General features: G+C 32.2%; 7 protein-coding genes across 12 annotated transcripts in view; 1 reads left to right on the top strand and 6 right to left on the bottom strand.

Annotated features, from left to right (window-relative positions):
• Nucleotides 1-5,702, bottom strand: part of LOC100790244 (uncharacterized) — a 6,461-nt gene extending 759 nt beyond the window's left edge. For 2 of the 5 annotated variants that reach the window (XM_041013410.1, XM_041013411.1), the window contains exons 1-3: nt 3,143-5,701; nt 801-1,029; nt 471-593 (exon numbers count right to left, since the gene is read on the bottom strand). In XM_041013410.1, the coding sequence (XP_040869344.1) occupies nt 1,014-1,029; nt 3,143-5,508 (2,382 nt within the window). In that variant the 5' untranslated portion in view covers nt 5,509-5,701 and the 3' untranslated portion in view covers nt 471-593; nt 801-1,013. The other 3 variants (XM_041013409.1, XM_041013407.1, XM_041013408.1) reach the window with 3 other exon arrangements.
• A 10,726-nt stretch (nt 5,703-16,428) lies between these two features.
• LOC100815745 (damage-control phosphatase At2g17340) lies at nt 16,429-21,230 on the bottom strand. The gene is made up of 12 exons (XM_003556351.5): nt 20,935-21,230; nt 20,106-20,171; nt 19,810-19,876; nt 19,620-19,688; nt 19,159-19,299; nt 18,091-18,219; nt 17,901-17,987; nt 17,368-17,442; nt 17,217-17,294; nt 17,019-17,096; nt 16,739-16,801; nt 16,429-16,638 (listed from the first exon to the last, which is right to left on the bottom strand). The coding sequence occupies exons 1-12, from the start codon at nt 21,099-21,101 to the stop codon at nt 16,564-16,566; spliced, it is 1,095 nt and encodes a 364-aa protein (XP_003556399.1). The 5' UTR covers nt 21,102-21,230; the 3' UTR covers nt 16,429-16,563.
• Nucleotides 21,231-24,353: 3,123 nt separating this feature from the next.
• LOC100789699 (damage-control phosphatase At2g17340) lies at nt 24,354-29,817 on the bottom strand. 2 transcript variants are annotated; one of them, XM_003555483.5, is made up of 13 exons: nt 29,569-29,817; nt 29,039-29,207; nt 28,056-28,121; nt 27,733-27,799; nt 27,528-27,596; nt 27,147-27,287; nt 26,097-26,225; nt 25,902-25,988; nt 25,414-25,488; nt 25,262-25,339; nt 25,060-25,137; nt 24,779-24,841; nt 24,354-24,679 (listed from the first exon to the last, which is right to left on the bottom strand). In XM_003555483.5, exons 1-13 carry the CDS (start codon nt 29,744-29,746, stop codon nt 24,605-24,607), a joined length of 1,275 nt encoding a protein of 424 aa, XP_003555531.2. In that variant the 5' UTR covers nt 29,747-29,817; the 3' UTR covers nt 24,354-24,604. The 2 variants fall into 2 exon arrangements, with proteins under 2 accessions (XP_003555531.2, XP_040869374.1); XM_041013440.1 differs by having other exon boundaries at nt 28,056-28,137; nt 29,573-29,817.
• A 3,370-nt stretch (nt 29,818-33,187) lies between these two features.
• Nucleotides 33,188-39,369, bottom strand: LOC100789179 (AT-hook motif nuclear-localized protein 6). The gene is made up of 5 exons (XM_003555482.5): nt 38,421-39,369; nt 36,598-36,665; nt 35,306-35,437; nt 34,095-34,256; nt 33,188-33,806 (listed from the first exon to the last, which is right to left on the bottom strand). Exons 1-5 carry the CDS (start codon nt 38,755-38,757, stop codon nt 33,513-33,515), a joined length of 993 nt encoding a protein of 330 aa, XP_003555530.1. The 5' UTR covers nt 38,758-39,369; the 3' UTR covers nt 33,188-33,512.
• A 2,569-nt stretch (nt 39,370-41,938) lies between these two features.
• LOC100788643 (65-kDa microtubule-associated protein 3) lies at nt 41,939-47,373 on the bottom strand. Its single transcript, XM_006606335.3, has 13 exons — nt 47,170-47,373; nt 46,351-46,438; nt 46,022-46,228; nt 45,517-45,762; nt 45,190-45,399; nt 44,940-45,095; nt 44,686-44,845; nt 44,453-44,604; nt 44,260-44,347; nt 43,771-43,844; nt 43,564-43,638; nt 43,102-43,378; nt 41,939-42,713 (listed from the first exon to the last, which is right to left on the bottom strand). The coding sequence occupies exons 2-13, from the start codon at nt 46,420-46,422 to the stop codon at nt 42,247-42,249; spliced, it is 2,184 nt and encodes a 727-aa protein (XP_006606398.1). The 5' UTR covers nt 46,423-46,438; nt 47,170-47,373; the 3' UTR covers nt 41,939-42,246.
• Nucleotides 47,374-48,459: 1,086 nt separating this feature from the next.
• LOC100788111 (protein YLS7) lies at nt 48,460-53,525 on the bottom strand. The gene is made up of 4 exons (XM_003555480.5): nt 53,311-53,525; nt 52,230-53,112; nt 50,801-51,075; nt 48,460-49,693 (listed from the first exon to the last, which is right to left on the bottom strand). The coding sequence occupies exons 2-4, from the start codon at nt 52,966-52,968 to the stop codon at nt 48,890-48,892; spliced, it is 1,818 nt and encodes a 605-aa protein (XP_003555528.1). The 5' UTR covers nt 52,969-53,112; nt 53,311-53,525; the 3' UTR covers nt 48,460-48,889.
• Nucleotides 53,526-68,084: 14,559 nt separating this feature from the next.
• Nucleotides 68,085-70,356, top strand: LOC100787581 (protein PSK SIMULATOR 1). Its single transcript, XM_003555479.5, has one exon. The coding sequence runs from the start codon at nt 68,681-68,683 to the stop codon at nt 70,100-70,102; it is 1,422 nt and encodes a 473-aa protein (XP_003555527.1). The 5' UTR covers nt 68,085-68,680; the 3' UTR covers nt 70,103-70,356.
• Nucleotides 70,357-72,089: the final 1,733 nt, after the last annotated feature.

Here is a 72,089-nt window from a genome sequence, read left to right as displayed (position 1 = left end):
TAAATTGCCGTGGTACTATCAGAAAACATCTAATTTCTTTATTTTATGGGGTTGCATGCACAGGATATTTCTCTGAAAGTCCTGAATGTACGCATGGACAGGTCAGCATAGTTCCATTTTCATCCGCAATATGGTAAAGAATTCATTTAATTTTTGGCAAGTAGAGTGGAGAATGCATGCATTAATAGTATGTGTCATGTGTCAGAATACGGTTACATCAATTTCTCAAGTTTGCAAAAGTATGACATCAAAAAGGGAGTCATGTACGTATGATATATGATATGACTATAACACGAAGAGTAAAGAATAATATTATGAGATGTCATAATCACCACAAGTCTAGAACTACCAGCCTACTGTTCATGGTTAAAAATAAGTATAATCCCCTGAAGTACATTCATGCAAAAAATGCTTTTATTATTTATGTAGCATATGGCAATAACATCCCCCTGAGCCCTATTATGCACCACCTTATGCCGACAGGCCTCCTTGCTTTCCCTTTGTTTTTCTTTCCCTAACACTCCTTCCTTGTTTCAACTTTCCCCTAGACTTTTTAGCAATCATGGTAAGCCAAAACGGTTCATTCCGCAAACCTACAATTTTCAACGTTAAGATAAAACAGTTAACATCAGGCCCCCGTTAGAAAAGCATATATTATCACAAAAATTAATGGGTTTGAAAACCAGGGGAGGGGGGGGGGGGGGGGGGGGGGTTGTGGGACATTAGCTTAAGCCAAAACAATAATAAAAACACACACAGAAACATAGGAGTGGATTGATGTAAAGGATGGCCACTCATACCTCACTTTTCTTTGACCATGACAACCAAAGCAGTGACATGGACAGCCACTTCCTCCATGGTGGACCTTACCATTTGTCAGAAACAAACACTCCAGTAGATATGCCGGATTTATCTATAAGAAGTGCCTATGCGGCAACAAAGATTCTTTCTCATGTTCTTCCGAGGTTGACCCACGTCATGACCAAGTCCGGTTTGCCAACCACCCTACTGCTTCAAGCAATTCCATCTCTGCAGCAAAAAAGTAACATTTCATTTTTGGGGGCCTGCTGCCTTTGTGTCATTTTGTAGTTTCCTTCTACATGATGAAAATTTTATCTAACCTGAACATATACTGACATGTGTAAATCATATATTCTGTGAGCTAGATGTGTTTCCATAACAACGTGCGCACATATTGAAGTTAAAAATACTGTGTGCACATTCCAATGTAAATCCAACAAATTAAAGCAAATGTAAGAGTCTTGATCTTTTATCAAAATTACTTTTGCCTCAAGTATTTTTTTACCTGAAAACCAAACATACACGTAAATATTATGAATTTCAACAGTTTTCTTGATTGATTTGGTCTTTCAGAGCATTTTGATAGAAAAATTATTGATTAACCAGTGTTCCCTTTTTATCTTTCAAATTGAGATAACAGAATCATATAATCTTTCGTTGATGGAACATTACTAGGATTATTCCTATTGATATATGTTTTTCTCTTCAATACTTCAAAAGAAATTAGATGGGGATGGTAGTGTGAGAATGTTGCGCAATGTTGGAAACAGAAGAATCCTATACTTGAATCAACTTTAGACGGTGAGGTCAAAAACTGGCCTGCGACAAGTTTCCACTTCACAATAGGGAAGCAATCACATGTATCAACAGTCTTCTCAGAAAAAGAGAGACTAAGGAATAACTAATATTGTTCAGAAATTCTTGCACTTGGAAGTTGGAATTTGAGAATTCTTGAAAGTGGGCTTATGCTTAGTTACTGGCTCACACTGGTTCCTGTTCGTAATATCTGTTGACTCATGAAATGATGTTAAACCTCATGACTTTCAAAGGCAACTGATTTACTGAATGTGAAATGTTTCATCTGATGGTAAGAACATGAGAATTCTCTTTGAACAAAATATGAATAATTGCTCATATGTGCCCTTCTTTGTTAAGCAAAACTTTTGAGGCAAGTCCAACTAGCTAGTGCGTCATTGTTGAAGTAGTTCAGAACTTGACAAACACGAAGAAAACTCTTTCGCTAAAGAACCTATGTGTACCTCAAACTCCTGTATCGAGCAATTAGATCTTTTGGTCAACTGAATAAGGAAAAAAAACTTGAAAACTATGGTCGTTGGATGTGATAAAAGTCAGTTTGTCAAACTGTAAGATATTTGTTCTACTCAAACAATTGATCATGACAAGCAGAATCTAGACTATGCAGGGTGTTATGTCATATCAAGACACTAAGCATCAATTAGATGCATGTGCAAAAGGCAATAACTATTGTAGGATGCTTTTTCCACTTTCAAGTGAGGACATTAAGTTAATAGCTTCCTCCACAGAAAAAATGGTCTTTTAACGCAAAAAGAGGAAATTGCTCCAGCCACAATATTTCCTAATGTCGTTATGTTTTTTTATACTGACCATCAATTCAGTTTGCTTTAAATTTCTAAATATCTTGCTCTAGTGCTTGGTATCAACATCATATCAGTTTCAACAGAGCCACAAAAAATTAACGATAATAGTTAATCCTGAAAGATGCTTAGACTGTGGGTCAGTAATTCAACAGCTAGTCTAGCATTTGATCTAAACGAAGTGAAACAAAAGAACAAGTTGTGGAATAGGGCTAATTCATGTCTTAGTAGTGAACATTTCTGGCAATTAGTACGTTGATTTTCACAGACGAGGTGGAGACTGAACTTGGATTTAGTTCACTGTGACCAATTTTATACAGGCTCATTTGCAGGATCTAATGAAGCTTAGCCTTTATAGTTATCATAAATTTATAATTAATTTTAGAACATGCCTCAAAACAATTCTCATTACAAATTATTCAAGAAAGGCTTTATGCCATTCTTCTAGCCCTCTTCCTGAAGTATTGTTATGCTAATTAATGAGCAATTGCTCCTCCTTTACAAACCTAAGCAATCCAAATAAAAGATGGGGAAAATGTGGACGATTCATTTGAATCAAAGATAACATAACAGTCAGGTCTCTTCCAATATCCTTTTTTTGTTTCAATCACAAGTCACAAAATATTTTTCACTTGGAATAAGGGAATAATAGAACAGCTATGGAAAAAAATCTGATAAATCCTAAAATTACAGAATTCTATAGGAGTTGAAAAGAGGCACATTACATTAGGGGTGCATCAGCAAAGACCTCAGCCAGCATGCCATCATCACTACCTTCCATGGCAAGTAGTTCTGCTTCTTTCTCTTCCTCATTGGAAAAGTCTCGTCTTTCAAGCTTGGCATGAGCTGCGATATATATCATTTTCTGAGCTCTTTCCAAGGAAACTCTCGAATGTTTATTTGCAGAAATCTTCTTGATGAAAGAACAATTACTCTTAGATCCAAATGAAGTTGCATGCAAAAAAATGAGCCTCACTGCAAGCTTTCCGAGGGATTTAAACTCGCTGAGGCAAGTTTCCCAAACAAGTCTACTGCTGAGTGGATTAGCAACCTTCATCTTCCCGGTAACCGGGTCTCGTTGTTTCATCTGCACAGCCTGTGCATATAGAGGGTCAAGCCCTTCTGATCTCCACTTCATGAGCTCCATCAACACAACATGAGCTTCTTCTCGGGAAGCCAGCCTTGTCAATAACTTATCTACATCTTTCTCTTGTTCACGAGTCAAGCAATTGAACGGAGGAAGGTACTTTCCACTGGCCTCCTTAACCAAGTAAAGTGGATCAAGTATGAATGCAGCAGACCATGCAGGGTGATAATTCTTCCTGAACCGTTTTTCAAATATTTCCACCACAGGTTCTTCCACAACACTGTACTTAACACACCACTCCTTCACCTTGGTTCTAATCTCCTCCCAAAGCGGCAAACAACGACCAATCAACGGCCTCTCCGCCTCAATGTCCTGAACCACTCCTCTGATTAGCTTCACCAGCGAATAAACAGCCTCCAGTTCATTCCAAAACCCCTCACTCTGAACAATTCCAGCAACCTCTCTGGCCAGTGGATCCTCCATACACACCACCTTAAACGTGTCCTCCAACACCACCATTTGGATCACTGCAGCACAGCTCAGGATGTCCTCCAGCATTGGAAATACCGATGTAAAGTCCTTCAACACATGACACTTTGGCGAGGGAACTCGAACCAGCGCAGCACACTCCAGCTCCTGCATCCTGTACCTGAGGAAACTACTCCTAACCTGAGACTCAGTGTTGATGAAATTAGCAACCTTGAGACAATTCTCAATGACAACCCTGAAAAGTGGTACCCCGATGCTAAAATCCTTGATCAAACCCATGAACCCCTGAACCTGACAAGCAACATTCACCATCCAATGGTTCTGAACCTCCAAGTTCCTCAACGCCTTCCTCTTAAACCTGTCTGCAACCATCCCCACACACCTCTGCACATCACTCCCACAAACACCACTCACCACCTCCCCCAAAATCTCCTCAGCATACTTAGCAGACACCACTCCACCACCAAACACTACCTTGTGGAACACACTAGTTCCATTAGGAAGATTCACTATAAACTTCACCACACCATCCTCTCCCTTCCAACCATCACACCCTACTTGAAAAAACATGGCATCTCTCATTCTAGCTTCGGACTCAGCCTTGGCCACTCCGAACCTATCATCGAGCCTAGACCCATATATCTCTCGTCTCAACAGAGTCACCGGCAAACCCAGTTGGGTGAGAAAAGATTGAAACTTTGGGTGTTCAAGAGCAGAGAGAGGCACAGAGCCACAAGACTCGTAGAACCAATCTGCCAGCAATTCAACAGCGGAGTTAACCTGGTCCTTTGTCAACTCAGGAGGAGAAACATGCGACAAGTTCCTAGGACTCTTGAGCTTCTTCACACTGTCCTCAAAAACAGCGAGGGCACACAAATCATCTTTTCCACCAGAGAACACCAAATGCTGAACAGAGTGGTCCTGGTTCGGAGAGCTTGAGGTTCTCTTTCTACCGTTGTTGGAATGGGAAAGCACGGTGGAAATGGGGGAAGGTGAAGGTAATGAAGAGTGGTTGAAATTGGGGCAGGCGCCACGCTTGAGATGCTCGGAAGCCGTTCGAGAAGGGTTGGAAGCGGAGAAGAGAGAGTCACAGAGGGAGCATTTGAGCTTGACGGCGTTGTTCAGCAACATGGGCTCGAGGTGGGCCCAGTACCACGCGCCTTTGCCTTTGATGGCGCGCGTGCGCACTGTGAGAAGGCCCTCGTAGCGCTTCCTCGCCGCCGAGTCGGGGTCGGGCTCGGCGGCGGAGGTGGAAGCCATTGCGGAAGCGACTGTGGAAGCCATTACTACTAGCCCCGCCACCGGTGTCGCCGGAGTTCCATGCACTGGAAGAAGTTGTTTTTTTTTTTTTTGGTGCAAGGTGTTTGAAGAATTGTGTGAGTGAAAAGTGAAACGAACAAGACAGAAGGAGAGTTGGTTTTGGTGGGTGTGTATATATATATATATATATATATATATATAGAGAGAGAGAGAGAGAGAGAGAGAGAGAGATGGTGTTTGGAGAGTTGGATGCATGGCATGGAAATGGATTAATGGAGAGAAGAAAGGAAAAAAGGAGGGGCCCAAGCTAAGTGTCGTTTTGGTGTTGGGTTTGGTGCAGATTAGAAGGAATGAGACTCACGAGTCAACCGATTTTTGTATTTTTTACCAACAAACATATACATGCCCATGCATGCCTTTCACTTTTTTTTTTTTTTTCTCCTATTATGCAATTAGGTGAAACCAACATGCCAATATTCTACGAGTACATTATATTTTACTTTAAATATAGAAAACATTGATATCGTTCGTGTATAATTATTTTTATTTTCACTTTTTTTATATACATTTGAAACATACACTTCAAGTTAATAGAGTAATATATTCAAAATGGATAGTAAAGAAGAACTCAATTATTTGCGTAAAAAAACAACAACACAGTTATAGTTAAACAAATATTTACTGAAAAACAAAAATTTGAAGTATGGAAAAAATTAATTCAAAATACTTTGAAGTTTATGTATGGCCAATCACATATATTATGAACATGGTATTGATAAGGATCTTGAAATTGGTGACATTAGTACTGAATGTATGGCTAACCCAGATGTAAATAAGAAAGAGGATGACACAAACAAAAGATATGGAGGTTAAACAAGAAAATGCACAAACCGGCGAAACAAGTGAGGGAAGGGGGATGAGGGAGAAGGAAGAAATTAAGAGGAAAAAAATGAAGAAAATGGTTTAAAATGTATCATTTGTTTACATTTTATATTGACTAAGTTGATGTAGTGTTGGAAACAAATATATTAATTATGTGTTATCTTTGACCAAATCAATGTTAACATACAATTTAAAAAATTTAATTTTAAACTGTTAAATCACTTAATTGTATTAAATGTCAAGTGATGTTATTATGTCAAATATTGATTTTTGCCAATGCAACTATGATGGTAATTAGTGTCAATTTTGGTTGACATTAAGTTTTTGAAATGATTTTATATAAAAACAAAATGTTTGCATCAACTTTGCATTATTGAAAAAAAATTCAAGTGTTATGTTGATTAGAGATAATGTCAAGATAGAATATATAAGTGAGTGACAATTCTCACGTATGAGCTAACATTTGAGGTTGAGTTAGACTCAAATCCACATTATAAGATGATATGAGAGCTTATCCTATATCCATTCAAAGAGACACCCATCATGTTATTCATGTACCAAGCCTGAAAGTGTTGGATGTAACGGGTGTATTGAAAAAAATTCAAATTTTACAATATCAAGTACCAAAATAGAATATATAAGTGGATGATAACATTCATCCTATAAGTTAACATTTGAGATTGAATTAGACCTAGACTCATATTCTAAGAGTTAGGATTGACGCTACTCTTTAGATATTATTTTTGTATTTTGTTGTAGTTATATAACCTATTGCAATGTAATTTGATCTTTCTATCTATAGAGAGAAGAGAAAGAAATGATCCACAAATTCTAAGATTAAGTCTTTAGAATTACTCTCAATTATTAGTCTTTATTTTTTTAAAATCCAATTATAAATGATAAGATATATTTTATGTCATTTGATTTTTTTCCTATTACAATCATTATTTATTGTTGTTATTATTATCATTTTTATTATTATCACTGTTGTATCATCATCATTACCATTGTTGATAACGACAACAATAACAATAATGATACACATAAGCAAAATGAAATTAAAAAATTGGATGGAACAATTTTCTAATCCTAAAGAATATGGCTGAATTTAATATGGTTGAATTTATCTTTTTTTTTTTAGACCTCACTACAAATTCATCTAGCCACTCTAGTAGCTTATTTGTTGGTTTAATTAGCTTATAAATTGATTTCACCAATTAAGTTTGTTTAGTGCATAAGCTTATTTTAGTAAGTTTTTTTTCTTACTTTTTTTTAATCTAGAAACCAGTTTGCCCGTTATATGTTATTCTTGATTATGCCACGTCCTATCTTCCACATTTTCTGTTCCCACACTAGCACAATCATCACCACACCGTTCCTTGCAGCTATACCAGCCCTTATAATATAAAACCATTAAATATTTGTCATTCCCTTATAATTATAATTTAAATTTATCAAGCTAGTTACTAGTTAATTTTAGCAAATATAAAAAACTAAATATGCCTTCTTTTTTTTTTGTAATTCCACATTTATTAATTAATTAATTAGTTAATTTCATCAAATATTTTTAATTCAATCAACTAGCTAGTTCATAATCTTGCAACTTAGCTTATAAGCTTTCAAAAGTTAGTTTTTACCAACACACCAAAAAAACATTCCATCTTATTCCTTTGCTATACCTTGTAAAATTGTGAGAAATGATTGCAACACACTATTTATAATTCACTTTTCACTAGTAATTGAAATATACATTTCATAAATTTTTTTATCTCACTTTTTATTTAATGAGTCTTATATATTTTTTAGTTTTTAATAAATTTTAATTAACAATAGAGAATGTTAAAGGATATATATATATAATTATATTATTGATGTAAAGATTGATTTTATTGATAATTAATTTTTATTGAAGAATTTAATTAATACTTTTAGTGAGATTTTCTTTTTCAATCATTTTTTTTTCATTAATAACTCAAATATGAGATTTTTTTAAAAAAATTGAGTCTAATTTTACTCGAATCAATAACTTACTAATTAAAAAAAATATATTAAAGATATTTTTTAAAATTGTTACACAATAAATTAGTTAAAACATAAATATGTAATCCCTTGCAATTGATGATATTAGTAAGCTGCATAGAGAAAAGGGGGGAACGATGCTAATGATCAAGATGACAAGTCAAAGCTTAAAATACCTGATTTTGGTCAGGAGGGTCGATGACGCAATCTCACCTAAAACATTTTTTTTTAATAATAAAGCATGTGGTTGTTAACAATAGACTTTAGTTTACAAGTATTAGAAGTTGTAATGTCTTATTCGGCTTTAAAAAGAGGAGAAAAAGAAGGGGAGAGGGCGTGGGAACAAGACGTTGTATTGATAATTTTTTAGCATAGCAAGAACAGTATTTTGTTATATAAACAATGGTTGAAGTTTTGCAAATTATGCTGTGATGTACTCAGATAATCAAGCAAACCATTATAATTGAGTTTTTTCATGTTTGTTTTTTTTATTCATTCGAGTATATATTAACATTTCCGTTTTTTTTTCTTTTAGACGAATTATTGATGAGTTAGTGTTGAGTAAAACTTAAGCCAATCGAGTATGTTCACGCTATAGTCTTGCAAACATAACATAAGTGTTTAATTACACATTGTAAAACTTTATACTATTTTCTTTTTTTTATCAGAGGCTACTATTTTATAATTATGAATTGACAGTAATTAAAATAATTAATTTTTATAATAATTACTTTAAAAATTATATTTAAAATGATTTCTAATTTATTGACATGCTGGTAAATATTTTTACAACGACAGGCCAGTATATTAATATTTATTTTTTGAAGAGAGACAATATCATAAAATTGAACTTATAAAATAATGAGGAAACGAATAAAACCAATAAAAATGTTGAGAGTAAAACTTTTTATAAATAATTAAGAATAAACAGAACATTAAATCACCTTAGTCTAAATCAGCTAAAAAAAAATTATATAAACCTTTTTCTCATGTAATATTTGATTCCTTGTATAAATTTTACTTTTTAGTTCATGAACTTAAAAATAATTCGTCTTAGTTTTTATGCATAATAATTTTTTATCCATCTGAGTCCGTGTGAATTTAGATGGTAGGGAATAAAAAAAAAAGATAAAAATGGCATGTATAGAAACTAAAAAAAATAAAAATAATATGTATATAGATCAAAATAGATGATTGGTGTTTTGTTCTTTATTCTTACTCAACTTGGTTAGTTTTCGTCAATTCTTTATTGAGTTGATTGGTGTTTTGTTCCACTAACTTACTTTTTTGGGTTTTTAAACTAGTTACTTGATTATTTTTTAGTTTAACCAGTTGAATTGTTTAGTTTGATCTTATTTTGGATAATATTTTGATTTGATCTCGCATTGAAATCTATCTTTTGTATCCAACATGGTTTATTGGCAAACGGAAAAATAAACACACTTATATATCTCTCTAGTGGGGGCATGCATGACATAAATGACTCCTAAGACAAATCAGGATGACCACATGATCATAACTATCTAACTAAATTTCTCTACCAAATTTAGGTATATAAGTAAGACACTCATGGGTATAAAACTAACTCTAATTTCACTACCCACTCTTCTCCCCCCAAAAAGAGTGCTTGTAGGTACATTTTTCTTGACATCATGCACCATCAATTGAGATCAATATCTATGTCATATCTTTGCCTCAGAAGCAAATTTTTTATTCTTCCACTAAACAACTCTAATTTTAAAAACCATGTTAATTAATTATATATAAATATAATTGAAAAGTAAGAAAAGAAAAAAAAAGTAAGAAGAGAGAAATTTTAAAATATAATAAATGATATAATAGAGAAAAATAAACGCATAGTATAAATTGTTGTAAATATTATTATACATGTATCATATCTAAGTGAAATAACATACTTTTTTCCTTAAACTTCTCATTCACATTAAGATGAATTTATATATTTAACATATGGAATTCTAACAATTTTTCATGACTGATGATATTCAAATGTGATAAAAAAATACCATCAACATGTCCACAATATACACTTGTCAGATATTTCAATAAATAATTAAGCATTGAGAATACTAAAATCAAGCTATATTGACATTCTTTGAGAGATATTCCTAAAAAAATTTCATCACTCATCATAAAAAAATTAGGTTTTAGTAGTGAAAATTTTGAACAAATTGCATAAAATTATAGGTTCCAACCTCATTGTTATAAAGAAAAGCCGTTATGCTTTTTTAGACGAAAAAGCCATTATGTTTATTAGTTAATAAAGAGGGTAAAAAATATTGAACATAACGCGGTTTTAGTTTGAAATAAACTCAGCGGAAACTTAATAGAAGAGTTTATATTGACATGTCTTGAGATTTTTAAATATTTTAACTAGATACGTGATTTTTTTTTTCTTGGTGATAATTAACATACTGTTTAAAAACAGTGAAAACCTAATATAGTTTTTTTTTTTTTTTTGCATAGTCTAGCGTATATATGTTGTTTTCTAAACTTTATGTAATTTTAGAAACGCAATTCCATTTTATAATTTGAAAGTGAGAACAGATATGTTATACCTGAGTCCGAGTTATCTAATGAAAATGTTAATGGGATTTTTTTTCCTTGAATGTTTTAACCAAATTGCAAATGCTAACATGTCTTCCAAATTTCAGTAAAAAAAAAAAACATGTCTTCCAAATTATACGGCACCGAGTTCTTACAAAACAATAAATTTTTAACCGGTAAACATAAGGAAATTAAATAAACTGTTTTAACTTGATTAAAGATTTTGAATTCAAATTTTTGGAAATGCAGTACATTACAGACTCAATTTAAGTAATTAGATGCCTAATATTTTAGTATAGTGTACACTTGTATTTTTAAGGATTACAATTTTACTCATTATTAAGAATAATATTTTTTTAGTATTTAATGTAACTACAAATTTAAGATTTAAACCTGAGACTACAGGCACTTAGTGAAAATTATTATCGAATATGGCCGGTAAAAAGAACATTTTTGAAACTCATGTTTCAACTTTTCGGAGCTTGATGAAGATTAATCAAAATCCATCATCATCCACGCGATAAAAAAAGTAAGATGCCCCCTCCTCCTTCCACGTATTATCTGTGGCTATAATTAATTATCATTGTCGTAAATGATTACAAAATACATATTACCACATGTGTATCTTTTAAATATTGGCCTTATATTTGTTATCAACAAGAAAGGTACAGATAATAATTCAAACACACAATCAATAATCCCTCCTTCCTAGTTTGGCTTTGTAAAAGTGTAATAATTATAATGACTTTAATTCTACGATAACCGAACTTGCCAACATATATAGCATGCCATGTGAAAACTATTCGTGAATAAAAAATAGCGTAGGTTTATCCTCATTTCGTGAATAAAAGTGTAATAACCTTTGACGCTCCATGTTAATTGTGTCTCTAATACTGAATGAGCATAGGTTTATCCTCATTTCTTTTGATATCGCTATACATATCAAGTTTCACGAAACACCAATTATTTATGAGATTTTGTTTGCCAAAAATTGAAATGATTAATGTGGTTTAAGTTTTAGATAATGTTGATAATGATATATTTGTTTGTTTAATAGATAATGAAATATTAGTTGTGACAGGTATATGTATTGTTGAATGAATCTGTTAGAATATTCCATGTCATTATAAATTTATAATGCAAATAAATTATATCTCTTTGTGGTTTTACCGTTACACTATATCGTAGTAGTTTTAAAAAATAGGCTGGTTAGTTTGATTGAAAACCAATATACTGACCGATCTGTTAACCAAAAAAAAATGACTAATATCAAAATCGGTCCAAAATTAGTAAAAATAAAATGGTGAAAAAACTAGCTTGAACATATATATTTTTCTTTAAAATATTTTTTATTTTTAATTTAATCCAAAAAATTAAGATAAAAATAAAATTACTCATTTAAGGATTACACAGGCATATATTATTTTTTCTAATTATTATTAAATTTTATCTTAAAAACATATAATTTAGTCCTTTATATTAATTAACATTTTTTATACCATGGTTTATTGTAATTTATGTTATTTTATTATTTAAAAATTTTAAATTAATTGGTAGATCTCTGAATTTTTTTGACAGTTTTTAATTAGGTTGATAAATTATATTATTTTCTCGATTCAATTCTTGAACTTATATTTATCTCTCCTTCCACATATCTGTTAACAAGAATGAGGTTCTGAATGCTGGTAAATCTCCGCCATAAAAGCCACCAATTCGCTCTGAATCTCGGGTTTGGAATACATAGTTGGTTTTGAAGATGTGTATGTGGCTGCTTCTTTGATCCATTTGTACTCGCGGTTTGGCGCTAAGGAATGCGGAGGAGGCGTTGAAGGTTGATGGACACAGTTACGGTGTCAAGCGTGCTGAATCAAAGGGTTTTTATGCCATGAAAGTGAGGGATTTGAATCTTTTAAAATAATTTGGAGAACAAATTGATAATTAAGTCCAAAAAGAAGATGAAATAAAATGATTCGATTCATAAAAGAATGATAGAGGCCGTTATTTTGGATTCCTAACCCATTAGTAAAATATCTTCCAAATAGGCTCTACTTAAGCATCCAACAATAGCCTGTATTCCGCCAAATCCAAGCATGAGGAGCTAGAATCAAATAGTGTCTGATGCATATTGGCTTGGGATGCCAAAATTAAGAAAAACAAAAGAAACTGTAGAACATTGATTGTGCATAATAAGGCACAGAAGGGAGCAACCATGGACTCGTGGGGTTCCAATCTGTTATGAAACCAACATTCAAACAAAAACTCAAAACTTGGTCGAGGAATTATTGTAGTGCCACAAGGACCTGTCTAAGATTGAGTCCATATATCATATCATTAGCTCACCACCAAAATGGCTTCTTGGCGTCTTTGGAATTGGATTCGACCAATGTTCTGTCCAAATTTTCGCCAAAAACAACTCACAGTATGCCAAATTACTCTCAGATAATAACAACCTTAACGTGGAAATGTTAACACCCACTCTCACCCACCCACTACCACAAATAACAATAACAAGAATGAATGTTTGACCTAAGAATGTACATATAATGTCAAGCACTCCACTATTTCAAAAAGTGTTTCAGATATAGTACCATTTTTTTCATCAGCCAGCGCTTAAAAGTGCATAAGACTATCTAAACATGCACCGTGTAACTTCAGATAATGCTTACAAAATGTTATACGAATCACACCTAAAATTACACTTGTTAAAAAAAATAAAAACACCGTTATCCAAGTTGGTAACTTAAATAATGCTTCCCAAAGCAAGTGTTATTTATTTGGGTTAGGTAATCAGATAATGGAAGCTAGCTATCCAAAGCATTTGAATTCTAGAATACCACTTTGAAGAGAGTTAGAGATCAATGATTATTTCTCATAATTTTAGCCGTGTTGATACCTGAGACAGACATGCGATAATTTGATCTCTTATAGGAGTTTGACTTTAACACCACCCAAGCTATGTCTATGGGGTAATTAGTTTATGCTCTTCATCCTTGTTGCAATTCACCGATGCTCTTATCTTTTCGGGAGTTAGTTGTGTGTCTTCTTACTAAGGGTCTGGCAAAGAAAATTGCAACTAAAAATAGAAAAGCCGAATCTTGCTTTAATCATAGCCATTTATACGAATCCATTTCCTTATGGAATACGTCTCATTCAGTTTATTAAAGCACACGCACTGTAAAGCGTTTGTCTTCTTTTTTCAGCTTGCTTAGTTTGTTTTGCACATATATGGATTGTATCCGCCACTTTGGGGAAAGAAAAGAAGCATCAGGGTTAGAGTGTTAATCGGTTTGGATCAACCTGACCAATCCAAGAATCCATCCCAGACCAGTTAAATTAGTTGGAATTTTTCACCTAATCAGATCTAACCCGAACCAAATCAATTAAATCCAATGGTGATCGATTCAAATATCAGATTTGTGATTTACAAACCCCATAAACCCGAACCAAACCTATACCCATGGATCGGATCGTATTTAGATCCCGACACAGTTAATCTCTATGTACCTCGTGCTTGAAACTAGGGGACTGTATATCCTCTTAGATTGGTTCGTGTTTCAATCCATAACCCTCTTTATAGGGTCTTTGGCCGATCAATGCCGTATACATTAGGCTTAATCCAATCATCTCCAAGGGTGATCGTCCCATAAAATATTATGTGAATAATTATGTACTGAAATCTTTAAGATATAATGAAACATTTTGATACACCATAATGACTCAATAACAGAGAGGGAGAGGGAAACTCATCGAGCATTGATAAGTAATGAGCACATTGACCTAGAACGGCATGTTAAACAACACACCTCACTTGAGTGCTCTAGACTAGGTCACCTCTGCATACAAGGAAATCTTTTCCATAACAAAACCAACAATGTAATTTTTTTATCAATTATTATGCATCGAGTTGTATGGTATAAATATAATAATATATTTGTTTTTGTAATTTTTGCTATTATTTTTTTTTTGGAAGGCAAAGATGAATTTCATTAAAGAAGGAGCTGAAAAGAACTCACAATAAGTGATCTAAACATCTTAACAGAGGTACACAAAAGAAAATAGTAAAAGAAAACACAGAAAATAAGACATTCAAAATGGGTTAGGGATACCCATCAGCTCGATCCTAACAGAGCTACCCAAGTTCCTTCAAGCAAAGGATAGGTTCCACATGCCATTGATAAAAAGAGAACGAAGCTCTTGGGTATTTTGCCTTGATCCAACTCCAAGATCTGAATTTAACATCAACAAACACCTTCTCTATGCATGGTACCTAATTTTTGCTATTATTTAGTTGATGCAAGTAAATCACAACAAAATATATTGTTTACACATTTTAATGACAACACTATGCGCAAATTTTAGAACAAAATGATACATTTTCTTTCTTTTAGAAAAAAAAATTACACATTTACAGAGTAGGAGACCTAATTGATCCGAATTGAACTAAATTAATTTGAGAAATTCAAACCAATGAAAATTAACATGTGAACTAAATTTCATTTTTCCAAAATCTGATTCAAACTAACATGTGAAGTACTCATTCACATTTAATGGAAACAAATATAATTAATATAAGCGTCAAATACACTTGTCATTTATGTTTTTAAAATAAGTCAAAATGATCTTCTAAAACAATAATAGTTTCAATTTTCAAACACAATTTTAAACTATTTTTTGCTAAACCAATACATAAACAATTTTATTAATTCATTTACATAAAAACTATGAAACTCAATTGATGATCAAGAAGAATCATAAACATGATGAAAAATAAGTCTCATAAGTAACAAAAAAAGAATATACTATTAAAGATTTTTTATAAAAAATTATAAAATAAAAAACAAAATAATATTTATATAACTATTAATAAAGATTAAAAGAATATTCTTGAAAATTGAACAAACATTAACATTCTTCATTTTCACAACACACAAACTAACAAGAGAAAAATTGATTCCTCAAAAATGAAGTTTAGCGGAACATGTTAAATTCAAGGTAAATGTAATTTGTAAAGAGTGCATGAGAAAAACTTGTATAATTGTTGTAAAGACAAAAGAAAGCTATACAGGGGACTGAATTGTGTGTGTTTTACAAATATTTTTTTAAAACAATTCTAAAGTAGATAATATTAAAACTTTGAAATGCTTGAACACACAAATAGACAAAGGTAAGAAAGGACTGTCATCTGACGGATGATGTTCAATTTTATAAAACCTTTAGAATTTAAAATCAAAAGTGTTTCAACCATAATGCTAACTTACCTTCTATGTTAGTGCGATAGAATAAGTAATGGGGTAAGAGGGTGCACATAATATTTTTATACTGATTTTTCTCACAACCTAATACTACTTTTAATGCTAACTTTCTATCAATATTTCTCACTAGATAATGTTCTACTATTTTTTCTCAGTTGCTTCTCCAATAAATAATCTAAAGAATTCTTTCATTTGTCTCTCTAGGCACAATCTCAATTCTCTTCAAGCTCATACAACAAACTAAGTTTTAATAAAAACACAAACCTTATAATATTTTCAATGAATGATCAGTCATAATAAACGATAGTCTATACTCAAAGTATTTACAATATGATATAGAAAATGTTTCGCAATAATTGAAAGTAAATGAACGAAATAATTTTTCAACTCAACAATCTCTATAACTTCGTGAACTCTAAAGTTTTATAAACGTTGGAGCAAATAGTCATTGTAAGAATTGAGAAATTAAGTTTTTGAATTTTGATTACTTGGAAAGTTGGAAGCATATGCAGTTGAAACAATAAGCCTGGACTAATTGCAAATGTAGTGTTAGGTATTTATCAAAGTAAAGAATCAGCCTTAATTTTAAGCTCTAAAGTTCATCATATTTGATCACGCAATCATACAAACGTGACCCAAGAAATTCCGCAACTTCAGGATGTTTTACCTATAAAATAATGACAAAAGAAATAAGAATAGAAATCATCAGAATTCAAATTTTCATTTGTTAAGAAGCAAGTAAAAAAAAAGAAGAAAAAATGTATTACCATAGCTATCTTGAGGGAATCACATTTAAATTGAGCATAGAGATTTGTTTCTATTCCACGACCCTGTCAAAATAAATAATTCAGTGTTTAATATTTATGAAGCACCAATATCTGACAAGGCTCAGTGCATAAGTGTATGTAGAGGCCTCATTGGAACAAGAGTTGAAGAAACTAAGAACCCAAAAATAGAGCTTACTAGTACTTGTTCAACACAACTGTGGGAATATGCAATTAGTCTAACCCAACAGAAAGCATATATAATGTGGAAGGAAGAGCTTACCATCCCTTCTAAGATGACAAGATCTGCATCATTGGCAAGGTATGCAAGTTCCTGTGACACCCTTGTAAGATCAATAACCTGGAATCCATTGAACAAAACAAGAAAGAAGCAAGTCAATGAACTGACATCATAGGCCAATAACTACATAGAAACCAGAACTTTCCTAATATAACAGAAAATTTCTTCTAATTTTCTTACAGGTAAATCATTTCCAGAGTTGGCAATTATAAGATTTGAAGTACTGACACCCATGAGACATCCTTCTTCATCCTTTAACTGGCAATCAACATGATAGAGTTAGGAAAGAACTTTGTTGTACCATAAACTACCAGACCTAATTGTTTGATACCTTTGATATAATTTCAAGTAGCTCAGCATAAGTCACATCATTGAGGGAAGGTAAGTCATTAGCAGCCAATATAACCTGCATTCAGATCACATAAAATATGTTGAAGCATGCAATCATAAGAGCTGCACATGAAAAGCAATTTCAATTTCAAACAGAAGTACAAAACCTCAAAAATGGATAAATACCATTACACCTAAAACAAGGCAGTCCTAAAAACGAATCATGTCAACCACCAATAAGAGTCAAGCTGATTTAGTTAAAATACTTAAAATAAATTATTTAAAATTAACAAAATCATTAGTTCCTCTATATTCCTATAATGCAAAACAAATTCCAAGTATTTCAAGACATTGATCTATTGTGCTCAATGATAAAAAGGCTACCACTATCCTTCCCTGTGCCTCCCCCATTTGAAAACCAAAAGTAAAACATAAGAAAGATGGACCACAAATGACAATATTTAGTTATGGTATAGGTTTTAAACAGCCTAACCAAAAAACTCAAATGAAAGAGGGAAAAAAATGCTGGCAAACCTGACTCCCATGCCGAAGTAGCTCCCTTGCAAATGGCAGAATACCCAAAATGATATCTGCACCAGAGTTATCAACAAATATGATTACCTGCCAACGTAAAAGAGATTAGGACACCACCTCTGCACAAAATACAGCAGAAGACATAAATGCATCATAAAATTGTATATTTCATTAGCCAAATGACACTTGCCTTCTTCCAGGACTTCTTGCTCCATTTCATTTTGAAAGTTTCAAGATCATCTATAACCCAAGGTCGAGGGACAAGATTTTGACAAGTAACCGAAAAAGACATTCCATCCCTAGAGAAAACCTCTGCAAGCTTCAAGAAATTGAGGGAAGAAAAAGGTAACGATCAACTAAAGCTAGTTATATAATCCTCCAAGGTCCAAACTCTGCCATGATTGTAATAAATAACAAAAACTGTCTTCTTCAATTAGGCAAATAAATTTAGTATGAAGTTAGTTTTGAACTATATCTGGTTTCCTACTCAAATTGTCAGCCTATGGTTCTGTACATGGATGATAGATAAGAAAATGAGTAAATGCCACTAACAACTAGCCAAGTACTGTCAAATGTCAATCGAAGGTAGCGAAGGATCATCATATTCTAATCATCATTAGCCACACCATGCACTCCAATATTGAATAGTGACTAAACCAAACCAGACAATGGGAAAGTGGAGCAATAAAGGGTTGATACAGTAACAAGGAACATTAAGCAACTAAAATTAATGTTTGCATGAACAGGTAGGCTGGTCCAGTCTATTCCAAGACTCATATGGTTTTAGTTATTGACATGTAATGAATGAAGTTGAATCAGGTGCCAGGTCAGAGGCTGAATGAGATAAATCAGTTGCAGCATGTGAGATAAGAGTTGATGACTCATCAGCTTGTTACAACTTAAAGCATCAGAAGGAAGATTTCTAACCAAAGGATTTAAGACACTGGCGGAAGGGGAAAAGAACTAGGCAAGAAAATGCTCAGAACATATCCCCTGTCCCTCTCTGGATATTTTCCTCCTTTTCTCTGAACTTTCTTCTTCTTTCTCTGGAACCTTAATTCAACATAAGTCATTTTTATGAAATTCTGTTACTGTTACTGAATGCAAGTTTACAGCTACTGTTCCTTGAGTATTAAATCAATTCTGCATAGAGTTTGGTTAATTTCTTAACTGAACCTATTCACAGTTTGTGGGATTTATTATACTGAGAATCATTACGACAGAAGTGACCAAAATTACATACAGAAAATCAACCTACCTGTGAAGCACCAAGATCAAATATGTTCCCTGCAAAAATTCCTCTAACTAAATTCTCTAGTCGTTTCCCTTCATCTTCAATGGCATCATTAAGACGAACAACATTCTCAAATAGGGATATGGCATTTGCATTCTCTACATCCTGTTTCATTCAATCAAAGAGGAATTACAAATCTTGAGCAAATTAAAACAACATGGTTCATTGATAGTCACAAGACCATCCCCCCTCCCCCTCCTATTGAAGACTAATGATGTTAAGTTTCTTCAACTTTGGTTAATATATATTAGGCCTCTAGCCAACAACATTAAGAGAAGAATGCCATTAAATTTCACTGTATTCTTCATGTCAGATGTTACATTATTTCACCCCTATAATAAAATACATGCATGCTTTTCTCCAACATTTTAACTGAATAGTATAAGCCTTTTGCACACAGAATCCCATATTGCAGTTAATGTTACCTTTATTTTCTTAAAGATATCTCTGAATCCCAGTTCTTTAAGGACTTGCTCACGAAGTCTGCATGGAAGCTAGAACACCCACTCCCGCAAAAAAAGAGAGAAATAAAGGAAAATGAAGAAGGGAGAAATTAGACATGTACCAAAACTGCTGCATTTTATTTTGATATTTGTATATAGCTAAAGAACATACAAGGACATCAAGAGGCACGCCTTGACTTGCAGGATCTTTCTTGAAATCTTCAATTATTCTAGCAAACCTTTTTGCAGGAAATGTGTCAGCAAATGATGCAATATTGATTGTAACAACTCCCATATTAATTTGAATTAAAATATTATATATAAATATAACATGAAGTGAACAACAATACAAGCCTAAGATCCACAAGAAACGTTATTCCTATCTCTTTTTTTTTAAAAAAAAAAAGGTCTTTGTCATGCAACCAAGCTCTCAAAGTGGACTGAAAAGAGGAGGTAACAAGAGACCACCTTTGAGCAAATTCTTCAGCTTTATTCACAGCATCAGGAACAGAAGTATCACTCTCAGCATGCTTCCTGTACCAAATCAAAGCTAAAACTATGTAAACAAAAAACATTGATATAATAGAATCCCTCCAACAATATAAGAACCACACTTCACTAAAACAGGGAATGGCTGCATTAATATTGCTTTTAACCAGTTGCTTCCATTTACCATATTTACTAATGAAATTATAAGAAGCAGCAACTACACTCTGCTTCCAAAATGGTAATAGGAATTGAAGTATGGATGATGCTAAAACCCAATCTATGAACTGAATTTTTAACAGTTTTTAAGTAAGAAGAATGAATGCATATCAAGAACAAATTATTCCAAGAAAAGTTAAAAGTTGTTAGACAATGCATCACGAATGACTTTGTTATGTCTTAACAAAAAGTACATAGAGAAAATCAGGACTTATAACAAAATACATCAATTAAAGCATTCAATTTGTTGTAAACTTCAGTACTGTTTCAGTTTGCATGTCCAATTTTCAACCATTAAAAAACACAGTACCAAAGTTACAGTAACCCAGTACTCAGTAGATGTTTCTATTGCTTCTCAGCACTACATCCTAATTACTAAGGTCGGAGAACAATGATGTTTGGGGCTTGTACAACTAAAAGGCACATGCAAGATATGGATTACTAAAACCGAATTGTGAACAACATACTACATACAATTTTTCTATAAGGAGAAAAATTGTTTGTTTTTTTATGAAAATAGAAATTGAATTCACACCCAAATATCTTTTTGTTTTGTGGGGGAAAAAGAAAAGGAAAAGGAAAACATCCATACTTGAAGGTGGGGATTGTGTTGAGGAAGAGATTAAGCCAAGATAGCTCGATGGGTGTGGGAATGCTTGGATCGTCGGAAGGGAGCCTCCAAGGAATGGTGCTTGCTGTGTAATTCCCATTCATCAATAACGGAAATGGCACCAGCTGGGGCTGTGATATACTACCCATTGCTTAGTGAGATCAACTTTCATGAAACAAAGGAACTCTAACTCCTTAAGTAGGGGTGGCTAAGTGGGGGCGGTATCTCCCGCATAAGGCCCGACCGCATAAGTTTGCATTAGCAGCGGACCGGATCAGTTCATCCCGTTTTTTACACGAACCAAATAAATTGGTTCGTCCCGTGGCCCGTGGATTCCGCGGGTCGAACGGACGGTTCACGGGCCTAATTTTAAAAGCATTTCAATTTTAATAAAAATACAATACAATCAAATTAAGTTTAATAAAATGTAAATAAAATCTTAATAATTGGTCAATTACATAAATAAAATAAATGATGTCTTAATAAAAAAAAATTCAAGTAATAAATCTAAAATATGAAATTTAAACATCTTGCATATCAAATCCTAGTAACCAATCTTTAGTACATATAAAGACGTGTAAGTTGTCAACAAGAAGCTACGTTATCAACTTCGATTTTTAGCAGGTTATCACTTATCTTTTTTATCTTTATTTTTTATTTTTATTATTTTTTATTTTTCTTAACTTATCCTTTCTTATCTTTATATTTTTAATTTAAATCTTTTATTTTTATCTTTAAATCTTTATCTTATCTAATATATTTCTTTATTTGTTATTTTAAAAGAAAATTTTAAAGTGAAAAAGAGAAAATCAAATCTAATATAATTAGTTCAGAATTACACAAATCAAACCTAATGCGGGTTGCAGGTAACCCGCAGACCAAATCTACGTAGTCCGCGAGTTAAGCGGGACGAGTCCAAAAATATGACATAACCATGGATCGTTTAAAAAAATTGATCCGTAACCCGCACGAACCGCGGGTTCTGCGGGCCAGTCCATGAACCTGGACCCATTTACTCACCCCTACTTAAATGATAAAGTTATAAATTAATCATAAATATTTTATTTTTGAAATAGTTATTAAAAGTTGTAAATTCATTTATGATTTCAAAGTTGCAATTTTTTAAAATTAATTTTTAACAAAATTAAATTAGCTTTAATTTTTAATTTCTAGTTCAATGTTTTTAATATTTTTGTTATTGATCTTAAAATTTATCAAATAATATTAAAAAAATCAATTTTTAATTAATTTTTACAAATTATTATTATGTAAATTAACGATTTTGTATAATATTATTAATTAATTTTATTTCATAAAATTATTTTAATATTAAAAATAGAAAATAATTTAGTAATAAAAATAATTGTTAGAATAAAAATAACATAATCTATTAATATAAAATGAACAATACAAATTAAACACAAATATAAAATTATAAATTATAAATAATATTAGTTGTCAAGTTGTGTTATATGAATGGTTAATATTTTAGTTTTAATGAGCATTTCTTATATCTATTTGAAATTAGTTGTTTTCATCTCATTATGTCATCTATTTTTTGCTTTCAAGAAAATGAAACTGACTTTCATAAACTTTGCTTCCAATGCCATTAAGTCTTTTATTTATATTATTTTATTAATTTAAAAAATAAATAATAATTCTTAATATTAGTAAAAAAATATAGAAAATATTAAATAAAATAATATAGAAAATATATTAAATAAAACTATAAATTAAAACTAATTTTTAAAAAAATCTATGTCTTTAAAGTTGTAAATCAACTTACGTCTCCTAATAACTATTTTTAAAAAAATATTTATAACTTTAAAGTTGTAATTAAAAAAATAAAAAATCCTTTACTTTTTTGTGACTTTAATAAAAAAATCATAATTTAATATACAATTTTATCTTCAGAAGTCCTAAAGTACCCTGTGGCTTATCCATTTGTCGGTATCAATTTAAAATTTACCCCATTTGGTAAATTACAAAAATAATAGCCTCCTTTTAGTAACTTTCCCCTTCCTCTGATACATTGTCCGGATTAACAAAATTGTGTGAGTACACCTCAATATTTTCATTTTCTCAATCAAATATTTATTTTAATATTATTATCTAATAAATATTGTTATAAGAAAATATTTAATAATATATTTATTTAAAATTAAGAAAGAAAATAAAAATATTTTAATACAATTGATTCTTATTAAATATTATTTTCCTTCTAAAATAATAGTCGTCATGTGTTATTTTAGATAGATGAAGAAAAATAATATATAAATGAAAAACAATAATAATTTTATAAATTTTTATATTATTATTAATTCATTTGTAGATTTTTTTTCAATTATTAATATTATAAAGAATATAATTAAAAAATTACTTAATATTATATTAAAAAATTAAAATGATAATTATTTTTGGATAATTTTTTCTCTTATATGATAATTATAATAAAACAGAAAAAGTATTAATTATCTTGAAATATTTGTTCTGTTAATCTGGGTAAAAAATCTTAAACATCATGAAGAAAATATTATAATCTATGTTATTAAATATAAGACTCATTTAATTAAGTCACATCCTTTTTTAATTTAATTAATAATATTAAATTTATTATTTTTCCTAAATTACACTTAAAGTTATTATGATTTATCATCTTTTTTTCACTTAATTACTTTATATCTAATTAATTAATGTGAGTTAATATTTTCCTCCAATTCTTATAAGAGAAAAATATATTTATTTTTTTAATTCATAATATTTATTATAAAGTAATTAAAGATTTTTAGTATAAAAATAATTAATAACAATGTGAAAAGAGTCTTGTAACGAGCAACACACAAATTTAAGAAAATAATTTTATATTTAAGAATAAAGTTAGTATTTTACTATTTTTATTAGTTGCTAACCTCATGACCAAGTGGTAAATACATCTGAGTTGATGATTCAATTCCCACTGAAGTATTTTTTTTTTTAAAATCCCATTGAAGTAGTTAATACTACTACTTAATAATGGCCTTACCATGGTGCTAGGGAGTCTTGGGAGGGGACTCCGCTTATGTGGTGAAAAAAAAAGTTTGGTCTACTATCTTGTAAATCTTATTAAATAAAAAAACGTTTTGATTTTTCCAATTTAATTTTGTATTACTTTTAAAATTATTTTTAGTTTGATAACTAATTGACACAATAAAAAAATCTAATAATTATTTCACTTCTGGTTAGCTATTCAAAATGATACTTGCATAACCTTTTGTCCCTATTTCCACTTTCTAAATAGCCCAATGTGGCTCAATTATTATTATTGAACTATAAGATTATCTAATAAACAAAATAAAATCATTATAAATAAATCTATCAAAATCATTAACTGGAATTGAATCCAATTCGATACAAAAAAAAAGTTAAAATGTTTAATAATAAATATTTTTTTAATTCAATCTAATTAAATTTAATGGGTTCAGATTTTTTTTCCAGCATTGTTGATCCAAATTCGGACTTGTAATGAGTAATGACCTTGTTTACAAAAAGAAAAAGTAATTGTACATTGAAAAAATTGAAAATTTCAATTTTGATTATTTGGAAATTTGCAGTTGAAATTGCAAATGTAGTGTTAGGTATTTATCAAAGTAAAGAATCAACTTAATTATAAGCTCTAAACTTCATCGTATTTGATCACGCAGTCATACAAACGTGACCCAAGAAATTCTGCAACCTCAGGATGTTTTACCTATAAAATAATGAGAAATAAGAAGAAATAATATAATCATCAGAATTTCAATTTTTCATTTGTTAAGAAGCAAGTAAAAAAAATGATAAAATGCATTACCATCCCAATCTTAAGGGAATCACATTTAAATTGAGCATAAAGATTTGTTTCTATTCCACGACCCTGTCAAAAGAAATAAGTCAGTGTTCAATATTTATGAAGCACCAATATCTGACAAGGCTGAGTGGATAAAGTGTATGCAGAGGCCTCATTGGAACAAGAGTTGAAGAAACTAAGAACCCAAAAATAGAGCTTACTAGTACTTGTTCAACACAACTGTGGGAATATGCAATTATTCTAACCTAACAGAAAGCATATATGATGTGGAAGGAAGAGCTTACCATCCCTTCTAAGATGACAAGATCTACATCATTAGCAAGGTATGCAAGTTCTTGTGACACCCTTGTAAGATCAATAACCTGGAATCCATTGAACAAAACAAGAAAGAAGCAAGTCAATGAACTGGCATCATAGGCCAACAACTACATAGAAACCATAAGTTTCCTAATATAACAGAAAATATACTTCTTCTAAATTACTTACAGGTAAATCATTTCCGGAGTTGGCAATTAGAAGATTTGAAGTACTGACACCCGTGAGACGTCCTTCTTCATCCTTTAACTGACAATCAACATGATAAAAGTTAGGAAAGAACTTTATCATGCCATAAATTGCGGGACTTAATTTTGTGATACCTTTGGTATAATTTCAATTAGGTCAGAGTAAGTCACATCATTGATGGAAGGTAAGTCATTAGCAGCCAATATAACCTGCACTCAGATCACATAAAATATGTTGAAGCAGGAAGCTATAAGAGCTGCACATGAAAAAAATCAAACAAAACTTCAAAATGGACTAATAATACTATTACATCTAAAACAAGGCAATCCTAAAAACGAATCATGTCATCCACCAAGAAAAGTTGAGTGGATCTAGTTAAAGCACTTACTATATATTTACAAAATCTCCAGTTCCTCCACATTCCATATAATGCAAAATAAATTCCAGGTATTTCAATACATTATCGATCTACTGGGCTCAGTGATAAAAAGGGTACCACTATCCTTTTTAAAACAAAAAATTAAGAAAGATGAACCACAAGTGACAAAATTTAGTTATGGTAAAGGTTTTGAACTTCCAGACCGAAAAACACAAATGAAAGACGGGAAAAATGCTAGCAAACCTGACTCCCACGTCGAAGGAGCTCCCTTGCAAATGGCAGAATACCCAAAATGACATCTGCACCAGAGTTATCCACAAATATGATTACCTGCCAATGTAAAAGAATTGATTAGGACACTACCCCTGCACAAAGTATGGAAGAAGACATAAAATGTATCATAGAATTTGTACATTTCTATAGCTATATGATACTTGCCTTCTTCCAGGACTTCTTGCTCCATGCTATTCTGAAAGTTTCAAGGTCATCAATAATCCAGGGTCGAGGGACAAGATTTTGACAAGTAGTCGAAAAAGATACTCCATCCCTTGAGAAAACCTCTGCAAGCTTCAAGAAATTGAGGGAAGGAAAAGGTAACCCATCAACTACACCTAGTTATATAATCCTCCAAACTCTGGCATGATTGTAATAAATTACAAAAACTGTCTTCTTCAATTAGTCAAATAAATTTAGTAATTAGTATGAAGTTAATTTTGAACTATATCTGGTTCCCTACTCAAATTGTCAGCCTATGGTTGTGTAGATAGATGATAGATTAGAGGATGAGTAAATGCCACATACAACTAGCCAAGTACTAGCAAATGCCATTTGAGGGTAGTGAAGGATCATCATATTCTAACCACACCATGTACTAAACTAAACAAGACAATGGGAAAGTGGAGCAATAAAGGATTGGTACAGTAACAAGGAACATTAATCAACTAAAACTAATCATTGCATGAACAAGTAGGCCAATTCAGTCTATTCCAAGACTAACGGTTTTAGTTATTTGCATGTAATGAATGAAGCTGAATCAGGTGCCAAGTCAGAGGCTGAATGAGATAATTCAGTTGTGGCATGTGAGATAGGAGTTGCTAACTCATATCAGCTTGCTACAACTTAAAGCATCAGAAGGAAGATTTCTAACCAAAGGATTTAAGGCACAGGTGACCGGCAGAAGGGGAAAAGAACCAAGCAAGAAAATGATGAGAACTCACCCCCTTTCCCTATCTGGATATTTTCCTCCTTCTCTATGATTTTTCTTCTTCCCTCTCCGGAACCTTTATTCAACATAAGTCATTCTTATGTAATTTGGTTAGACTGTTACTGATATGTAAGTTTACAGCTACTGCTCCTTGAGTATTAAATCAACTATGTATACAGTTTGGTTAATTTCTCAAATGAGTCTATTCACAGTTTGTGGGATTTATTATACTGAGAATCATTACCGCAGAAGTGACCAAAATTACATAAAGAAAATCAACTTACCTGTGTAGCACCAAGATCAAATATGTTCCCTGCAAAAATTCCTCTAACCAAATTCTCCAGTCGTTTCCCTTCATCTTCAATGGCATCATTAAGATGAACAACATTCTGAAATAGGGATATGGCATTTGCATTCTCTACATCCTGTTGCATTCAATAAGAGTGGAATTACAAATCTTGAGCAAAATAAAACAACATGGTCCATTGATACAATACCATCCATTAGGCCTCTAGCCAACAACATTAAGATAAGAATGCTATTAAATTTCACTATATTCTTCATGTCAGATGTTACATTATTTCAACCCCCTATATCAGATATAGACATACTTTTCTTCGACATTTTAACTGAATAGTATTAACTTTTAGCACAGTTAATCTTACCTTTATTTTCTTGAAGATATCTCTGAATCCCTGTTCTCTAAGGACTTGCTCACGAAGTCTGCATAGAATCTAGAAGACCCACTCCCAGGAAAAAAGATAGAAATAAAGGAAAATGAAAAGGGAGAAATTAGACATGTACCAAAAATGATGCAGAAGGGGTAAGGTGTGCTGTTGAAACAAATTTGTATATAGCTAAAGAACATACAAGGATATCAAGAGGCCTGCCTTGACTTGCAGGATCTTTCTTGAAATCTTCAAGTATTCTAGCATACCTTTTTTGCAGGAAATGTATCAGCAAAAGATGCAATATTAATTCCACTCAACAACTTCCATATTAATTTGAATTACTTGAATTAAGATATCACGCAAACATAACAAGAGGTGGATAAAAACAGTACAAGCTTAAGATTCACAAGAACATTATTCCTGTCTAATTTGGTTATTTTATATATATATATATATATAGGTCGTTGTCATGCAACAAACCTCTCAAAGTGGACCAAAAAAAGGAGGTAGTAAGAGACCCACCTTTGAGCAAAATTTTCAGCTTTATTTGCAGCATCAGGAACAGAAGTATCATTCTCAGCATGCTTCCTGTACCAAATCAGAGCTAAAATTTGATGTAAACAAAAAATATTGAAATAATAGAATCCCTGCAATATTATAATGATCACACTTCACTAAACCAGGTAATGGCTACAGTAATATTACTTTTAACCAGTTGCTTCTGTTTACGATACTAATGAGAAGCAGCAACTACACTGTGCATGCAAAATTAAGTTAAGAAACACTCTCAAACAGTTGGTTTTTGGAGTTGAAGCATAGACGATGCTCAAGCCCAATCTATGAGCTGAAATTTTAACTTTCTTATTTTATTTTTTTAACAAGAGTGAACGCATTAAGGATAAAACTTTTGAGAACTAGATCATATAGGTTTTAATACATACCAACAACCAATTATTCCAAAGATATCAAGTTGTTAGACAAGGGATCACAAATGGCTTTCTTATGTCAAACAATAGAGAGAAAATCAGAAACCATGACAACATCCACTGAAGCATTCATTTGTTGTATACTTCACAGTTTCAGTTGGCAGGTCCATTTTTCAATATCGATAACTGTGATACCATTAGTAAATGTTTAACAATCATGCTACTCAGTAGATGTTTCTACTTTCTATTGCTTCTCAACACTACATCCTAATTCCCTAGATCGGAGAACAATGATGTTTGGGGTCAGTGTACCACTTGTACAACCAAAGGGCATGCAAGATATGGATTGCTAGAAACTAATTGTGAACCACATACTAAATATAATTTATTTATTCTTTTATAAAGGGAAAACTCTTTATTTTTTATGGAAATAGAAATTTAATTCACACCCCATTTTGTTCTGTGATTTTTTTTTTCTTAAAAAAAAAAGATAAAGATAAGTGATGAAAGAAGAAATTTGAACCACACCCCATTTTTATTTTTATTTTTTGTGTGGGGAAAAAAAAGAAGATAACATACTTGAAGGTGGGGATAGTATTGAGGAGGAGATTAATCCAAGATAGCTCGGTGGGAGTGGGAATGCTTGGATCGTCTGAAGGGAACCTCCAAGGAATGGTGCATGCTGTGTAATTCCCATTCGTCAACAATGGGAATGGCACCAACTGTGATGTACTCTCTATTGCAGTTTCTGAAATGTGTCAGTGACAATGATTGCTACAAGTGAGGTCAACTTTGAAGAACATAGGAACTCTAACTACTAGCCAGCTAGAGTCCCACATCTTTTCAAGTACAACAACACACACATACTCTCTAATAGATATATTATCGGGATTCACAAAATTAAGTGAGTTCCAATAGTAGTTTTTTCGTTGGTTTTTAACATTTGTTAAGAGGTATAACATGATGTCCTTTTTATAAGTTAGTTACAACTTACATAGTACTTTTAGGCTTAGCCTAACTTTACAAAAAGGAGAAAGAAAGGAAAGAAAAAGAGAGATACATAACTTAAAAAAAAATGATGATAACTTTCTTTTTCGGGCTAGTGTTACCTACTGATTTGGAGTGAACATAAGATTGTGTGGGTTGATGAATGGTCTTAGCCTTGGTAAGAGAAGAAGCATAGAGATATGTGGAGATTGATGGAGGATACCGAGGGACCAAATACACCACAGTCTGAGTTGGTGCTACTGATACAATTCCCATTGAAGTTGTTAACGACCTTAGCATATGGTGCTAGGGAGCTTGGGAGGTAGGGGACTACACTTGTGTGGTGCACAAAAGAAATTTAAAAAGTAGTTTGGCGAACGTCATGTTAGAAATACAAATACAAATTCAGAACCATCAGTTAACGTCATGTTTGGCAAGAGTAGTTAATAAGTTAAACGGAAATTTAAAAATTACCTTGTAGTTAAAAACTAAATGTACAGGTGAGTGAAAGTAGAAAGATTAAAAAAATAGGACTAACAAAACTTTGTCTTATGTAAAAAAAGGTAAAAAAGTAAAGTCAATAAGTAATTTAAAGATAACAAAGAAATAATATATTAGAAACTAGAAGTAAAATGCTATTAACGTCTCGCGAAATGCTACAAATTACTAAAATAAAATTGTTTATCAAACACTTCTAGCATATCATTAATTACGTTACAAATGAAAATAATATAAAAGGAAATGGTAGAATTTCATTATAGTTATAAAGCAAGTAATTTATGTCCAGAAATGAGTAAAAAAAAAACCTAATCAGCGCATAACAAATTTACTCATTTATTTTGGCCACAATTCACGTTAATTTCTAGCAAAAACATTTACTTTTATAAATTCTCCTTTAATAACTTTTCATGGTGAGTTCACTATTTATAGCCTATTTGGTTGTACGTTAGAGGTGATTGAGGCAGATTCTATTGAAGCAAAATATATTGAGACTTGCATCAATATTTTGATTTGGATGTAAAAATTTATCGACACGTGCACACCAAGTCTTCACTCATTTTCTTGGAGTAAAGTAAATATAAGTTTATCGATAAATGCTTTTTAAACTCAGAAGATTCCAAACTTAAGAATTTACTGAAGCAAAAGGACTAATTAATTAAGATGATTCAAACTTAAAGGTATTTATCTAAAAAGAAAGAAAAAGAGAAGAAGAGTTTTATTTTTTTGCAATTAGAAAAGAAGTCAAGAGTGATCGTATGCACTTTTACTTTGTATGACAATGACTCGGTAAAACAAAAAACAAAGGAGAAATTCCAAAATTGTCACACATTATTCATCCTCAATGATGAAATTAAGGACTACTTTTGTTGTCATCACTATCTGTTTTTTCTTACAGATGTTAACTTCACTACATACATAGTTCTTTTTTCTTTGGTTCGTTGCATCCCTTCAATGGGGTTATGTTATGCTTATATCCATATTTCATGTATGACCACCAAATATAATAGACAAACTATGAACATAAGTTGTAACATTTAATTTCAAGCAAACAAAACAAGACAGAAAAATTAGCCAACAGCCGAATGGTTTAGTTACTTAGGTCCTTGGTCGTTTTCAGTGGGTCATGGTTCAATTTTTTCAAGATCTTCAACAACCCCAGAAAATCGCAATCAATCTAGTATTTTAAATCCTAACTGCCCATGATTATTAAGGGAAACAATGACTAATAAGCCAATCAGGGCAAGGATCCATAGATAGAAAAGTGAATGCTGCATAAAAAAGTTTGGTGGGTGATGCATAAGTTGATGACATAGAGCAATGTGGCTGTGACCAATTAAGAATTAAAGTTGCATGTGAATACAACAGACTTTTGATTATTAATTTAATAGAATAAAAGCCCCACGTACAGTTGGATGAAACATCCCACGTACATTTATACATCAACCGCTACACAAAAGCATATTGTACTGTTCTTTTCTGATAGCATTCACCCATCAGCATTCACCTTAAAATTTGCTACAAAAAAGAAGGTTCTGTCCACGTTTGCATCTATCCAAACAACACTTTAAATAGACCTAAAATCCTCTACTCGCGTCTAACTCTAGCAAACCCCCCTCTCCTTGCCTTTCCATATTCCATAGCCATGTTAGATTCTGTGATTGAGTACATCACTCAAGCAGCCTCTAGCTATGCTTTTATTTTCTGCTTCTGCAATTTGATCATAGTCATCATCCTAGTGGACTTGAAGCCTAAGCTTAGTTTTGATCAAGAGAGTGAAGAAATCCCTTTGTCCATGCCCACAAACATAGGTATACAAGAAGCAAATTCCAAGAGTTTAGCCAACAAAAACACATTTTCTCCACAAGCAATAGAAGTGTCACAACATGCCAAGGAAGAAGTCGTGGTGGACAAAGTTGAAAATGAAGGTAGTGATAATTGCAATTGCAACAGTACTGAGGAAGATGATGATGAGCTGAAGAGAAGAGTGGAAGAGTTTATAGAGAGAGTTAATGAAGGATGGAAAGCAGAACATTTGAGCACATCAAGTCTGCTGTGGGGTGAGAATAAGGAACTTTTGGAGTAGAATTTTGATCTATATGTCAGTTTGTTTGGCTGTTCCCCTCAACGTTTGTTGTGATTCGAGACTGATTTTTATGTTCTGTTCTATCATTGAAGAAAATGTCTAAGAAACAATGCTTACTGAATGAGTTCTAACTGAAAATTACTCTTTCTTTTGTGTTTGGGAAATACCTTGCTCAAACACTAGAATTAAGAGTGATTTGGTGATATGTATATTCACACGCATTAAAATATTTTTATACTATCATTCAATCATAAATTATATGACAAATTTTTTTAACTTTTATAGTAATTACTGTAAAAAAAATTATTCGGTGATTTTTATTCGGAAGTTAATTCTAGCTAACAGTCACATGGATAAGAGGAAAGAGTGATGTCTAGCAGCACGCTACGAAGCAGCATATGTAGAAATCCCCTTTTCATCTGACTTTCAAATTTTATTATTAAGAAATAGTTTCATGGTATTCCTTTCCTTTTTCCACTCATACTTGATGTTTGGTATTGGGTATTAACAAAGAAAAAGAAGTTGAGAGGTGTAGAGCATCAAGATTTTGCAAGAAATGCACCGAAATTTTTGCACATTTGCTCCTACTATGATGCAATAAATTTAGATATGCTTCGGACAAGTTAAAGTGGTAGTGAAAATATAATTTTGAACGGACTGATACAAAAGTTAGTTTGGCTGTTGGAGAGACAATACATTCTTTCAAGTTTCAACATCTTAACTGAAAGATGTTGTGTTTAAGGGCTTAAGGCAAAAAAAATGATAAAAACAACTCATTATTTGAACATTACAGCAGTTGTATGACAAGATAATATATAAAAGATGGAGATCATAAAAGCTCCAATTATCTTTTGCATGGCTAAAATTTGAATAATAAAATCAGAATTTATATACACCCTCAAATGCCATTCTGCATCAATCCCAATTTTCTTGAACTAAAAAATAAGCAGAATCTCATGTTTTTTTTTACATGATCAAAATCACAACTATATGACAAAATAATTCATTTAAAAATAAATTTCATGCTATTGGACTATCTATTAATTCCCGTTTGAGCAAAGAATCGTAGTACCAAAAGGTAAGCCTAGGAGGCTGATATGCAATTTCTTTAACAAATAGTAAAGGTTACAGTTCAGAAACACTCACATACAATCACATTTATAACATACATATCCATATAGAATATAAATAAGGGAGAAAATGGCACAACATATATCCTATATCTAATTGATACAACAATGAGTAAACAATACTACAGATACATCTGGAGAAATGACACGTGGAAAACCTAACAAACAGATTTGCCAACTAACACCTAGTACCAACCAAAGAGTGCAACTGTTGAGTCAAAACCATCGTGTGACACTCATCTGACCATCAGAGTTGTCTTTGTAAGTTAATTGTCAGCTGTCAGTCAAGCATGAGTGAGAGCCTAAATGAGGTTGACTCTGCATAACATCAAATAATTCACAGGGAATATGTTTAGCATGCAGCCTCAGCATTTGATTGGCTTAGGTTAGACTCCTTTTCAGGCAAAGGATCTTTGTCATCAGCAGATGAGTTCCTAGAGTCTTGAACATTGTTAAAAGAAGCAATATTCTCTTCTTGAAAAGCAGCAGGGGTCATAATAGGCTTTACTCCACCAAAACTTACTTTTATTTCCTCACTAGTGATAAGATTAACAGGTGAAGGGCTAATAGTTGATACATGCTCCACCCTTTGCTTTTTGGTTTTATGCTCCAACTGGTGACCAGGAAGAAAACTGGCCACCACAACCTGATGCAAAAGATAGTGAGATAAGTGCCTACTGAAATGTCCATCATTCACATATTTTGTAGTTCACTACTTGGCTTTTGTTTCTATTCCTACATTTCCAGGGTAGTTGACATAGCATAATAACAAATTCATAATAGTTCCTATCCAAAAGCATTGGTCATAAAACCAATAAAACAAATTAAAACTAGCTCTATGATAATGGGAAAATTTTGAACCAGCATTTGCACTGATTTAATATTGCTGTTTCCTTACAAAGGTTATTAAATTAACAATTTCATAAGGCTCTACCTGCACTGGACCAGCAGCTACCAACAAACCAGCAAGTCCGCCCCCCATTACTCGACCATCTGGACCAGCCAAAGAGACACTCATCCCACCAGATCTACTTCTTGTAACTCCATTCTCAGTTGGCATAAAGGAACCAGACAAGGAAAGAATCTCAAACAGTCCCTGTAAAAACAAAAATTAAGTATGTGTATATTTAATATTCATTTCAGCCATCACTCAAATGAAATTGGAAGATATCTGTAATATCAGTTTGATATCAGTGAATTGATGGCAGAGGATGAGTTATCATTGTTGAGGAAGTTAGTGATTTAGCCATGTGTCAAATCTCTGATTTCAAAAGCAATGTAAATTTTATCTTGAAACCATATATAATTAATAAACATGCAAAGCCACATTAGTTGTCAAAGCACCAGTTAAGCATGAAAACATAAAAGTAATTGTGTGCTTGGTTATAAGTTAGCATGTTTTGGGGGATTGAAGAGTGAATGTCTGGGATATGCTGATGCAAAAACAAACACACTATAAGAGATTATTTCAGATTCTTCATAAGATGCCAAACACTACATTAATAGCATTGAGCTATGAGGTAAACAACAAAAGCCTTGCCCCACTTGATGAAGTCAGCTACACAGATCACACATATACACAACACTATTTGGTTCAGTTAAAGCCCAGATCTTCAGAAGTCAGGAATATATAAAAACAAACAGCAACTCAAATATAGAATGTGTAAATGAGAAGCAAGAGCAGTTATAATAGTCCATGTACAGGTGTCACTTCAAAATTAGTTAAACAAGATAATCATGGCAATCAATTAGCTGACAACCCAAGTATAATAACATCTGCAGTTACAGATAATTTTAAAAGAGAAGCTTAATCACATAATAAAGGTCATTATACCAGTACACTAGCCAAAATCAGATCTAAAGAAAATGTTTAGCCAGCCAAACCCTGATTCTTTAATTTATTTAACAATCTGCCTTTGATGCATCCATTTCCAGTTAATATCATCTTTCTAAAGTGGAAAAGGCATTTAAATAAAAATTAACATGAGATATCTAATATAAATCATACAATGCCAAATAGACAGCTGCATGCAAAACACATGCACTAGTGACTAGTGTTATGTATTATGCAGTTGACTTAATGTAGAGAAACAAATAACTGAACCTATTTTTCTTCTTGTGCTGATGACATAAGATGGGACTCACCTCATACGTTAAAGTACCCCCACAAGAAGACGGTTGACGAAGAGTAACATTTGAAATTGTCCCAGTTGCTGAGAGAATGCATATAGCACGTGATCCTTGTTGAGAGAAGGTCATAATTTTCATAGTGACATCCTGAGATAAGGCCATAAGAAAATCACAAATACAAGTAAGCACACTGCACAACAATAATGAAATTAAAAAACAAACATGTATAGTCAATATAATAATGACATACACAATCACAAGATATGATCCATACAACTTAGTCATATCACTGTTGCATATTGTAAAATAACTCTACAACACCATAATAAAGTTAACATAATGACGATTGTATTCATAATTTACGGATTAATAATACATCTTATAGTTGTAACTTAGAGTTTCCATTAGAAATGAAAAAATTCATAACTTATTTCATTTGTTTTTCCGTTACTTCCTCCAACCAAATAAAGCCAATTCGGTAACTAACAATTATTACTTAAATCAAATAATTTAATCTAATTGATATCTTAATTCCTTATAATTAGTACTAAGCAGGCAAATGATTTAATCATAAGGAATAAGGACCAAATATGAACATTACTGAAGGAATGAGCAATGAACACACATTAAGTAGAGAAACGAATGGGGAGTTTGGACAATAAACATACATCTAAGAATTTAATTTGGCCTAGTGAGGTGAAAATTACCCCCCACTTATTACTTTGTTCATATCACTAGTCGATGTAGGATTTCCAACACCCCTCCTCATGCTGAAAACTGAACATATCGAACATGAAGTTTGCATAACTAGACATCTTTAAGTGGTCTAAGAACTGCCCTATTGCGGGTGGCCTAATAGGCCTAAAACGGCTTATGAGATGAGGGGTGCCCCCACTTACGAGGTCTAATTCATCCAGATATTATCTAGGATAGACTATGATATTATCTTAGAAATTTGGTTTTGGTCTAATTCATCCTCACAAAACCAGCTTATGAGGTGAGGTATGCCCCCCAACTTATATACACTACTTTGGCCATATCACTAGTCAATATGGGATCTCCAACAATACAAAAAACAAAATATTACATTTTAGAGATGAGATAATTTGGTGTTTTTTCTGTTTTCATGAAAAAAAAATTATGAAAATGGCATTAAAGTCAGTGTAATCAAAATTAATGGCCTTTGCATTCCCGATATAAAAATAAACAAATTTTCTAAACTAAAACTATTTTTTTTTAGTTCTGGATTAAAACTATAATCTTATTAAACTTCAGCATATGGACCTAAAAGGAAATGAGCAGAATACCTCGCCAGCATTTACTGTGAGCACATGTGGTGTGAAATTGGCACCAACTGAGTATGCTATTCCCTCAACTATAAAATGCATATGTGGAAAGATAAGTAGGATAAAAAGAAACAAAGAAATTGCAATAATCAGTTCATCATATAAAAGCAATTCATGAAGTTAAAGAAAATAATTATTAAAATAACAAAATAAATTTGGGGGAATAAACTATGTTGACCAAGAGGCTCTAACGAATAAAGCATTTTATACACTGTAGCCAGAACCAGAAGATGCATTCAACAAGCCACATTTATGTCTTAACTTCACCTCTTTCATATATTAATTGGACAACAAAGTCAACCGCACAAGTCAAAACATTACATGACAGAGAATTAACCACACAGTCAAGTCTAGAGCATCTGCCCTTCTATGTGTTGTTCATGAAATTCTAAACCTTTTTTATGCCATAATATGATAGAAACCAGAAATCAGAAACCAACACCCGTCCAGCCCCACACAAGATACCCTATAACCCTGGTTCCAAACTTGAAACTCTATTGCACTAATCAAATACATTAAGTCATGTTCACAGCCAAGCTACATGTTGCATTTCTAACATCTTAAACAAAACAATTCAATGTTCACATGTCCCATTGTCATGATGTGGACATGAATCCAGCACAAAGGGGTATGTTTGGATGTCAGCAGAGAAAAAAAAACTAAAAATAACAAAAGAAAAAAGGAAGAGAATTAATGATTAATTTTCCTTCCCTTTGATTCAATGTTTAAAATACCCAAAATTGGAAGAACATTTTACTGTTCAAAAAACTGAATAAAGGAGAGTTTAAAATTATCTAATCAAAATCCAACATTTCCTAACTTTTTCTTTTAATTAAACTTCCACACATGGAAAGGTCCACCAAAAAAATCTTCAGTAATCCTCCCTGTCCAAACACTAGACTAGGAGACCACAAATCTCTTGCATGAACTTTAAAAATCATTTCATTGCATTTCAATGGATCCTATCATTCTCAGAAGCCATTCACGTCCTTTAATGAATAAGTTCCACGTTTTGAAAATATTTCCAACCAAAATTCCTATTATGAAACCCAGTTTTCAAATCATGCCAATATTCAACAAGTCAGTTAGAAGCTGCTAAAAATAATTATTTGTGTTGACTTTAGACTAGTTCAAGTGTGGCACATCAGCTAACAAACACTATTAGGCTCAACCTACTAAATAAGACGGTCCCTTTATTAACTCTCAACAGTTTCCATGGTCAGATAATGCAATCCTCTTCCCCTCATAATGGAATATAAAGAGTACCATATGCTACCCTAAAACAAAAACCAACCTCACTGTCAACCACAAATATCCCCATCCACCTCACAATTTGTATTTAGATCTGAAAAGGAATCAGAGCTTAGGGTCCACTCATACCCCCCACCCCACCCCCTATATAAACTCTCTCACAAAAGCAAAAACCAAATCCAAAAAGTTCACTGCAGACTAAAACACAGATCATTGCAAATAACTCACTATCCAAAACCCAAATGATTTACCCCAAATCAATTAGCACCCAAAGATTGAAAAAAGAAAAAACATTTATGATACTCCTCCATTAAAGAGCTAAATGACAAGAGCCACCAGGTTAGAACTTGGAAGGATTCACTCATTTATTACAACTCCAATATCTCAAGAAAACAGTAAATGTAACAGTAAAAATAAAACCTTAGCAACAGATGTAACAGTAAAACCTACAAAGATTAAAAACATAAGATTAAAGGCATCAATTCAAACTTTCAAAGTCTTTAATTTAAAAGATCAAAGAACTATATAATAACCTGGTCCAGGGCTTTCAACCTCAAACTTAAACGATGACTTCTTGATAGATTCAACAGGCCTCCCTCTACCACTCTTCCAAGCAGAGAACTCGCCGGTCAACGGAATCGACGAAGAAATCGGCATCGGCGAAAGCGCTGTCACCGCCCCCAACGCCGGCTTCCCATCCGGCCCATACTTCCTCGGCCTCCCTCTCTTCTTCTTCCCCTCCGTCGCCGGCGCCGGCGCCGGCACGGTGGCCCTTGAAAAGTCCAAGTTGTTCTCAATTCTAGGAGCCACATGGAAGCTCTCTGGGGCCTCATCACCCACCACAACACCAAAATTCTCTCTTCCCTCCATTTTTATGCAAATCAAAGAAAAAAAACTAAGATACCCCAAAACCTCAAAACTTCACTTAAACCCTATCCATTGAAGATTCGGGCTCTTCCACACCCAATCACCCAAAAAAATCACAAAAAAATTGAATTTTTTTAAAGGGGGTAAATACTAACTTTATTTAAGAGGAAACAGATTTGGGTGCAGAAAAAATTTATAATCTTACAGGAAACTTTAAAAACACAATTTTTTTTGTCTAAAATGGTGAAAAGATGAAACCCAGAAATGAAATTGGAGCAGTTTGAGCTTGGCCACCGAGAAAATCGCAGTGCTGTGAGCTCAAATCTGCACCATTGCAGAGAACACAGAAAGCTTCGAAATTAACACAAAATTTTGAGAAAAAAATTATAGAATTAACAGAGAAAAATACAAACTCCGGTTCATAAATTCTCCAGAGTGGTATGTGAATTTAGGGTTTTCCAGGAAAAGGTGGAGTAAATAAATAAAGTTGATAAAAAAAAATTGGAAAATTAAATAAATGTTAAAATAAAGTAATTAAATATTGGGAATTTAATTATGAATTAATATTTTAATTATAAAATTGAAAGTATAAAATTTGGTTAAGAAATTGGCTCACGTCCGTCTTGGAAATTTAATAAAGGGGATTTAATAAATGACTGTGAATGCAGATACTTAATTTGAATGCATTAAAAAAATAAGTAACATTTTTTAAAAGGAAAGAAATTGGCTTTTTTATATAAAACCGGCATTTATTTATTTAATGCTTTTCTTTAAAAAATAAATATTCAAAGCTGTAAAGCTAAGATAGGAGCCATTACATTTTCCCAACTACTGACAAGTTCTTTGTCTTTTCAATTAAATTAAATTAAAGTTGACCAAGAAACTCAAATTGATGAACTTAAAAGAAAAAAAATATATGAAATTTGAAATGCCCTCTTGGTTTGGAAAATCTACTGCAAATGCCACTGTAAACAAACGCATGCTCTCTGCTTCTTCTTTTTTCCGCTTTCCCCTCCTCATTTACAGCTTCTGTTGACCAAAAGGACTGTTTCCTAAATTCTACTTTTCCCTCTAAAAGACAGACAATATTATGTTTTATAGAAAATTTTGTAGAGTTTGGTAAGCCAAGATATAATTTTTAAAATTTATTAGTACAGAATGATGCTCTGCGCTTTGTATCTTCTGAATTCTATTGTTTTTATTTTTTATTTTTCACATATTTTCTTTTTTGAGACAATCTTATTTGAAGAACACATTAAATATAGACACTTGTTCTTACGATAAAAATTCCATATATTCCGTTGCCGTTGGTCTGAATTCTATTTATGGGTAATGTATTTTAAGGCTACTGTACTGATATCATGGACCCGTTACAGTATGTCAGGTTTTTCAAACTCAGCTCAGCTGCTACATGAATGTACTGGTATGTAGGCATATATGTGACCCACATTTTTCTCGTTACTTAATTGTTATGAAAGTAATTTTAAGCAAGCAACTTGTTTTATGATCTAGTGTATTTATGAATTACTTTATTTTATGTCAATATATCAGTAATTAAAACCTTGTAAAAGAAATAAAAAAAATAAGGTTAAATACATTTCTACACCTTTGAAATTGAAATATGTCAAAATTCAATTTTAGTATCTCAAGTTTAAAAACGTTTTAATTTGATTTCTTATTTTTTAAAACATGTCATATGTGATCTCTTTTGTTGAGACAGTTAACTTGAATGAGCAGAAATGACATGTCATCTATTATTATGTGTGGCAAAAGATGTTAAATGGATCCTAAAATGATCTAATGGTTTTAGATTTTTTTTGTAAAAAAAAGACTAAAATCAAATATTTACATATTTAGAAGGATTAAATTAAATTTGTACATATATAAAAGACTAAATGTATAGTTTCTTGTAATCATAATAATTAGGGATTTTGATTTTTTTTTAAAACTCAAAGTATCTCTATAATTTTTTATTAATTTTGATCAATTATGAGATTAATTTTCACTTTAAGAATAGACAAATGTGAAGAATATTAGTTAAAAAAACTTAAAGTAAAAATATTTGTATCAAAAGACAGAAAATTATGCTATTTATGATTTTTCCATGTTTTTCTATTATTTATATAATAAATATATATTTTTTAATTCCTTAATCAATATTTTAAAGACATTAATTAACAAAACCTTCAAGAATAAGTCACATTTGCAATTTGATTATTGAAAGTAAATCCATTCTACGATAAATTTAATAATAGTGTAATAAATTGACATTATATAGTCATATATTTTATCATATGTTAATGCAAAAGGGTTAGTCTCTAACAATATTTGATTTGTTGTTATCATATGTGTTCATCAACTATTTAAGAGTCATTCTTTATGCAAATTTAGAAATTATAGATGAATTTTGTTGCCCACTTTTTTATGTTTTGTTTTTATCCAATATCTGGCATGTGTTTGTACACCTTAGTCCTTACTTATAGCAACATCATCATCATTGTTCTTACCCTTTGTCTATGACAAATTTTAGAATATTGATCGAATAATGCATGACTAAGAATGTTTCTAATCACTCGTTTCCAACCTCTGAAAATCCACGAAACTCCCAGCAATAAGGGAATGAGGAATATTCTGTCAAAGTTAATGGTTTGTAAATGAACCACTAACCTCGGGGACTTGATTAAAAAAAATGAAAAGGATAAAGGACCCAATTACAAATATTTATAATCGAGGGACTTAATTAAAAATTGAGTAAAAGATATAGGAGTATTTTTACCTAAATCAGTTGACAAATTTTATGTATGTGCGAATCACTATGTATCGATTCATTGCTCCTCAAACCTATGTATGTGCGAATTTTATGTCCACATATAAAAAAAAATCAATAATTTTAAAGAGTGTTCTAATATGATCACTTTGACAAATGTTAGTTAGTAGCTTTCAAGGCCACAAATAAAGAGCCCGTGAAAAATGAATATGTTCGATGGCATTATAATCAACATTGATTGAAGTCAATAATAATAATTTCGATGATACAAGTCGAGAAAGTGGCATGACAACAGAAAAAGCTAGAGAATGATTTAAGTTAACTTGTATGGGACACATCTTGCCAAACGCCTTATATGACCTCCACTTGTCAATCAAGGCTCCCAATGAAATTTTAATCACCGGAAGAGAATTACAATAAGGCAAGTAAATGCTAAAATCTAATGATGATATATTTTGAATTCAAAATATTAATAATGATCCATCTCCATAAAAGTAGATATCCAATACACCAAGGCCATTTTAGATGAAACAATCGGAAAGTAATGAAGAAAACTAAATGGCGTTAGACCCCAAAATCTATCACCATTAGTAAGGTTGTTCCACATCTTAGTCTACCCTCCACTTCTCCAAATGTACACAATCAGAAAGCCAATTACAATTGACTTATGATTATCCATCACAGGTAACTACAAGAAGTAAAATGAAACATCAAAGGAAAAAAAATCACGCTAACATATAGTAACTGAGCCTTTTTTCCTCGAATGAATATTCAACCTCCTGAACCAAGTCATTATTTCCATAAGGAACTGATATGGGAGTTGAATTCAAGCTTACGTTCTTCAAAATTGAAGAAGGAACTGGAGTCATGGCCATATTCATTGGAACTGATACTGTCGAAGGGGTAGCTGGGGCAGGAATATTTGGAGTCCTATTCTCTTCATCTACCACAGTAGGAACTGTCTTGGAGGGAGTAGTAAATGGCCCATTGTTAAGCGACACTGTTCTCTGCAACTTCTCATTCTGTTTACTCAGTTCATCTGTAGCATTTGCCACATTAGCTTTTGAAGATACACTGTTAGAAGAGATGGGAGAAAAAGGTTGTCGTATCAGAGGAGATTCTATGATTTGAGTCCCAGCACCAAATGAGTGCTTTTTAACAGGAGCGCCAGCAATATCCAGCCCTCTTCTAGCTGCTCAAACATAGGGAAAACCAAAAAAGTAAGAGTTCTAAATGTGTCCATGTACAAGAGAAATGAGAATGTGTATCTATGGATTTCACATCATGCGGCATGTATGTGTTGTAACTTAAAGTGAAGCACATAAACATCAAAAGGGAAAAAGAGCTGTGCCAAATAGACCAGCAAGAAATCATGGGAAAATCTACCAGCTGTGATGTGGCTTCGAATAATCTGTAGGAACATTTTTCTACTAAAACAAAGGAATACATAGAGGTATCCGAATTTGAGGCAGCTTTTTTGGGACAAGTTGGATATAAGTATGAGGCTGGTTAAGTTTTTAATGAACTCTGACGGAGATATCTGTAACTAACCCCCCTATAGTCGAGTTTAAAGAAACTACCTGCTGATAAACCTGAAATGCCATCATCCAGGTAATTTAGATGCTCAATTTGGTGCACTTTATCAACCTTTCTCATGGCACGTGAGTGAGTAGATTTTGAATCCGGTTTAGGAGTTTGAAGCATTGCTCCTCCCAGAGAGACTCTTCTACTAGCTGCACCTCCTCCGGTCGACATCCTAGGTCCCTTTTTAACACTTTGGGGCTTTGAAGGGCTTGGTTTTGACCCATATAGTGCCTCCTGTTCAGCTATCATTTGTCCCTGGAGTTTCTTCAGATCCTGAAACAAAAAAGTAACATCTGAATAACAAGTTTTAGATAATAACATTAAACGTCTATTTCTTGAATGATACAAGGTCAAAAAAATGTTGCTTGGATTCCAAAACTCAGTTAGAGACAATATTAAAGGTTTTATAACTGGAAAATTTCTGAGATGCATATTTAAGTGCAATTAGAGGGCCTTACCCGCTGCCTACGACGTTCTTGTTCTTTCTCTTGCCGTAATATATTGTATTCTTCAACCATAGAAAGTAGACGAATCTAGAAAGTCACACAGAAAGAATCACTTTGAAGCAGATTTGCTTGAACAACCAAATAAAAGGCACTAACATTCAATCCACTCCCCACCCCAAAAACTCGTTATGAAACTAGCTTCTTGAAAAAAGTACTTACACCATCATATGTGAACTCAATGCCTTTTTCCTTCTCCCATGAAATAGTTTTTGAAGTCAGACCATCTACCATTGCTATATACAAAAAAAAGAGAGACCGTTTTAAAATTATACACGAACACTGATGCAGGAAAAGAAGTTTCATCCAACAAACAGAATCAGATGGCTCAGTAGAGGAATGAAGTTGAAAGATGAATGTAGTGTAGGAGCAAGACTTGAAAAAAACAATACCAACCAAAAAAATAACTAAACTAGCATTCATTACTACATAATTGCTTTTGGAACTCGCAAGCAAAGTCAGAAATATAAAGAAGCATCACTTCACATCCAAATTTGCACCTTTGATGAAGCTCCGCATAAATTGTAATCAGTAATCCACTATAATGCTGGTTTGTGATTCAGTTTGATGTTATTATAACATTTAGCCATAACGGTAAAGGTCTCATAACAAATAACAAATTAATGACAAATATAGCTAACTATTATATACCTGGAATTTTGTTAACCAAGGCACGAGCTTTCTCAGCTCGCTTGAGAGTAAGATGAGCACCTCTCCCAGCATTGTAGCGATTATCATCCTGGAGGATAAACAAAACAAAACACACAGTTAAATTGTCAAAATGTAGCCAAGATTAAAAAGTGAGTCAAAATGGCAATGTTGAAGTAGGTTACAAATTACTAACCCTGTTGTACTCCTCAAGCCAAGACTCTTCATCGCACGCTGCCAACCATTTCTCAACCTTTTCAAGTATCTCTTTTCTGCCCAAAGCTTCCTCTTTGACTTGGGAAATCTGAAGTTCAATTTGTTCAAGCACGAAAGCAGGGTCCACAGATCCTGCATCAAAAAGGAAGAGGCAGACTTTTAAGTTTACATAAGAAATAATTGCAATCGACTTGCTAGAAAGCAGAAAGCTACCAGATTCTATGGCCTCAACAGCAGATTCCACTGCATTATCTATTTCTGGGATCAAATGAGTCTTTCGACAAATCTCCTCCAGTTCTGTTCTTTTCTTTAATACAAGCTCTTTCATCTTGCTTGATTTTAACGCTTCTAACCTAGCTACTTCCACCTCAACCTGCATGGCATTATTACTTTTACATGAATTGTGAACTATAAAAAGTCAAGAAATATAGTCCCTCCCAATTATACTCAAGCAACGTATAACTCACCAAATTGATGAAGTCCACGGACAAGGTGTTTGGTTCAGTTACTTCATGTTCTGAAGCAGCTATATTACATGTAACATTCTGAAACATCTGTTGCTCTTCAATAGGGGTATCCATCAAGTTCCAGAGCTCCAACATTGTAGTCGCAAGATCTTGGAGCTACCAAACCATAAGTTATTACAACTATCACCAGAGAGAAAAAAAACACAAAATTCTGAATACAAATGACAATTAATTCTAAATCAATCTTTACCTTCTGCATTCTCTGTAATTTAACTTCCCGCAGTTCTTGTATAGCAACAGCTAATTGCTGAATGGTATCATTACTTACACTCTTAGATCCTTTTGAGTCCACTAAACTGGGATGAATTCCATTAATTGTCTGCTTAAAGTCAAAACCAAGCACTAAACAAAGAGAATTTAATGTACACAGGTGCTCCTGGACCTGCTTTAAGCGACTACTCTGCATGAAGAGAAGATAGAAGCATACTTACTAATAGTAACAAGGAAGGAACACAACAAGTGATGATCCAAGTTGATGGAACAGTTAAAAGAACTTAAGTATAAGTAGATAATTGACCTTCTCAATCTGAAGTGCATGTAGCTGCCTGTGCAATTCTTCAAGTTTTCTCAAGGATAAATCAGTTTCATCTTCGACAGCAGGAATATACTCTCTAGGACCATATATTTCAATTGAAATGCTTTGAATCTGCTCTTGAATTTCTATAAATTGATTTCTACGCTCAATTTTCCTTTTTTGCATCTCCTCCAACTGTGGAAGAATTCTTGCATGTTCTTCCTTCAGGCTTCCAGCATTTTGATCAGTCTAGAAAAACGAAAAGAGACAGAGTGTAAAAATCCTATTAGCAGTCTAACTGGATAACAAATTATCTATACAGAAAAAAAAAATCAAGAAAATAGCAAATAATTAGTCTTTTAAGCTATATATAGGGAGGTAATACACTTAAGGATGCATTTTACCACTTTAAAAAATTTAGGCACTTGTTCCACCCCATTCAGATAAATACGCAGACACGCCCTAAAACAACAGCAAGACAGTTATAACAGTTCTTAAAATATCTAACCTGTCGAATATGCACTGGTCTCTCTCCCATTGATGAACAAATGGCTGCAAGTTCTGCCTCACAATCAGCAATTGCCTGCCTTAATTGAGCTCTAGACCGATTTGCCAGATCTACCTTCCTTCTGTATACTTCTAGACACTCTTGTTCAAGCTCAAACAGCATTCTATCTCTGTCAGACTCAGACTCCCCTACTTCATCCCATATTATCTAATAAATGAGTTGAAGCAAACAATGAGAAATTCTCACAGCTTTACGGAATATTCCTCAATCCGCCTGCTGGTGGGGAAAGGGTGGTAGGAAAGACAATTGCAGCAAAACTTAATATATACCTGAAGTTCATAGAGAAGTGTTCCACAAGTTGTTTCCGATTGCACAAGGGGATCATTTTGAGGTTTGGACATTTTGGGGCTCTTGTATCTGCCAGAGACATTCTCGTTAAAATTCAGAAAGACCAATTTCAAAAAAAAACTATAATTCCAATTTGATTATATATTTATGTATCAACATGTCATAGCAAAATACTTGCAACAGAAAAAACATTTGTTTACAAATCAAAGAAGCCTCCATTCAAGCGGTACCAATTTAGAAAAGGATTCTGACTTTTGATTGAGGGCCAAAAGCAAATTTTGTAGCCACAAAGCCTCTACAGTTACTCTTCAGTAAACAGACGCCTCTGAAACCTAAAATCTACCACACCTTAATCACAAGGATAAACCCAGTGAATGGCTCGGCAAAGCAGCTTAAGAGAAACACTACATGAGTGACTTTCCCCTGCTACTGCTGAAGTAGTACGTCAATTTTCTCAAACCCATCGTCTCTAAATAGAAACAACTAAACAAAATAATAATCGAACCCATAATAATCGAATCAGAACTCAAATTCGAAAAGGAGGGAAGAGTATAAAGCTTTGTTGCATGAATCTGATTCAGAGAAACGCTACATGGATCTCAGCTGGAAAGAAAGTGTGAAAGCAGCTACATAATTCAAAAATCAAAAAGAGCGAGAAACGAAGCAAGAAACAGAGTAACCGATTTGACAACGGCATATAGACTGAATTGAACGCATCTCGATTTAGAAAGAGGTTTCAATTTCCCACATTAGGGATTTGAGTGGTTTTCAGTTTCATAGGAATATGAGTTTTCACTGACCTGAACAACGCAAGGGATCTGTGGATCGCTTCGTGTTGGGAATGATTTTCTGTCGTCGTCGCGGTTGAGAAGAGGAACGAGTTGATTTTGTGGAGAGAATGAAGAAAGTGAGAGTTTTCGGTTTGAAATGAGAGTTTGAATTGTAGAGAGAGAATGTAGCCGTTTTCAGGAAAGGGACCGTTGAAGAGCGCTCGTCGTGGATTTGATTTCGATTTGGATTTATTGTTCTCCATCTGCCTTTAAATAAAATAAATAAATAATTTTTTTTGTTCTTTCTTTGTTTGGGGCTTCGGATTCTTAAAAAAAAAAGATAAAGATTTTAGTTAATAGCATGATGAGAGAGAAACTCGTAAGATTTCGACTTTGGATTTAACACTACTAGTTTAGAGTATCTTATCAAAATGGGTATTAAATTCATTTTTTATAATTTATATGAGTAATTTTGTATATTATTTCACATGTTTCAGAAAATTATTATTATTATTGAAAGTATTATTTTAGGTATGATTCATTTTACTTTAATGATATCTTACATATTCCAAAAAAGATATAATAATGCAAAATTTTCATCCACTTACATATGTATATAATAAATAAATAAAAATATTATTTAATAAAAATATATTGAATATATATTTTCAAATCAATCAATTAATATATTTATCATATTAATTAATTTAAGATTTAATGAAATCACTAAATCAATTTAATAAAATAAATATAAAATTTACATTAATTAATTAACAGGCGACAACAGAAGACTTTTGCACAATAGCTTCCTTAAGTTTGGTTCACGCATCGTTGCCGGCGTCGGCACATCCCCGCTCTGTCATGCTCCACCGCATGATGACCTCGTCAACTCTCTAGAGCTGCCCTATAATGGTATTAACAAGTTCAAAAAATATAATAAGGGTAAAATAGTATTTTAGGTGATAATATATTTTCTTTTCTTTATTTTTTTAAACCTTATATTTTATTCTTCCTCCATCTCAATTACATTTCTCTCCAACCAAATCACCTCTATTTTTTCGATATTTCTTTTTTTTTTTTCTTCTTACTTATTCTCTCCCATTATTTCCTTTTCTATCCTCACAAACAAATGAGACCTAAAAGACTATAAGATATTGTTGTTAAATAATGAATTTTTTTGCAAAAAAAAATACAAAATTATCAATTATCAAATTAGTACAGGATTTTTTTTATTGAATACTAGAGTGTGTAACCGTGCCATGCACGGGTTAAATATTTTGTTTGGTAATTTTTTATAAAAAAAAAATCAGTGCTTCGGAAATGAAAAAGTATATTTTTATTCTATCATCCAATCATGTCTAAATATTTTGAAAGGTTACTGAAAATTCGTCCTTCTCTTTGTCTTTCAAACAACTTCTCAAACAAGAACAATGTTTAGCTTAAACCTTCAAAACAGCATGAAATTCTAAAATCAGAACTTGCTAATGATCATATTAGCCATGTAGTAGTACTGATGGCTTTTGATGGTTGAGGAATAGCCTAACATCTTATCATCCCAATGTTTAAAAACAAATTAATTTCCCTATAATAAATAAATATACTATGCTATGAAAAGATTCAAGTGGACTACTACTACCACCCTTACCCCTCCTCCGCAGACAGTCACATTTCTACACAAGTCACGGCCTATTGATTCATGAGTGCAGAAGCACAACATAGAGCTTGATAGTAAAAAAAAAATAAACAAATCTCATGATGCACTTCCACCTTCATATTCTCTCCTAATGATTTCAAACACAAGTTCATTCCAGGTATCAACAGGGCCTGGCATGCACCAGTGCAAGCAATCCTGTGGTGGTGGCCTTCCATCAGGGCCACGTTTCGTAATCTTATTGGGATCAGGACTCCTGTAAGGGCCGGGGTGACCATCATGCCTGTATTGAAAGGCTTCAGTGATATCCATTAGCCTCAACTTTGATCCATTTGTTGCCCTTTCCACTGCACGGTTAAAACCTGTCACCTGTTGTTCATGCATTATATTTGTGTGCATATTTTTCACCAGTTCACCAGGTGCAAGAGGCCTAACCTTCCCAGTGCATGATCCACCGGTGTTCCATGCTCCACCCTCATAATGGTCAGGTGAGTAGGAACGCACAATTGTCAGCCCTTTGTAATTTGGAATTGTAGCAATAGCAGTTAGAATTGTTTCAACAGATATGCCATATGCTTTAACACTGTCAACCTTCATCTTCCGAGACTTGTCCAGCCACCACAACTGTCCTCCCACTATCTCATTGTTCAAAATATACACAGACTGCTTGGCGAACCAATGACCAGAAGAAAGAACAACCACATCAAAGTTTGGGATGTGTTCCATCAACTTCTCATCAGGGGCATCAAGATGGAGCTTATCCACACCAGCTGGAGCATAGTCAAATGGTTCAGATGTTAGTTTGACAAGCCACGAGGACCATATCCTGACAATCATAACAGAAGTGGACCTAAAATAATATCGTTGCATGTTACGATTTCCCCGATTCTTCGGTTTCTCTACCTGAAAGTACAAGATTTTTAGTTAAGCTTCTCACCATCATAAAATGGATGCTCACACATAAGCACCCATATGTAGAAACCTACATATGTGATAATATTTAAAACCGGCAACAAACCATTTTATTCTGAACATGGCATGGTGCAGCAGCAGCTGCAGCACCAAGGCCACATGAAGACAACTTTTGACCTACAGCAAAAAGGTGTCTTTCTTCTTTTAATTTTAATATGGTTTAATTAATCATTTTGGTCCCTATAGTTACAAAAACTTTCCCTTCTAGTCCCTATACTTAAACCCATCCCTCTTTTAGTCCTTACACATCATCTTTTTTAGTCCTGGCCATACGGACTAAAAAGGGATTGAAATAATATATGTAGGGACTAAAAGGGACTAAAAATGGTAATAATTTTAACTATAAGGACTACATGAGTAATTAAACCTTTCAATATTATTTGGATGGGAAAGGCTGAGGAAGGCATAAGTTTTCAAAACAAAGTTATGATGACACTGAAGAACTGGAGGATCATCTCCTGCAGTTTTATTAAAAAAAAATATATATTGAGACAAATATACTTCATCTCACTTGGAGCTTGGTTTTACCTTCTAAACATGTTTATTAAGGGAAAACATCAAAGATAGATATATCAAATAAAAGAAATCAGGTGTTGCTTCAAGATGCCAAAAAGGATGCATTTGAAAAGTGCCAAGAGGATTTTCTTGAAACTTTTAAAATTCAAGCTAGTATTGCGTGTAACTTCGACAAAATGTTGATAAATTAAGGATTATCATAATTAACTCAAAACTATGTTCACATGCTGATGATAGTAACATCAAAAGCTGTCCCATCTATTTCTTCAAAGAATTATCATGTTGAAGTCCTTCCCTTGAAGCAGGAATTTCCTTTAGGTTGTCTATAATTTGCAGTGAACTATCTATGATTCAGTATATGAAATTTAAATATTTAAGATGTATCCCTATTTCGAGAAAAATCATAATCACAAAAAATATGCAGCATCCATAAGATATTAACAATGACAAGTCAGCAGTGAATACATGTATCATCTTGGAATCATTTTATTTTCCATGCAAAATAAGGAATAAAAAAATAACCTGCCACAGAATGCACAGCATTGATTCCATCTGGTTTCGGGCTACTGAATCTCCAATGAAAGCCAAAGTCTTCCCTCTCATCAGCTCCAAAAACTTTTTGGGATCAAATCGAGGGAGGTCACATTGAAAGGGCTTCCATCGCCAATTTTCATAATCCTTATCAGGTCTCCCATTACCCTGGCAATTCTGCATCTGTGTCAATACAGGGCATGAATTGTTTGTGTATAATGGTCCCAGTGGATCATGTATCCAATTTCCATGGTACAGATCACAGCCTACAAAAACAGAATGAGAAACAACAATTAAAAAATTCAACACCATAATTTCAAACAATATTATTAAGAAAAAAAGTTGTGCCAATTTATATGAGAAATTTTAGTAACAAGACACTACTACCAACAATTAACATATTTTGCGAACATTTAAAAATATGTAGCAAATAGCAACACAAATGAAATCTCCTCATTTCAGAAAGAGCAAGATCAATGATTCAGTAATCCATGTCTGTCTGTATGTATCTGTGTCTGTCTTGTTTATCAACAAAATCCAGACTACAGAGGGCCCAAATTGTAGTATGTTTTTTAGTCTCATAACCAAAAATAATTGAATTATATGTTTCGTAATAGAGTCAGTAGTCCACACAGCTAAATGTTACAACCCAAAGTCAAGATATGAGTCAAGCTATGGATTGTGCAGACAATAAACCAAAACCGAGGCTTATTTACTCTTGGAGAAATAAAACAAAATAGCAGGCCAGAATTAATAATAGGACAGTTACATGGTAGGGCAATTATGCACCTATGCAGCAATTAAGAAGGACAGAATTAATAATAGGGGAGTTATGCACTCATGCAGTATTATTTAATTGACTAATGAGGCAGTTATGTAACAATTATCTAATTGTATGCGGTGAAGTTATCTCAGAGGAGAGCCTTGGCTGTAAGGGCTGGTAGCGAAATTTATCTACCAGAATCGTGTTTTTGTACTCTTTCTGTTTAAAACCCTGTCACTAAACTACTGAAAATTCCAACTTCTTTTTAAAATTAGAATAATATGTTTCATATTTCAATTTATTCACACGCTAAAAACAGCATTAGCACCACAACAGCCTCAAAAGTTATATAATCTAGGGCAGACCCAGTAGCAGCTAGGGGCCGCTCTGCAGCTATAGTGTTCTGTTTAAAACCCTGGGAAAAAATGGGTTTTTGAAGCATATATCATGTTAGTGTCACTACAGGCGCTATACTGCTATTGACTACTATTGTCCTCATCCCAAAGGAAAATAATCTTCACGCTCTTGATTAACCCTATTGAAAATCTAAACAAAGATCAAAATAACAGGAAGGTTACTAGACAATGATACATCGACAACAAGCTAGTGCAGGTGAAAAGATTACAACTGCAACCTGAATCTACTGAACCAGCTTACCAGCAGAGGGTGTGTTATTTAGCTTCTCTGCTGATTCTGGAACAGCAGTTGAAGTGGAATCACCGGAAGAGATAGAGGTCTCATTTGATGCTGTAGTTACAGCACTGGACTGATTGATCAAAGCCACAGAAGTGGGTTCCTCCATTCTAATATTACCTGTCTCATTGAAAGAATTGGTACCTACCAATGGCTTAGTTGTTTTTGAATTCAAATCAACTTGTGAATTGTCTTGAGTAGGCGAGCTACTATTGGCTACATCTGAACGGTCACCAAACAAAGTCCCTAGTTCTCCTGAATTCAAAACTGTCGTGTCGCTATTCACTTCCTTGGTCATTGGAAGGTTCACTGAAGTAGACTCACCCGAGTCCACTTGTGAGTTTGATGTAGTATCAGTTTGTTCTGTCTTACTATCACTAGGCACCTCAGTGGAAATTGTGGAAGATTGTAGATCCTCAGAGGGTGGTTTTTTATCAACAAGATCTAAACTCACATTCGAGTGACCATCATTAATAGAAGCTCCATTCACTGAAGACACAGGCAAATCTAACTTCTCTGAACTACCTACACTATAAAAATAACCCTGGACCGTGGCACCAATAGGGGATGATACAAGAACCCAGGAAGCATAAATTAAGAAAAATGCAAGTGCTCCCACCATAACCACAATCCAAGAAAGAGGCCTTGGATGAGAAGACATTCTGGGAGAACCTTTGAGGGTAGTCCAAGCCATGTCATTCATTCAATACAATCAAGCCCTACTACACTAAACCCTCAAGCATGAAATCATTCAAAACCATGCAAAATATCTAATCTTCGAGTGATCAAAATTACAGAGATTCAGGTGACTAGTGCCTGAGAAGAGATCAATCCCCCGATAGTAACCCTGTCATAACCACAAAAAACACAAATAATCAATATGATGAGACGAATTGTGACTGAAAATGTGAAAAAGCAGAAATACCTAGAGAGTATTATTTCTTTAAACGGGAAGTAAAAAAAATCAAGTAAATGGACATACCCAGAAAAGAAAATGTACAAAAAAAAACATATTTGGAACACAGAATGAACGAAAAGCAGAAACCTTTGCGAGGAGATTTTCTGGGTGTACAGTGGAGAGAATGAAGAAAACGTTGGATCAGCGAAAGAACGCAGAATTTGGGTGGAATGGCAACACGTTTTTGCCTCTGTTTCTGATGATTGTCCCACTGCGCAAGGAATGAAGGCGATTCGAGAGAAAGAGTCTCAGATGTGTTTTTTTTTTTTTTAAAACAACGCAAGAACCTCTCCTAAAATTCATGGCACTACTATTTCTAGGTCGCATGCATGTGCTTTTTTACTTTTATTTTTAAAATTTTCTTTTACTGATGTTTATTTTAAAAAAAAAAAAAAAGAGCAAAGTTTTGAATTTAGTTCGACTTCAGATACAATGGACACGGGTAGGCGGACTCAAAAATCCAAAAAAGGAAAAGTTAATCTATAATAACAGATAAAAGAATTTTTTTTTTAACTTTGGTTATTATATTTTTAAGACAATTATGTCTTTAATTATTTTAAAAAATTACATAAATTTAAAGAAGTTATACGATTATTTTTAAATTATAAATGAATGTATATTTTTTAATGTGTTTTTATAATGACTTTAACATAATATTGTTCTTAATTTTTTTCTTCTCAAAAAGTAAATAAAAAAATTATTTTCATTGCCCTAAAAAAATTATTTATCAAATGCCTGTAGAAAAACAAACATCACTGTATATTTTTATAAAAAAATATAACAAACTCAAAATCACTATCAAACAAAACATGATTTGGATTTTTTTTAATTACAATTAGAAAAATATTCGGATAATCTTTATTTTCTACACATATTTTTTTATATTTACTTATATATTTATCCATTTTTCTTAATTTTTCTCTTCACCGTATATTTTACTTTGAAATATTAAAAAAAAATCCTTATAATTAAAATATATATGCCCTAAGGACAAAGATAATTAAAGATCAAAATAATAAAAAAAAATTAAAAATAATATAATAATGTTACTATTTCAATATTTATTAAATGTTTTTATTAAATATAATGATATTTAAGTATGTATCATAAATGATTTGATCAATTGTGTATAGATAAACATATATTCATAAACATAACATATTAATTTAACATGTTATCCTAACAAACAAAAACATAAGTAAAATTATATATACATTATAAAACAACTAAAATTAATATGTATATCAATTTATGTATAATAAAAGATATTAATTTAATATATAAATTTTAACACGATAAGATATGATCACGTATTAGTACGGATACACATGTGTGATCGATATTGGAATATAAATTGATTTAATTTTTATTCTTTTAGGGTAAGATATTTATGAATGAAATGACTTTTATCTCATATGGAGATGGGAATTTTATGAATGAGTTGTCGGTTGTTAAGATTTGCTATTTGCTACTGCTACAAATGAGTTTCTTCTTACCCGCAATTTATTTTTCAGGAATAATATTTGAATGAATTGCTGCTATTTGCTACAATTTTTTTGGTTCACGATATATACATATCTTGTGTATTTGTTTCAAGTTATTCACATAAATTTGATGAAAACTATCTATATGGTAGTATACAGGAATAGTTTAAAAGACTTTTTATTTCTTAGTATGATTAAATTTCTGAAAATATCATATCAAAAAATCTTAAAATATGTGATCATTGGATTATGGTATGAAAAGATAAAATTTGTCTATGCTTACGCTGAATCGTCAATTGAAAATAAACATTTTGATTCACAATTCTTCTAGCTGATATTTTAATATATTCGTAAAAAAAAAAAAAAACTAGCATATAATCTTGCTATATTGTTTTAGCTTTCTTTTCTGGAATTTGAACTTGTCTGAAAGTGATAAAACATGAAAATGAAATGGTTGGGTTCCACTAAAACTAATAAGCGGGGTTAGATAATATTACATGTTCTAGTTGGCAAACCCTTGGGTTCAAACCAAGGTTGAATAGGAGGGAAAGTTCAAAATTGATTTGCCTCTTAGTTTATCTGGATGATGAACTGTGCAACATATCATAAAATGATACTGATACTCTCTTTAATTTTATTTTTCTTCATCATTTTCTTTAAAAGTTACTGAGATTTTTTTATAATCATCAATTTTAGTGAATTTTACATCTAAATCAAGAGATATAATTGTTAAATGATTATCAGTGAATTTTACTAAAATTGATGATTTTCAACAAATTTTTATCAATCACATAAATTTATTGAATTAAAATTTTAAAAGATTATTTTAACATAAAAAAAATTCATGTGAATTTTAAAAGATTATATAGAAATTATAAATTGTAATTTATCATATTTTTTAAAAGACTCTCTAATTAAGATTTTATAGTTTGTTTGGATTTCAATAAATTTATATAATAAGAATTTAAAAAATTTCATAAATTTATAAGATTTGAATTCTTCATTTGGCTGACGATTTTGCAATGGTATGATTTTATTTATTATCATTTGCATGGAGAAGTATAGCAACGATTTTGACATGTTAAATGTAAGTATTTTGCGAGAATCTTATCGATATTAGGGGACGTGGATTATGCTTTACATGTGAAGTAGAACAACAATGATATTTATATTTTGCATTTTTTATTTTAGAGTTGTTGTCATGACGTGAGATGAACGACTCCATACTTTATTTATTTACCTTATCATGTGGAGACACTTGTGCTTAGAGTTGTGTACAAATGGGGAAGAAATTATGAATTATGAAGGAGTGGAGGTGTGAATGTTTATGTCGTCTTTAATAAAGAGATTAAATATACACGTGATGGACAAAAGAAAAGTTAGCAATGGGTAAAAAAAAAAAAAAAGTTATTTCAAGGATTTGTTCAATGGGTGTGTTATTTATGATTTTTCTTTAAAAAAATAATGTAAAAATCATTACAATTAATCTTAAAAAATAATTTATTAAAATTTGTGTGTTTTTCAATATCAACAGACTTTTTAAGTTATAAAAAATATTAATTAAATATCATCAAATTTTGTTACAATTCTAAAAAAATCTTAAAAAGTATTAACATAATGTTATAAAACTTATTTATATCATTTAAATGTCTTGATTAAATATCATGAAACCTTTTTTTATAAATGAATTTTTTAAATCCAGTACACCTTACATAGAAAGTGTCGAAAAAAAAGTATTAAAGAGAACGTTGCTAGCATTTTTCTTCAGAAAAATGTATCCATCCTAGTTTAATCACTTTATAAAAAAAGTGTAACGACCTTAATTGTCGACTTTTCGATCACTCTCACATTATGATACTTCACATTATGACATTTCACTCAAATTCTCGTAGGTCAAAATCCTTGAACAGTTAGAACTCTCCGTAGGTAGTTTTTTTCGAGTTTTCAACGCGTGTTGTCCTCACTCACACACTTTATGAAAAACTTCTCAGGTGTTATCCATCTCATAGCTACTTCAAATCAATCACGTTTAACTGTAAAGTTCTTAAGTGATATCGGCTACCGAAAAGTAAATATATTTTGTTGGTATAAGTAATACCAATTAATTCCTTTAAGTCATTCTAAATTGTACAGTCTCATACCTGTATTGCCTTTGAATCTTTCTCATTTTAGTGTGATTTAATCGGATTTTATAAAAAGAATACACCAAAATTACATGTAAGGTATTTGTGAAGTATTTTTTTGGGTTAAATGGTACTTTTATTTATATAAAAACTATTTTTTTTTACTTTTATACTTATTTTTTATAATTTTGTGCTATTAAGGTGTATATTTTATAGATATTCAAACTTTCATCGTTAAACCAATGTTATAGAGACAAGATTTCATATCAACTCGTACAAGACACTGAATGGTTAATAAGTTAATGGTCAAAGCATTTTTAGGAGTTACTATCACTATTATTGAGACACATATTTTATCTTAATCTCGTGTCGATACAAGTTGACATAAGTGGTTAAAGATTTGAAAGAACTTTCACTTCCTCATAGTAAGTGTTCAAATCCCTCAACATTACTATTTATGTTAGGTGGATAATCCTCTTGAGGGAGATCCCCTAATCCTTGGAGACTAGTTGAATAGTTGTAATTAGGTAAAATTACTTGCAATTCGAGATTGTTCAGTAATTTTTAAGGTGCATATTTGTTAGCAATCCCAACATGTCATTGACGCCATGTTCAAGGACTTCTCATTCTACCACTTTTTTTTAAGTAGAAAAAATATCTTATCTTGTTCTCATATATTGAACATTTAATTTTAATTTTTTATTTTTATTCATTCTAAAGATTTTACTTAATTTTAAATTTAAATTTAATTTAACATCTACCTCAGAAAAAATTTACTCTACTTTTCTTTTGTCCTTATATGTTTTCATCTATCCTTTTCATCTTTATTTATAATTTAAATTTAACACTTTTTATTAGAAATGATCAAATAATTAAAAAAATATAACTTATTACGAATTCGAAATATATTTTCTATGTCTTTTTAATGAAAAGTTTAGATAAGTCAGGTTTCAAGGCTCACCAGGGTGAAAGTATATTTCAAAGTTTAATAAACTCTTATCGATGTATTTATAGATTATTTATGAAGAATATCTCTCACATCGGTAACGATAATCTGACTCACTTTTTTATAGGATATGAATTTGTATTTTACCAACTAAACTAACATCTATTTATAGATAGTGTAATAATATGAACTATTTTACCAAGAATTTTGTTTATTTTTACATAAATGTTATTGACAGTAAAATATTTTCACTTGTAAACAAATTATATTTTTGATGAATTAAAACAAAAATTTAATTTTCTTACATTTTTTTATCAACAAAGCATGAGTTTCTACACTAGATTTCATAATAAAACAAAAAAAAAAACATTTCTCTATATCACATTTTCGCAAATATATAATCACCAGCAAGAACAAGTGGTATTTGTACATGGAGGTAAAAGGTTGACCTAGTGATTGAGGAAGAGTTAAGGGAGAAGGGAGGAAAAAAAAGTCGCAAATATGAATCTCTTCATTGATATTTTTAACAAATTTAATAAACTATCCTTAGATAAAAAAAAAGTGGCATATGTATATTAACTTATACTTTTGTTTTTATTTTTAACAAATATGTATTGAGTTTATTATCATGAGTTTGGTTCACATGTGTCTACTTTTTTTTTTTCCATATTACTATTGTGATTACCTAAACTTTATTGGTGCTACCAAATTTAGCAAATGACCATTTTATCCTTAAGAGTTTTCCTACACCCAGTTCTTTGCCCTTCCTATCTCACTTCTCCATCATAACATCCCCGCCATTTTTCCTTTCTCCTTCACTACTTTCTTCCCCTTCATTTTTAATTGTGATCAAATTAATTATGATACAAATTAATATCACAAATGGATTTGATTACTGTTAATATAGGTAATTTATATAATAACTAAGTTGATTTCATTTATAAATGGTAGCTTCTATCTAATTAAATCAATTTCAATTAAAAGAAGATACCAAATACTATTAAAAATGATAAATTATATCACAATTAATTTGATTGTTTTTTTAAAAAGTTAACTTGCATTTTAATTAATTATTATTTTTTAAAATACACAACGAAATCATAATTTCGTTATGTAAATGGGGTGTAAAAAGTACACATTGAAAATATGATTTCGTTGACGAAATACACAACAAAATCATGTTTTTGTTGTGTAAGAATGGAAGCATGATTTTGATTGGGTTGGTTGGGGAAAAAATACAAAGAAAATATTGTGTTATTTGGGGTTAGAAAAAAATTACATAACGGGATCGTGATTTTGTTGTCTGCATGCGAGTTAAAAAAAATTGCACGACGAAAATGTGATTTTATTATACACTTGTATAAAAAAATTGTGTTTTTGTGATGATTTTTTTAACCCCCATATATGCAAAAAAATCATAATTTCATTGTGTTCTTGTCAAAAGGGAAGTTTTGCAATATTATTGAAAGGTACCCACACGAGTAGTGCCAATAACAAAAGTGATAGTGTGAATAGCAACTCCCTTCTTTTTTTCTTATATAGACTGTTTATATTGAGTGTTTTGGTCCACATGTATTCAGGCCCATCTGTATGGACTTTTTTTTCTTTTCATCTCTGTCAACGCCCGCCTTAGCAATATGCGCCACCTTCTTATAGCCTAAACAAGCCAACTCTTTTAAATTTAAAATAAATAAAGGTTAAAGTTAGGAGACGTTTAGCAGAAAAAAAGTTTTTATATCTAAAAAACATAATTTTTGAAAAAGTTAATTCTTAAAAATATATAAAATACGTTTGATTATTCTTAATATATTTGTAAGAATTAAATATTAATGTAAAATACATAATTAAAATTTTTCTTTTACTCGTAAAAGTTAGATTCTTTTCTCCACCTTGATAATGGTTTTGCAAAGAAGTGAGTTAAAATTGATTCTCAAACCATCTTTTTTTTTTATATACGATCATAATCATAATTTTTCACTTTAAAATTTTTATATTAATTGGATATCAAAGTAAAAAAAAAAAAAAACATCTACCAAACACCTTATATTAATCCTATATATATAAACGTTACCAATTAGTCATTACTACCATTAATCTCTCGATGCACTATTAATTTGGTCCTTGTATGTGTAGTGTATTTTCAGTTTTGTCTTTATTTAAGGACTAAATTAATAGTGAGCTACATTTATATGAAAAAATTAAGAATGTGTAAAGAAGTTAACTGTCAAGATATGATAACAGATACTAAATTAGTGATGTTTGCACATATAAAAACCAGTTTAACAAAATATATATATACAAGAATCAAATTAAGAAATCACTATAGTGACTATACATTCAAAAACTAAATTATATGCTTAACCATATATAAATAAAAATGTCTCTTCAAATGATTAATTAAGTTGAGCTAATTGGTATTGTCCCGCGTGTGTTCCGATTCATGCACGTGGTTGTGATTTGTGAGATTGACTAATTTGGTCTAGCACGTGCCTACAATGATGATGACACACGTGCACATTATAGTTCATAGTGGGGGGCAAAAGAGGAAGGCAAAAAAAAAAAAAAACACAGGGAGAGAGAGAGAGAGAAAGGAGGAAAGGGAAGATCATCATCTTGCTCATTTGCTATGTTTCCTCATTCTTCAGTCTTTGCTTATTCACCTTTATTTTAGTTTGGGGACCATTTTATTAAAGGAATGTCTACCCAAAGTGGGACATAACTCCTTGAATTCTGATGAATGAGAGGCCATAATTAATCCATAACCTGTGTCAACATGGCCAATGCCTCCTCCATACCCCCCCTAAAAAATATATACCTTAAATTAAAAGAGAATTATTTTAATTTTATTTAATATTCATTATAAATTCTCACATGACATAACGTAGCATACTTATTTGGTCAATTTGAACCTTTTAATTTGCAAAAGCACTCATAGTGGTTTCTTAGTAAGGCACACTTAGGTCTCTATCAAATATGGGGATAGAGAGAGAGAGAGAATAGAGAGCAAAATGAGTGTTTTGTTTGACATGAAAAGAGAGCCTTTCATTTCTTCAAAATGTCTTTGAAATGCTTTTAACATTTGGGCACTGGGTCCTGTCTAAAACCATCCTCACCAATGGATTCGATTCTAATACCAAATTAATTAATGAAGGCTTTAGTTTGACCAATAAATCAACTCGATAGCTGTTTTTCTTCTTATACTGTTTTTTTTTTTTCCCACTTTCATTTTTGTATTCCACAAGTTTGGCGGTATTTCCTTTTCGATTATCATTAATTAATTTCACAGAAAAAGCATGAGTATTAGTATATTGCAAATTATAACTCATATGCTTATTTATAATAAATAAAAGTTGAAATGGACGAACAGTTCAAATCCAAGGTGGAATAGTATTTTGTTTATGATATTCCTTAAAATTATAAATCGAGAGCTGATTTAAACATATTGAGTAAATTATAAAATTTTCCTAAAATTTATTCTAATTACAGATGCGTCAATGCGTCAGATAAGTTTTGTTTTTAGAATTAATTTTATTAAAAAATTGCCTTTTTTTTTTTATTGAAATTCCAAATTACCCCTGCCCAACAAAGTAACCAATACCCATCCCTTCCTTATCTCTTCATCTGCAAGGCCTTCATCCTCGCCGTCGACGACCTCCGATTCCTCTCTCTCCGATTTCAACTCGCGGCTCCACCTCTTGTTGCTCGACGCCTTCGTCGAGAGCACAATGCCTCGAAGAATGTGAACATCACCAACAAAACGGTGTCGTCCACGCTGAAGCGGATGCCGGAGAAGAAGATTATAGAGATTCAAACCTACATTGAGAGGGAAGTGAACAAGGTCCCTCTGTACCCCTTTTGCTTCAAAACACCAAAGCTTGAATCTTTTCCCAAGTGGTTGTATGACCAAAGTCACACGTTGCAGCATTCACAAGTGGGTCTTCCCCTCCCTCTGCAAGCGTTGCCGCTATGATCTTTTACTAAAGATAGATCTGCTTTAATTCTTATGATTTTTGGCATTCTAAAATTTTGATGTAGATCTGTTCACTGTTGGACGTGTAAAAGAAATTATGATGCTCAGAAGGTGTTTAATAAAAGTCCCGAGTCAAATTGTTTCTTGTTATTGATGATGATTTGTTTTGTTGTTTATCCTCAAATTGATTTGTTTTGTTGTCTGAGCATTATGAAATAAACCATTACGGGTGCTTAAGCATGTTCGGATGTACACAAAAAATTGCTTATGTGATCTTCTGTAAATCATTTATTCATCTTCTCTGCAATTTTTTTTGTTTTCCTTAAGGTACCTTGCGAAGAAGATGAAATGGGGGTGTTTTGGGGATAATTATTTTAAAAGAAATCACGTGCTATTCAGGTGCTCACAAAACTAACCAAAAAAGTTACAAAATTTTGTGTAGGATAAAAAGAAAGAAAAAAAAATGCATTTATAATAAGAACAAATCGCGGAAGGTTGCTGTAATTTGTTCTATAATTTATTTATGTTTATAATTCTTCCACTTTACGAGTCACAGAATAATGTTGCAAATTCTTTTTAATGAGCTTCCATCCCGTTTGGGTGTTATTATTTGAGATGTTGTATTTGTATTAAAAAATATTATGTCTTTTATAACAAAAAGCGAAAGAAACTAAAATAAAATAAGTAATGCAATGGAGAAAAAAAATTATATTATAAAAAATATTATTCCTTTTTTCATATATTTTGACTTCGATCATATGAAAGTGAATGGGCCGTGTTTTAATCTCCAATGCGTTGAAAGCTATAACAAACAAACAGAAGAATTAAAAAGTCAGGAAAGCTAAACATAATTTCTTACGTTTTTTCAAGTGACTATCTAAAGTGAAATGATAAATGATAAATTGGTACGATATTTATATGGTAAGAGATTAAGTAAATTGAAATTTTTTAAAAATCTTAATAGAAGTTGAACTTATAACATTTCATTTAAAGCCAAAGCAAATAATAAATTAGTAAGGAACTTACTTTATTTAATTAATTTTATAAATACCATTTTACATGTAACAAGAGTTATTAATTTATTAAAATTTATAAATTAAAATAAATTTTAATATTTAATTTTACATGTATTTTTATATTATAAAATATTTCTTTTAATAAAAGTTAATAATGATTATATATAAATATTTGTTCCTAATTTATTATAATTTTTAAAAATTACACAAGTAATATATAGACTATTTAAAAAATCATTTTATGAAATTAATATAAATTTTGAAAATTAAAATAAAATTTAAATAATCTAAAAATTATTATTTTTACTTTTTATAACCAAAAATATTTTTTTTATTTTTTATATATAAATATAAATTTACATAATTTTTATAAATTGCATAAAATAATTTATATAAATAATTTACATATGAATTTATGTAATTTTCAAGATTTATATAATTAGTATTAAAAAATTGTATACTAAATATTTTTTATAGTTAAAAACAAAACATTAACATGTAAATTTTCTAAAAAATTAAATATTAAAAGTTATTAATTTATATAACAGAATAAAATAAATTTACATATTAAAATAAATTTACATAATTTGTATAATTCTTACTTATTAATTGATGCAATTATATTGATTTATATAATTAGAGTAAAATTAATCTGTATATTAACATAAATTTACAAAATAATTTATATATTAATTTATTACATTTATATATAAATTGATGAAATAAAAATAGGTAAACTATTCAAAATAAAAATATATAAAATGGTATAAAATAAATTTAAAATATTTATATTTAAGTATTTTTTAAAATTTATAAAAAAATTATAATTTGAAAAAATTAATAACTCTTGATTTAGAAAAAATAATAATAATTCTAAAAAATAGAAGATTGAATATCTTGATTTAAAAATGAAAGATCAAAATTATACCGATTTAAAATTATAAGGGAACTAAAATTATAATTTTATCTTTTTTTATATATAAAGATTAGAATACTCTTTATATTTATTTTGATATATTTAATTTTTTTTGACAAAAAAGACATAAATATATTTTTAGTTCGTTAAATTGAGTATTTATTTTTTGAGTCCCCCAAATTAAAGTTTCCTTTCTTAGTCTCTTAAATTTGAGAATATTTTTGTTAATCCTTCTCATCCGAAGTACAAAATAGAAAATATTGAATTTATAATTTATAACTACGTTTAATTGCCAAAATTTGTTTTTGTCTTTAAAAAATTATCATATGAATTCGATATTTTTCATTTAACACACACTAGTAACCTATACGGAGAATGACTAAAAAAAATATTTTATGAATTTGAAGAATTAAACAAAAATAAATTTTAATTTGGGAGACTAAAATAGGAAAATCACACACACACACACACACATATATATATATATATATATATATATATATATATATATATATATATATATATCACTAGTAAACTGTGAATGATTTTTGGTCCATAAATTTAATGTTGTATGAAACAATACCACCTCAAGGATTTTAGTAATAAATTAATTATATATAAAGCCCCCAGCTAACTATATAATGATAGTGGTTAATTAATAAACTAATTTTGATCTGTGACCTGGAAGATACACTCATCAATGAGATTTCCTAGAGCCGAAAGTATAGAAGACATGCTTAAAAACATGTCCTGGCAAAGACTTATATCCATACATGGAAACCCACCTCATGCCCCAAACTAATCGTTATGTTTCCATAGCTTTCACACTGATATGAGCTTTGATTGTGTGTGACTTTCTCAAACACTGGTTTCCCTGCCCCACCTTCAATCTACCACACATCTGAAAAATTAATTAGAGTAATCAAGTGAGGTTATATGTTCTTATAGGAACTATAGTGACATCATGTATCATCACCCATCATGATAACAAACTTCACATTTTTTTCCACCAATTATAGTATTCATGCTTTGTACTGCGTATATGTATATATAGATGTAATGAATTCATAGTAGCTGTTTTTTGACCACCCTCCAAAAAAAAGGCACTTCGCCCCATAATTTTTTGTTTGAGGAATTGGTGGTATTCGTGGCATGCTAGCGTGCAAGCAAGCAAGCCAGCATGCATGCTTGCTATATATAGCCCCACGCATGGAATCAGATTAGGATGTTCGCATGGTGCAACGAATATGCACCCCTTTTGTGTGTTTATCATGAATTTGCAACGAATATGCTTGCTATATAGCCCCAAGCATGGAACTAGATTAGAATGGTCGCATGAATTTGTACCCCCTGCACACACTACACTTCCTTTTCAAACTTTATTGGTGCATTCAATAATGTTGGTGTGGGAGTACTGTTATATGTGTGCTTAATTGCAAATCTACCAAGTGTAAAAAGATAAGCATAATGAAACCACAGAAACCTCCACTAATGGCTTAGGAGAGATATCTGAATTATCAAAATAGATGGTGCAACATTTATTTGTGTATAATTGGAAGCTGGAATTACTCATAGAGCATTTATGCTAGCATCATTATCAATTGATTCCATATCTCTATGCATACAATATTGCTGATCAAATTAATTACAGTTGCAAAGGGAGAAAGTATATTAATTTGGTAAAAAGAAAGTTATATATCAATAAAACCTAGCATGAATTCCATGTTCATTTTTATTTAACTAAATATACAAGTGACTATAGATCTTGAGATTTTTCGTCCTCTTCAGGAAGATTCCCACAGCTAATTAGAAACCTCCTCAATTGTACATTACAACACATATATTAGTACGTTTCAGGAAAAAAAAAATGATAAAGGTGGGTCAGTAATGCTAAGTCTTTCGTTAACCACCCAATTAAGAAGATTTCTTTTTTGCTATTCCTTTTTACTTTTTGTGGGATTTGATTCTCATTATATTGTTAATGGGCCATTAATTATATGTGTTTCACAATGTTTTGTCATAAATTAATAAGGTAAAGATGTACTTGGGTACTTCGCATAATCGGTTTGAGAATCTTATATCTTCCTAGATTGTGCAAACGAGGATGTTGGTTCGTTGCATACTTACAAAAAGACAAAGTAAAATGCATATTCTTTTTTTCTCGAACATTCTCAAACTTCAATCCCTCGTTTTTTCTTTATCGTTATTGATTGACTAAGATTTATGAAGGCGACAATAAATCAGTTTAGGATTACTAAACAGGTTTGACTTCATTAGCCATTTGCCACAATATGATACGAGTCACATTCAAGGTTGCATCACTCAATCGATATGATGCAAAACAATGGGAGTTACCTTTCCCAAAATTCTCTTGAAGAGCTATATATATTTCTCTGGGATTTAACAAGGTCAATTTTTGTGTTCCTTCACTGCATACCCCTATGCTATAATATTTGCCTCTATATATCTCTCTCCACATTGGTTTCAAGCAATTAATGGACATATTGGATGTCATTTTAATTGAGGGAAACATAGAATAACACGGTGATGAAATAAATCAATTAAGATGAACACAAACTAATTGTCTCCAAAAGAAATTAATTATAATGCTTAATTGAGGGAAACACAAACTAACACGGCTCTTTTATTTTTTTACTTTTTATGTTCCAATTTTTTCCTCCATGTGCAAAAGGGTGAATGAATGGATATAATAATAGAAGTAGCAGCCTGTCTTTGTAAGACCAGAAGAGAAAAATTATTACAAAGTTAGAATAACTGAGTGAGAGCAAGGGTTGAAGGAATGCGTGAGTTTGCTTTTTAAAGGCACCAATATCAATGCAGGATGGGCTCATGGCTGCTTATTTATTTTCCGACAATGCAACATACAAATCCTTCATTGCCCTTCCATTGGTTGGCTAAAGGTATGGCAAAGGTTGAAAAAAAAATAACCCTTTAATTTGGTGGACTTCGTTTACTTTTAGCATATACTACTCCCGCTTCATCCTAATCTTAATTTATTAGAAAATATTGTCACCACCAGTTAATTTTCCCTTTCCAAGACTCCCAAAATGCTTAATAAAATTAAAAGTATACAGTTATAGAAAAATCTTATCAGCATTTGATGGCCTCCAATATCAAATTCGACCAACACACTCTTCCCACTGACCATGTGATATGAATGAGTGACCTAGTTCCCCAAGACCGCTGGGGAGGCTAGGGGTATTATTTCCACTATCTAAAATTAATATGAACCATATATGTCAATATATATTCGGAAAATATCGTTCTCTTAGGTATACGCCACTATCTACATGTTTCTACCACCTTCCTCCATATATATCTGGTCCTCTCATAACTATTCAGAGTCAAAGTTGATCCACTAATTATTCACACAAAGCGCACTCAGACCACTGGTTTCTGATTTTAGCAATTGACATTACTTGCTTGAGCTGCACATAATTGTTTGATACAAACAAAATAGTATTTCAAACAAATTAATATCATTCAGACATCAAAGATGTGAACTTCCCACGCCAATATTGGCGTCATAGGACAATCTAGATTTATATATGGCAAATTAAAGAATGGGAAAAAATAGTATCCTTCAAAAAAAAAAACAAAAAGATATATGTTATGCGATAATTAAAATAATAGGAGTTGTAAGATTTTTCTTCTTGTTATTTTGGTCTCGATCATGACAGTTCCAAGGAAAACATTACAGGAAATTAAACTACAAGAGAACGAAAATTAACTGGTATATATTGACGATGTTTTTGTACCATTCATGTGGTAATTAACCAGTCAAACTGTCAAAGTAGAATTAATTCATAGGCACATGCATGCTAGCTATAGGAATATTCTATGCTTATGTATGGAATAATTATAAACACATAAATGATTATGTTACGTTTGATGTTATACGTAACTAATTTTGATAATGAATATTCCCATTTTTTATAGTCATTGTATCAAAATATGATGTGAATGCCAACAAAATTATCGTCAGAGATCACTATATCTCTACCTGGTTTTATTCTCAATGATGATCTCACAATCTTAAATAATTGAAATTGGCATCAGTGAACCTTGGACCTCTCTAATTATAAAGATTTAAGAAATACTAGTACCAGTCAATGGAATTGATGATGAAGAATCTTTGGACCGATGAATACCAACTTTTATTTAAACACTAGAGCATTTTGACAGCTCATTAATTATTATCACTCACTACCCTATCAAATTTCATTTCATTCCTTATTTTAACTGGGCGATGTACGCTGCATCATGTGAGAGCTGGGAGTGAATCAAAGTTGGTAATTTTAGGGCATTATTCTCACAAACAAAGCCAATTGCTTAAATAAACAAGAAAAAGGAAAAAAAGGAGAGCTGGGCACCAATAATGACATGGCCCTCAATCCTAAAAGAATACAACAGCATTGAAACAAAAGTGTTCCTTTGAATCCAAACATAACAGAAAAAGTTTGCTTTACCAACAACTACTATATATCAATCAATAATTCAGCAACTAAAAAACCCACGAAGTAAAAACCAAAGCATAAAATCCCAACCCACCCCAAACTTAAACACATTGGAGGAGCTTCAAGCTTTCATAAATCACAATCACAAGTTAAGCCTCTTCCACGCGCTTCTTGAGCGACTGAATCTTAAGCCAGAAACAGCACCATCTATCACGCTCTGCCACTGCATGTGGTTTTAAATACTTTAACCTCACTCACATTTCTCTCTCTCTCTCTCTCTCACTAATCTCTCGTTGATAAACACAATCAACAATCTTGTTCAAACACCCCACGAGCTTCTCCAGCATTTTCAATCCTCTTCTCTTTTATCCTCATCGCTCTGCACCAAAACCTCCCCACTCCTCAATTATTTATTTATCTCTCCCACTTTTTCTCACACACATTTTCTCAAACACATGGTGTCCTCACTCCTTCACTTCACTCTAGCTTAAATAACCCAACAAAGTTCGCTTCAAACCTCAACCATGGCCCTCGAAACGCTCCTCGTGAAGGTCAAAACCGCCATATCAAACAGCATCGACTCGGTCCCGCCGAAGCTCCTGAAGAAGAAGCCTTCTTTCAAAGCGAAGCAAAACGTCGGCGTTTTGGCGTTCGAGATCGGCGGCGTGATGTCGAAGCTCCTCCACCTCTGGCACTCGCTCTCCGACGCAACCATCGTGCGCGTCCGAAACGACGCCGTGAACCTCGAGGGCGTTCGGAAGATCATCTCCAACGACGAGTCGTTCCTCCTCGGACTCGCCTGCGCCGAGTTCTCCGAGTCGCTCCGAGTCGCCGCTAACTCGGTGACGCGGCTCAGCGCGCGCTGCGAGGATTCCGCCCTGCGCTCCTTCCACCTGGCCTTCCTCGAGTTCGCGGACTCGGGCCGCGACCCGAACGGGTGGGCCCTCTCCGGCCCAAAAGAAACCGATTCGAAGCTCAAGAAAATGGAGCGTTACGTGACGTTCACGGCAACACTCTACCGCGAAATGGAGGAGCTCACGGTTCTTGAAAACTCCTTAAGAAAAGCCCTGAATCACGCTGACGGCAACAGCGTTGGGAGCAAAGATCAGCAGAAGCTCTACGAGCTTCAGCAGAAGATCTTTTGGCAGAAGCAAGAGGTGAAGGATCTAAAAGAAAGATCTTTATGGAGCAGAAGCTTCGACAATGTTGTTGTACTCCTCGTAAGGTTCAGCTTCACCGTTTTAGCAAGGATTAAGGTTGTCTTCGGAATCGGTCACCACATGCCTTGTCTGTCTCGTACTTTGTCGGCTTCCGCCACTGTTTATCCGTCTGATCAAAACCCTAATGGGTTCGTTTATGAGTCATTGGAAGAAGAAGACTCGAAGCTTGAAGAAGAGGCCGTGAATGGGTTTTTTGAGGCAAACTCGAAGCTTTTGAGACCACCCGAGAGCACGCTGGGTGCTGCGGGTTTGGCTTTGCATTACGCGAATCTGATCATAGTGATGGAGAAGATGATAAAGTCACCGCACTTGGTGGGTGTGGATGCGAGGGATGATTTGTATGGGATGTTGCCGAGGAGCATAAGGTGGGGTTTGAGGGGAAGGTTGAGAGGGGTGGGGTTTTGTGCGAGTGATCCTCTGCTCGCTGGTGAGTGGAGAGATGCGTTAGGGAGAATATTGGGGTGGTTGTCACCTTTGGCACATAACATGATCAAGTGGCAAAGTGAGAGAAGCTTTGAGCAACACAATTTGGTGCCCAAGACCAATGTGTTGTTGTTGCAGACTTTGTTTTTCGCTAACAAGGACAAGACTGAGGCTGCCATCACTGAACTTCTTGTGGGGTTGAACTATATTTGGAGGTTTGAGAGGGAAATGACTGCTAAGGCTTTGTTTGAATGCGCCAATTCTAATGGGCTATTGTTAAAGTTGAACAAATCCAGTCAATGAGAGAGGTTCATATATATATATATGATGAGTTTCTTTTAGTTTCTTACTATTTCTTCACAGGGGCTCGAATTGTGTCTCTCTTGAAGTTTAATTTTATGGGGGTTGATCATTTTAGACGATGTATTGAAATTGAATCGAGTGATCGATCGATGATAAGGTCCTTGATCAGGGTTTGTTTTGCTACTAACCCACATGCAGCCACCAGGTCTGTAAATGGAAATATCCGTGTCTGTAAATGGTATATGATTTTTTTAGTGACATCTACTACAAGAAGTGTGAATTGGCCTTCATGATTCATAGTTCCACAATCATGAGAAAATATTCCTTGTGTTCAATTATAATTTGACCATAAAACTTGTTATTCATGGAGGAATTAATTTGTTGCTGTTGTTTGTGGCTGCGCCACTAATTTCTTTGTGCTTCATGTGGGAAGTGATAAATTACTAATTAGACTCAATCTTTTTCATATATTGGAAAGGCATTCATTTCATATTAAAAAACTAGCTACAATGGGCCCTGCTATTATTCATATACAGATATGCTTAAGTTTGTATTAATTATTAATTAATACATATAACCAGCTTGATTTTTTCCAAATTGAGGGGACACTTTTCCGCTCTTGTTCCCACGCTTTTTATGCACGGCCGTTTGTAAGCGTTTCTTTTAAGAAGAAAAAGTTTAGATATTTTTCAAAAAAAGATAAAAGACTCAAAAAGTTGTTTTTAATTAAAATATAAAAAGAATGACTTACAATTTTTATTTTTTTTAAATATAGCATTGATGATGAGAAACTCATTTTTGTGTAGGGATCTAACTCTATTTAAACAAATAATGCATTTTATACTATCTGCTTAGTGCACCCTTCACTTAGTTATAATTTCACATTTTATACTCTAAATACTACACCCCTCAATTATTAGGGTTTACTATTTGCTAAGAAGTTGTACGTGGTTATTGTAAACGATCCCAAAACTGTAATCCAGTTTGGTTTCTAAAGTATATAAGGACCTAATTAAATTAACAGAATAGTTATTTGATGCAAATAACCATGATTTTTTAGCCAATTGGCACACTAATAGATTACAGTAAAAAAAAAAGCGCACTAATAAATAATACATAGTAATTGGAGTCAATATAGCTTTCTACATATAAAAACAAAATTCACATATTGTTTCATGATTGATTTGTTAATGAATCAAAATTATTGAATAAGATCGAAGATTTATATACATTTTACCTCAGTACTTTAGACTTAAAACATACATTTAATGTTTGATTAGGACGACTTTTTACGCTACAGTTTTGATTCATATATGTAGAAAATCTAACTATAAGGAATTCAGATCCAGTATCAACCTAAACTTTGAAGACTTTCATTTATCAAAACGAATCAAGCCAAATATGAAAAGCATTGCTGATAATATAATTTCTCTTTCATCAGTTGTTTTAGAAAACTAGAAAATGATTATGTTTAAAATGACCAAATATGCATGTAATCATTTGATTAAATTATTGACGATCGAGATAGGGAGCATGTATTATTAATGACGCGAGGGCAACTCCTCCCCTTCCTCCCTCGTCTTCTAGCTATCAAACAACGTGTTCACATCCTTTAGCAGTTTTTTTAGTTTCCATATTGTTCACTTTCTTTGGTCCCTTTCTTCTTTCATGTGGATGAGGGATCTTTTTCCTTTTAGTGATTGACGCACCTCAAAGTAACAACTAGATCAATTTGTCCAGTGTAATAATAAATGCCACACCACCTTTTATGTCTGAATGTGTGTGTCTACATCTACATATACAACGGCAGAATGAAAAAAAAGTAAATCTTAACCAGTAAATTACTTATTGCATGATCATATATGAGATCAAAATTTAATGCATAAGATTAGCATAATGGTGTATAATCCATTACGTTTACATGTAAAAGAATGATTTACTTAAAAAAGAACTTGTGTGTAAATTTTTTTTATTAGTATTAATCATA

The sequence above is a fragment of the Glycine max genome, chromosome 20 (genome assembly GCF_000004515.6).
Source record: "Glycine max cultivar Williams 82 chromosome 20, Glycine_max_v4.0, whole genome shotgun sequence".
NCBI lineage: Eukaryota > Viridiplantae > Streptophyta > Magnoliopsida > Fabales > Fabaceae > Glycine > Glycine max.
The sequence above is the reverse complement of the archived record's forward strand: the minus strand, read 5'-3'. Positions and strand labels throughout refer to the sequence as shown.

Coding starts and splice junctions, on each gene's coding strand:
- LOC100815745 (XM_003556351.5), bottom strand. CDS start 21,101: ATGGGTAGTATATCACAGCCCCAGCTGGTGCCATTTCCGTTATTGATG. Junction 17,988..18,090: donor GCAAGAAGTCCTGGAAGAAG/GCAAGTGTCATT, acceptor TTACGTTGGCAG/GTAATCATATTTGTTGATAA. Junction 16,639..16,738: donor ATTCCCTCAAGATAGCTATG/GTAATACATTTT, acceptor ATTATTTTATAG/GTAAAACATCCTGAAGTTGC.
- LOC100787581 (XM_003555479.5), top strand. CDS start 68,681: ATGGCCCTCGAAACGCTCCTCGTGAAGGTCAAAACCGCCATATCAAAC.
- LOC100788643 (XM_006606335.3), bottom strand. CDS start 46,422: ATGTCCAAACCTCAAAATGATCCCCTTGTGCAATCGGAAACAACTTGT. Junction 43,639..43,770: donor TTGAGTTCACATATGATGGT/GTAAGTACTTTT, acceptor GTGACTTTCTAG/ATTCGTCTACTTTCTATGGT. Junction 43,379..43,563: donor AAGAACGTCGTAGGCAGCGG/GTAAGGCCCTCT, acceptor TTTTTGTTTCAG/GATCTGAAGAAACTCCAGGG.
- LOC100789699 (XM_003555483.5), bottom strand. CDS start 29,746: ATGCTAAGGTCGTTAACAACTTCAATGGGAATTGTATCAGTAGCACCA. Junction 29,208..29,568: donor TGTTCACTCCAAATCAGTAG/GTAACACTAGCC, acceptor GACACATTTCAG/AAACTGCAATAGAGAGTACA. Junction 27,597..27,732: donor GCAGGCCTCTTGATATCCTT/GTATGTTCTTTA, acceptor TGGGTCTTCTAG/ATTCTATGCAGACTTCGTGA.
- LOC100788111 (XM_003555480.5), bottom strand. CDS start 52,968: ATGAATGACATGGCTTGGACTACCCTCAAAGGTTCTCCCAGAATGTCT. Junction 51,076..52,229: donor AAATAACACACCCTCTGCTG/GTAAGCTGGTTC, acceptor CTGTTTTTGTAG/GCTGTGATCTGTACCATGGA. Junction 49,694..50,800: donor TGCTGTGCATTCTGTGGCAG/GTTATTTTTTTA, acceptor TTGTACTTTCAG/GTAGAGAAACCGAAGAATCG.
- LOC100789179 (XM_003555482.5), bottom strand. CDS start 38,757: ATGGAGGGAAGAGAGAATTTTGGTGTTGTGGTGGGTGATGAGGCCCCA. Junction 36,666..38,420: donor GGTTGAAAGCCCTGGACCAG/GTTATTATATAG, acceptor TGCATTTTATAG/TTGAGGGAATAGCATACTCA. Junction 35,438..36,597: donor TCACAGTAAATGCTGGCGAG/GTATTCTGCTCA, acceptor GCCTTATCTCAG/GATGTCACTATGAAAATTAT.